Raw genomic sequence first — 72,089 nt, 5'->3', positions numbered from 1 at the left:
AACGTATGCATGTCCTACCTCAAACTGCGGCAGAGCTTCAAGAAGAAATTAGACGTAGTGGTCAGAGCGGCCATGCGCAACACGTAGTAGTCAGAATGCGCAACACGCTGGAAGAACTACTCGAAGGTCACCAAACAACCCAAATAATGCGGTTATCAACGAGCAATGTTGGTAGACGAGTCCTCAATAATCTGCACATAGCGCTGCCACCAAAAACAGAAGACAGAGGGCGCATTCCCAAGGACTGTAGGGATATGCTACTGTAGTTAAATCAATACCAAAAAACATGCTTCCCGAGCAAAATCAAGGTAGGAGAGGAGCCAGAGCTAGAGCAATAGAGAAGTATTAAGGCAGCAAAAATGGCACGGATGATGTAGACGCGGTGGGTCCTACGCAATAGGGCATCTGCACCGTCGCGGTCATACACGAGGGAAAGCAGGTGGATGGACTCTCGGTGAAAACTAGTAAAGTAACGTTAGCCGAAGAAGGATAGCGCTGGCAGCTACTCACCCCGACGCCACGTACATAATTTGATTCTCAGCACCCTGTCGAAATTATGAATTAGAAAGAATAGCCCCGCTTCCCAGAAGAATTTTAGCAAACGCGCAACACATCTCAATGCAGGAAAGAAAACAATTCGTATGGGTGCCCAGACTCCAGGGAATAGAAGGGAGCGAGACTGCTCACACAGGCGACAGAGCGTCTCTCCCCCGGAGTTCCGAGTCGTTCCGCGTTTTGCATTCATCAAGGAGGAAAGACGATGGCCACTTTTTGCTGGTTCCTTTTCTTGGGAACATAAACGCCAGATCACCTTTAAAGGCAGGTTTAGGATTCCTTACTCGCGAAAGGTAGCCAACATCTATTCTTGTTTCCGTTGCGGCCTGAGAATATCTGGGTAGCATTTACTGGACTTTTGTTTTTGCTTTACCCGCTCGCGTAGACCGTTGAGCTCTGAGCCAAGGTAAGTCGAAAAAATGTCTGACGGGTACCCGACAAGATCAATTCGAGTTCTTGGCAGTCGTGCATGCAGGAGAAATGCTGGGGCAGCTCCAGTTGTGGCATGCGGCGTGAAACTTCGAACGCCGATGTATTAAGGTAATGTCGGCCGCGAGGGACGTTTCTCTAGAGTAGCACCTTGAACGAAGCTCTCGAGAACTCTATCAAACCGCTCTACTTGACCGTTTGCTCGCGGGAAGTAGACGAATGAATGCCGCAAGCGGATGCCGCAATCCTGCAGGAAAGCTTCGAACTCCGGGGATGAAAACTGCGGCTCGTATTCGCAAACAATTTCTTCTGAGTAACCTCCGCGCGCGAACTCTGATATCAAGAAGCTTGTGACTATCAGTGTTGTGGCTTCGCTGTAGAAGTGCACTTCAAACCACTTAGACAAGTAGTCTACCAGCGTGATCGCATATCGGCAATTGTCTGGCGCTTTCTCAAATGGGCCATAAATGTCCACGTCCTGCTTCAACCAGGTTTTGTGCGGTAAGGGAACCGGTTTCGTCTTTCGTAATGCAAGACGATAGATGGGCAACTGAAACCGTTTCGTCTAGCAAGTCCTCTGTTCCTGAGGAAATGACACGGGCTGACGAGAAAGCGCACCTGCTACTTTATTTTTCGAGCCCTTCCGGTACTGCACTGTATAATGCCACCGTAGTAGGTGCTCTGCCCCTCGCGCTGTCCGCAAAGGACGCCTTCCTATCTATATATCTTCTTCGTTATATATTTTTTGTAGCTGCGCGTTCTAAGACATAATGACCTAGCTTCAAAGAGTAAGACACTGCCTGTTGAGTTATCATAAAACGCTTCCTTCCTAATCTGCCTTTTCCAGTATCGATACAGTTTTACACTACGCTTCTCTTCCATTGATTCTATCCAATTCTTACCTTCCGCGTTTTTAAGCTCTCGTTTAATGCTCTTTCTCTCTCCGTCCTTGTGTTTGGCATACTTAAACTGGTTAACTTTCTAGTTCTTTTCGCCAGTGTGGAGTCAACACTCTTTCTGTAAAGATATTTAAATACCTTAGCTGTCCAACTGCTATCGTCCAATTTCCTCAGAGGGTATTCGTACAATATTTTACTCTGAGCTTCCCGTGGTTCGAGCGATGCCCAGCACATATCCCCTTGCACTGCCTCGTTTGTGGTTTTCCCGTAGGCACATAGTGCAAATCTTTCAACAGCTATCTTATTTACTTCTAATCTCCACTGAACTTCTGCGCTTAAGCACAGAACCGCATTCCCGAAAGTAAGCCCCGGCACCATTATTACTCTCTAATATCTCTCCGTGCTTCATACCTGTTGTACCCACACAATGCCCTATGTTTCATTATACAGGCATCTTTCCGCCGTTTTGCGATGAGAGACGGTTCGTGCTTTTCCGTGTACATTATCCCTTCGTTTACCCATACACCGAGATATTTGTTTTCGGCCGCTCGGGGTATTTCAGGTCCTTGAATGGTAAGTTGCTGATCAGTTGTAACGTTGAAAATCATCACACCTGACTTAATCGCGCTAAAACGGAAACCTAAACTGCCTCTTTCGCCAGCACAGCAATTAACCAGAGTTTACAAATCTTCCTGTCTATCTCCTAATAGTACAATATCGTCCCTATACATTAAACACGGAAGTCGTTGCTCAATAACCTTTCTGCCTAATCTGTACGGCAGATTATAACCTAGATTGCTTCCTAGTAGCCTTTTTCCATACTTACCACATAAAGCATGAACAGCAGCGTCGACAGAGGACAACCTTGCCTTAATCATTTGGGTACCTCGACAGTTCTCGTACCCTTTATTCCTTCCCATGTTATTTCAACTTTATTTTCTCGATATATTTCCTGTAAAAATCAATTACCTCATGACCGATACAATCACCTTCTAGTATGCTCCACAGGAGTTCCCTGTTCACGTTCTCGTATGCACCGCTTATGTCTAGGAAGGCAACTACAGAGGTCTGTTTTCCGCCTGAGCTCCTTCTATGCACCGGGTGAGCACGAAACGGCTACCGTCTAAGCGCCAACCATTTCTCAACCCGTTCTGAAGTTCTCCGAGTATTATATTACTTACTGCCTCCATCGCCAACATGTGCATAACTGATGTTATCGTAATCGGTCGAAAGCATATTATGTTCGTTTTATCGCCTTTCCCTTTATAAGTCAAAATCATTTCACCCTGTTTCCAGCTATGTGCATCTGGCATATTTGTTATGACTGCCCCCAATGCTTTTATCAGCGCTTCCTTGCCTCTTAGGCCAAGTTCACTAATTAGCATGATTGGAATTTCTTCTACCTCTGCGGACGTGCATTTTGGAATATTTGGTGCAGCCTTTTTCAAGTTAAGATTGGTCCGTTCTAAGCTGATTTCTATTGTGGTGTCCTGTGTTGCTCCCTCCATTGGGGCGATTACCCTTTCGTCTTTACCAAATGACTCAGCTATAATCAATGCAATGTAGTTCAGAGCGCCATATCCCTCTAAACACTTTCCCTCGGCATAGTGAATCTATTCCTGCTTTCTGTGATTCGCCTTGCCCCGCAAGCTTATATGGTTCCAGATTTTTCTTGGCCCCCGTTTAGTTGCATTGCGAACTTCAGCAGCCAGCGATCAGAGGACTGCTTTATTTTAGCCTGGACGAGGATCTGCGCTTGCTGCTTGCTTTGTCGATAAGATTCCCATTTTTGACCTATTTCCTCTTCAGATAACTGCGCCCCCTTTGCTTCTTTGTGTACCCGTGATGCCAAGAGTCTTTGTTCGATGGCCTCCCTAATTTCCTGATTCCACACACTTCGTGGCTTCCTCTTCCTTCTCCAGAAGTTTACTTCTTTACTTCTTTTATTTTTATGCTAATGAGTAGTTCTAACCGATTATAAATTCAGTTTTTCCACAGGACGTTTCTGTATTCCTTCCTCTATGCCGGCCTGCTACGAGCCGGCTAGCATGGCCAGTCCTTTTGATGCAGGGTAGCGTTGTTTAGCCGAAGCAAGGGGAGGAAGGATATAAGCTGACATTGGCGAATACGGAAAACACAAAAGGGTTTACTGGTACTTCAGGGAACTTATTTAAATCTTTTACGAAAGAAAGTACAAACAGTCAAGAATTAAGAGTCCTTAGCGTCGAGCCAATGGATGAGCCTTGTCGCCAAGGCCCAATGCGTTCACTTCACTTCCCTTCACTTTAATACCTTAAAAACCCTCGTTACAGGGTATTACATAAGCGGTGGTGCACACAGAAATGAAAAACAGAAAGACTAACAGACAAGTTGAAAGTTATACAAATATAAGATTATCACTAAGCAAGTACACGCGTGATTTCTTCGATGAACAATGATTGGCATGTGATAGCAGCATGTTCACGGGGAAGGCCGTTCCAGTCGTTCGCGGTCCGGGGGAAGAATGATGAAGAAAATGTAGTGGTGCGGGCGCGAGGTCGTGACACTTGCTGCTGATGGCCGGTGCGGAGGGAGATGCGTGGTGGTGGTGCGCAGATGTAGGGTTCCTGTCGGAGCTCAGAGTAAAAAAACTTGTGAAACAAACATAAACTAGCAATGTAGCGGCGATGAGCAAGGGTAGGTAGGCTGGACTGTGATTTCAGGGATGATATGCTGATATCAAAAGAATACGATGAATGAATGAATCTAGTTGCTCGGTTTTGAACTGCTTCAATTGAATTACAGAGATATGCTTGCTTTGGAGACCAGATGGGAGATGCGTGTTCTAATTTTGATCGGACTAATGATTTGTATGCGAGGAGCTTGACATGCTGAGGTGCAGAGCGTAGGTGACGCTTTAAGAATCCTAGTGTTCTGTTGGCGGATGATATGATGTTTGAAATATGCGTATTCCATGGAAGATCATGACAAATACGAACACCAAGGTATTTGTATGATTGGACAAGATCGAGAGGAACGTTAGATATGCTGTATTGGAACAGAAGAGGGTAACGGCGACGATGGAACGACATATATTTGCATTTACTTGTGTTAAGTGTCATTAGCCATTCACTGCACCAGTCTTGTACATGAGTTAAATTATTTTGAAGGGATTGTTGGACATAGGTGTTAGTGACTGTTCTGTAAATAACACAATCATCAGCAAACATCCGAATATGGCAATCTAATTTCTCAGGTAGGTCGTTAATATAAATTAGAAACAGGAGTGGCCCAAGGACGGATCCTTGGGGCACGCCTGAGGAGACTGGTAGGAGGTCAGACATTTGGTTATTGACAACGACTGATTGGAAGCGGTGAGTTAAGAATTCTTTTATCCACGCTAGTATGTCGGGATGCAAGTTTAGGCGAGGGAGTTTCAGAAATAAGTGGTTATGAGGTACCTTGTCAAATGCTTTAGCGAAGTCGAGAAAAATTGCGTCAGTTTGGAGGTTAGCATCAAGATTGGCATGCAAGTCATGAACGTAAAGTGCTAGTTGACTTTCACATGAGTATCCTTTGCGAAATCCGTGCTGCGATGAGTGAAAAAAGTTATTTGAATCCAGAAAATGCATTGTTAAAGAATAAATGACGTGTTCCATGAGTTTACATGGTATGCTGGTGAGTGATATGGGTCGGTAATTAAGTGGTGAATCTTTGTTACCCGACTTGTAGACCGGAACGACCTTCCCCACTTTCCAGTCATGGGGTATGACACCTGTAGAAAGAGACTGTGAGAACAGCAGGCATAAAAATTTGGCAGAAGTATGGTTAAAGTTTTTTAGTACCTTGGTGTTGATTTCGTCAAAGCCGGCAGATGATGACAGTTTTAGTTTATCTATGAGACATGATATGCCGGCCTCAGAGAAAGTAACGGCTGGCATTAAACTTCTTTGGTCATTTGCTGTCATGAGGGGGGGGCGGTTCCTGTTCATGAGTGAATACAGATGCGAAAGCAGAATTAAATATGTTAGCACACTCGACATCAGAAACAGCACGCCCGGAATCATCAGTTAAGGTAATAGTGCGTATAGATTGCGGATTTAAAAGCTGCCAGAATTTAGTCGGGTTATCTTTAAGTACCCAGGACGCTCGTTAAATATACTAAGGCTCCGCCCCTTTCACCAGGCGGTAGCTAATTGAACACGAGGCACAGATCGCAAGAGTCTCCGCACATAGTTCGCGGAGCCCCGTGGGAATGGGCGAGGAGGATTCGGAGGTCCGGTGCTACTTCGTCCGAATCTGTCAGGCACGGTTATTTTCGGGAATGCGCAGTTGTCTTCTACCGCCGTCGCCTGACTACTGTCGGCCTCGTCTTGTGACGAAACAGAAAAAGGGAAGGTTATCTCCCCCACTTCCTGAGAGCGTGGGAAAGATTCCGCCGGCGGGTTCTCAGCACATCTTTTTTTTCTAGGGTCCTCGTGGGGCCAACGATCGGTCGAAATTGCCGCTACCCTGTGGTCTTCAGAGTCGATGAATTTTTGCTTTAATCGCCGATCTGGATCCCGTTCACAACAGCCCGCTATTAGAGCTATTTGTTCGTCTTTTATTTTGCGTACTCTTTTTTACTTTCCTGCATTTATCTTTCGAAGGGGCTCCCAACTGTAGACAAATACGCTTATGATCACTTCCGAGGCTGTACTTCCCCTGTTCGTTTATTTACATTATTGCGAACTCGCTATACATCCCCTGCGAGATTAAGCAGTAGTCAATGGACGTTAGCCTGTTACGGAATTCCTACGTGATTTGTCCCTCACACTTTGTTTCTCTATTTACAATAACTAGGATGTGTCTCTCACAGAAATCTAGCATCAACTTCCCGTTACAATCAGTGTATCAATCCAGATCCTCGATATGACCATTAATGTCACCCAGCATAATAGTATCGGCATCTTCTCCAAACTACTTTATATCGTTCATGAGACACTTGAATAAATCCATGTTTTCTTGCCAGGATTTGTCCCCTGTCCCTATAGAAACTACTCCTAGCCATGTCCTTTTACTGGCAATTGCATCTGATACCCAGCCATTTTCCTTGCAAGTTGACTTTATTCTTTGCCAATTTGTTCCTTGATGTATCAGCATACCTACTCCCCCCTTCCTCCCCGTTGTTGTTCGGTTGCTCCCTTCCCAGATGTAGCCATCAATAAACAGTGGATCTTCTAGATCTCGGAGATGTGTCCCGCATAGCCCGTACACACCTACTTCTTCGTCCTTTAACTGCTGTTCTATTTCTAACCACTTCGCTCTCTTTATGTTTATGTACCTGATACTGGTGTTAAAAATTATTTTGCGTTGTTTTCTTCCAGGACCTCCTAGTGGTCAATTTGTTGTTGTCAGCCGCCATTGTTACAATTTCTATTTTGCCTCTGCCTACCCCTACGCCTTGAGCTGCAGTGAACCCCTTAAACAAGCTACTGCCCGGCCTGCCGGGCGCCAGGCGATCTCTGCTCCTAGCCTTCTAATAAAATAGATGCCATATCGTGTAAAGCCTCTGGCAAAGCCTGCTCTATGCACTTCCCTGTTTATGTCTGCCGCTTCAAAGCATTTCTCCATGCTTAACTACATTATCTCTCGATTAACAGCCACAACGTCCTTGGTAACTTCTATGCTCCGTCCTTGCACCTCCGAAACTCTGCACACCACTATCTGGACTTGCTGTGTTGTTGTTGTTGTTGTTGTTAGCCTATCAAAAGATGGCACATACCCACACTGGGGGATCGGCCAAGAATCGGGTGGCTATTCACCTGAACGCAGTTAAAAAAAGGAAAAGCACGTGGGAGCATAACACCGGTGAATTTTTCAACTATCGCCCTTAAATCGTCAACTTCTTCGCTAATCTTTCCACTACCTTTGCGGCTTCACCATTCAGGACGCCGTTTAGCCCCGCCGTTACCACTACCAAATTGCGCTCTGCAACATTATCAGGAAGTTCGTTTTTGTCTCTTAAAGTACTACTTGCATTGTACTGCCTGGGAATGCCACGACTGCTATCGGCTTATCATCTTACAACACTCCATTAAAGTTCTTTTGCACCTCCTCATGTTTGAGTCAGCCCCGAAAAGCACTAGGGCATTCTCTTCCTCCCTCTTAACTTCCCGATTATGCTGCCTCTTATCAATGACTGTGACCTCAGTGCTTGCGGTTAGCTTGTTCCCCTTCTCTTCATCGCCTCCAGACCTCCTAGCTGCCACGTGTGCGTAGCTGTTCCTGTCTGAACCTGCCTGACCTACTTTATTATCGCTGTCCATGCCAGCGCAGGCCCCACCCACGTGGCTGGCGCTGGAAGGTCCGCCAATATGGCTGCACTTGGCGGTGTTAGCCATTTTTGCGTCCAAAAATTGACTAAGCTGTTCTTGAAGTTGGCGCTTCTCTGCCCGCTCTGCCTGTAGCTCTATTTCTGAACATACATACGTAACGCTAAGTTGGTGTTCGCCTGGTCCGTCCTGTCCAGGCGTGCACTTAATTCGGAGCAATTGCACATAAAATTCACGTCTTCAGCCTCCTCTACAGATTCGAATCGCGTTTCCTTCACATTCACCGACGCCTCACACTCCTTGCATTCAACCTTCAGTTGCTTGACCATCTTTGCAGCATTCGTTTATAGCTTCCACCAAATGCTAGAATATCTAGAGGCTAAAGAAGCCAGCTGCAAACAAGTGCTCGAATAAAACAAAGCTTACCGCCAATGCTGATCTCCAAGGAAATGAATATCTACGTTTCTAAAAAAGTTAATTAAAAAATGAGCCCTGAAAATCTATAGCTGCCGGTCGGAAAAGACGCGGCCGTTTGGTCACTGACCAGCTCTTTCGCGAGAACTTCACCTAATTAGCCTAAATCTAGCCTCTCAAAATATTGAAGGACAGAACTGTGCGGGCGCGAGCGCCATCGATTAAGGGGCGCTCTTCGCTCCGGCAGCGCCGGTCACCACGAGATAGGAGGCTTGGCGGCCATTTTCTATATCGCGGGCATTTTCTTGCTCCTTCGTCTGATGATCCGCCTCCGGCAGATCTAGTCACATCTCCCATGCTTGAAAAATGGGAAGCTGTTCTCGCCAGCTCGGACCCGGAAGGTCAGTCTCGGGCCACAGCAAGACCGCAGGAGATCACCGACAGACCTGAACTGCCGACTACCTGGAGCGGCTGAAGTTACCCAAGAAGATCACCATCATCCTGCCAATAAAGTTCTCTCTCTCTCCTGCTCCTTCATTACCCGCAGCGGTGGCTCATTCGTTAGGATGCCCGGCTACTGAGCCGGAGCACCCGAATTCGAACCTACTGCGCCATTTCCTTTCCCCCAAAAAACAATTATTACTATTATTATTCGTTCTTGCGTCATTCGCCCCGAGCGGGGGCCGTACCTTGCCTGAACTTGAAGGTAAAATGGATGGAACCAGCCGTTTTTCTGGGTTTCTACGTCAGGAATAGCGCTTTCGCTCCAAAACTTAATTATACAGCATTGATGTGCGACAGAAAAGGGTAGCGACGCTTTCAGAAGAGATCCCCTATACGCCATACAGCATCATTTTTTAGAAAACATCAGCTTCTGAACTTTTGCAATGGCTTGCATAAAAAACTAGCCTTCGCAATCTATCATCAAATGAAGATCAACCCTCCAGCGTTCTTAAAGATATCTTAAGAAAACCCACACCTATAAATCGCGAAATATTGCAAGCAGGAAAGAAAAACAGAACGAATTACTGGGTGTAAAGAGTATCTTACGAAGTCCCAGAGGTTTTTAAGGACTATCCTTTTCACAATCACTTGAGCAAAACGCACCTTCCATGGGTTTTAACATAATTTTGAGTATTTATTGTCGATGCAAATTTAAAGACTGTCTTGGAGTATATTGATTACTTCAATTCTGTTTTGCATATGTATTTATTTTTATTCAAATTGCATCATTTTTGCGTAATGTTCTGTTTCAAGTGGCATCTTGAAAGTGTTTTGATGAATTGGGCTTAGTGTGCAGTATTGGTTTGTGGTTCATGGGGATTTAACGTCCCAAAGCGACTCAGGCTATGCGGGGCGCCGCAAGGGAGGGCTGTGCAAATTTCTACCAAATGGGGTCGTTTAACGTGCGCTGACATCGCATAGTACACGGGAATCTAGAATCTCTCCTCCATCGAAATTCAACCGCCGCGGCCGTGGTCGGACCCGCGTCTTTCGGCTCAGCAGCCGAGTGCAATAACCACTGAGCCACCGCAGCAGCAGTGTATCGTATTGATACTCCTCTACTTGATTATGTATTTCAAGCAAGCGTCAAATATTGAGGTGGGAAAGGGGCTGGCTCTTTTTAGGCATTTCATTTCCTTTTCCCCAATCTGCTACACATTTGTAGTTGTCAGAAAAACTTCGCTTCTTACCTTATAAATCAAGCACAAATCTCCTGAATTCCAGCAGCATAGCCGAAATTCTAGTTATCGCCACGCGAAATGCACAATCAGTACACCAAACACTGAATTGATTATACGTTCAGTGTGGCAATGCGCAGCGAATCTCGTTAAGATGAGTCATGCGATACTTAACACTGCGAATTTCTTCGTAAATCTTGTAATAGGCGTGCTTTATTTAACGACCTAAAGTCCCGCAAACTAATCCCGACCGCCGTGAACACAGTCCCCTTAGTTCAGACTCCTTAGCATTTATGCATGTTTTAGAACAGGTAGGCAGCGTCTTTGACCATCGTTTTTCGTCTCTTCTTCCTTCTCTTTCGAGATATGTCAGCACAATTGGCGATTTCGAAGAGGTCACAATTACTTTGTTCTCGCAAACTGTGCCCCGCCTTCCACCGGCAGCCCCTGGCCCAGATGGTGTCAATTCTTCTATGACTAAAATTTTGTTGGAGGACTCACCGGACGACTCACTGGCCCTAATGAATTCCTCTCTTAAAGAGCCATGGATTCAAAATTAGTGGCGTCTAGCGATGGTTATCCCTTTACTTAAAAAGAAAGGAGTCTGTTACGTGTTAGACTATATAAGGCCGATTTTTATAAAGTCGAATCTGGAAAAGCTGACTGAAAGGGTGTAGCATGGCCGAACATTGTCAATAATGTCACAAAATGTGTTGTTCAACTTTTGCAAATTGTGTTCAGGCAATGATGCTCAATATGGTGTGCGCATACAAACCTTGACAGCCGCATACAATTAGCTAGTCGCCGAAAGCAATAAGCAGCGCTTGGTACTCTTGATGTGGCGAAGGCTTGTGACAGCTTCGAGTCCTGAACGTTGTTGCAAAGTTTGCAGGTTGTAGAACTTCCGAGCTGCTTTGTGGCATGGGTTTCTAAATCTCTGGCTGAGAGAAAATTTTACTGCTTCCAGAACAGTGTCCCCTCTGGCATTTTTCTACAGGCGGGAGGAGTGCCCCAGGGTGCGGTCCTTTCCCGTACCCTCTTGAACATATTGCATGACCCCGAGCTAAGGGTCAGTCTCCCAAGAGGCCTGTGATCTTCCCTCATAATGTGTTTGCTTTGTTAGGGCATGTCCAGGTTATGCGAAATTTTTCTTGTATGTTTTAACACCCCTTGGTACCACGTACTCATGAGTTCTATATTGTGTTATCTCCCTGTCTGTAGGCCGAGATAGATGGAGAGAGAACAACAATTTATTACTTAAAAGGAGACCGGAGTGGATTGTCGGTGGGGTCCTTTGTCCAGATCTTCGAATAGCTTGCGCCGACGTTTTGGTGATGGCAACAGCGCCTCCTAATCTTCCAGGGTGCCACTAGCCCGCGACACCTCCTATTGCTCTAGCACAGCGTTATGCGGCTTTTAGTGTGTAGCTCCCCTCGCGCCGCGCTCGGCTCGCAGGCCATGGCGCGCGGCGCCGGAGAAGAAAGGGGAAGTTTGGCTAGGCCGCCGCAGCGCGAGCGGCGCAAATACAGTTCGAACCACTATGCCGTCGGAGCTGGTTCTTCCTCGCCTTAGCTCCGACAGATTTGGCGACCCGGCTTCGAACACGCAACCACATCCTCCTCCATGGATTCCGCTGTCTCTTCTGCCCAGCCTACCGGCGGCGACATGCCCCCGAACGCTCAGCCTCTTGGTGTTTCAGTGGCCGCGTTCCATTCCAATCAGCCTGCTGCCATTTTGGACCAATAGCCCCCGCGCCTGGCTCCTGCAGGTTGAGGCGCATTTCCCGCTGCGACGTATCACGAGCCAGGAGACCAAGTTCCTCCACTTCGTGTCGTCCTTGCCTCCTGACGTCGCTGAGGACTTAGAGGACGTCATCAGCTCGTCGGACTCGGCTCGACCCTTCGGCACGTTGAACGCGGCTATCATCGACCGCAAGTCAGCGTCCGAGCGCAGCAAACTCCAGCTCCTCCTCAGCGCTACAGAGCATGGTGAGAACCGCCCTTCGCAGCTCTACCGTCGCATGCGACATCTTATGAGAGACTCCGCTGCTCAGCACGACCCACTTCTGCGTGAGTTGTTCATGAAGCGTCTTCCCCAACACATGGTCCCCAACCTCGCAGCTGCGGGTGATGTTTCATTAGACAAGCTCGGTGAACTCGCTGACCGTATTGCGGAGTACGCACGGCTCCCCAACGTCAGCTCTGTGGCCAGTCCACCTCCAACTACTGCCGCTGACTCCCAGCTTGCCAGCATCGAAAGTCGACTTCATGCTCTTGCCAGGTGGCTTAATGACCTCACGCCTTTGCCGCGCCATTTTCCGCCGGGGTTCAGGCCATGTCGCCGCTCTCCGGAATCCCAACCATCTGACGCGCGGCCAGCCACTTCACCTTCGGCTGTTTGCTGGTACAACCGGATCATGCGGCAGCTCTCCCCGCAAGTGCATACACCAGTGCTCCTGGACGGGAAACGCTGCGACCGGCCACTGACGGCGGCAAGTGGTACGGGTGGACGGACGTGCCGCGTCTTTTACATCCCGGACAAGATTACTGGCACTTGTTTCCTGGTCGACACGGGAGCACAAGTCAGCGTCATAGTGGCTTCTTGGGCAGATCGCCGTCGCAACGAAGAGACCTCCCCGCTTTAAGTGATCAACAACTTGCCCATTCGCACGTACGGCCCACGGTCGCTGACGCTTAACATCGAATTGCGCCGCACGTTTCGCTCGATCTTCATTATCGCTGACGTCTGTCAAGCTGTTTTCGGTGCGGGCTTCCTTTTCGAGGTGTGCGTGTTTTGTGTGCGGTTGGTTTTTTTATTAGCTAGCACGCGACGCAATGAACGCTGTCAGCGCACCGCTGCCTACAGACCGTGTTGTTCGTCGATGCAAGGCTGGAAAAGTCCTGCACAGGCCCGCCCGACCTTATAAAGACTCTACAGAGTCTGCTCACCTTCCCGAAATGGAACCCGAGATCCCCTGGTGGAATCGGTGTGTCAGAAGTAGGATGCAGCCCTTGTTGCCAGCTCTGCACTCAAGGTGTAGCTGCGCTTGCGACCATGTGTGGGCGGCAAGCCGTTCACAAACCCGGCTTTTGAACCCCACAGTGAGACAACTGTGGCATCAACAACGGCCACTCTGGAGCACCAGCAGCAGAAATGCTTCAACTTCACCAAGGTGTTCCCATAGGGCAGCAGCCAGGAGCAGCTGTTCCATGGGGTGGTGCAGGAGCCCCTAGACGCATTCATTGAGGGCAGAAACGTGCTGCTCTTTGCGTATGGTCCCACGGCCGGTGGGAAGACACACCATGCAAGGGCCATACACTGACCCTGGCATCGTGCCCTGCACCTTGGACCGCCTCTTCCGTTTGCTTGGCACACAGATACGCCAGGGGGCACCCGTGCGGCCAGACTGCTTTGACGAAGTAGTTCAGCTGAGCACCACAGAAGAGGCTGCCGTTTCGCAGCTCAAGAACCAGCTGCTGGGCGAGAAGGGTGCCCGCAGTGCAGCGGACTTCAGCACTTTCCACCTGCCTTGCAATGGCAGCGATGGTTCATTCTTCCTGTCGCGCTCCAGCGTAGAACGCTTACTCCGCTGGGGAGGTTCTGCTGCGGCTGTCCTTTTACGAAATCTACAATGAGGGAATCTATGACCTGCTGCTCTCTTCAGCAGAGGCATCCTTAGTTTCTTCAACCTAGCCGTCGACATGCAAGTTCATCTCCTCATATACCTGACCACGCACCTCTTCGTCAACGACGTAGACCGAGGACCCCATACAGAATAATAGTATTTATAACAATAAAGATCATAATAATTAACTTTAGTAACATACGATTTCCATAGGAGCAATACACGATACGCCTACCAAAGCCTCAGTGGGCTTGAGGGGCAGGCCAGGCAAGCGTCTGGAATGAAATGGCATACCGCGAACACCACAGTTTGTGTTTAAGCAATTCAAGCAGGAACAATAGAAGAAAAGGACTAACAGCAATGCCGAAAGAAGATATAAATACCAACAAACCACTTACCACTTACACTGTATCTAGTGTGAGGTAGCCCTCCTAATACAGAGAAGCCAAAGAGGGCCATGTACGGATATATTACATCAAAACCGTCTATATTCGCAAGCAAAAGTAAATAATAACATTTGCGATCGGAACTGAAATGTAAAAGAATTCTTCATACACCTGCCGCTAGCAGGACATGAAAACCATGAATTGCTCTCTTGGCGCTCTATTCTTATGGGTCAGCAGAATAAGTGGCATGAGAGTTTAGCCTCTAAGACTCCGACTTAATGCAGTTAGGCGGGATAAAGAAAGGTTGAAGGCTTGATTACTAAAGGTTAGTATGATGAAGAATTTGTTTCAGTTTGAGCTTTCTTTTCCCGCGAAAAGTACTTCCCTGCAGTTTACCTAATAGATTGTGGAGGTCGCCCAGGAAGGTGACTGCGGCCACATTTATTGAGGGCTGCTGCAGAGGAGATAGCTGTGGAGCGGCGGCGGCAGCGTCTGGCCCTGGCGAATGTGGTAGGCCTCAAACAATGCTGGCACATACCCATTGCAGGGCAGTGGCCAAGACACAGGCGGTTAATTGCTTAACAAAGGAACGTTTTGACGGGAAAATGAGTGGTAATAGCATGTAGGCTGATAGATTGCAAGACGCCAGGACAGGGGTCATGTTCCCGAGCGTGTTCCCGAGCGCGTGCTGGGGATACCTCGTCCTTTTCGGTATCAGGCGCACTGCCAGCCATGCGGGGCGCTTCAAATTGTTTGTTCTCTCTCTCTGTCTGGGCCTATAAACAAGAAGCTAATCCAACCACCTTCTCATGATTAGATGGTACAAAGGACACTAAGAAGACACATAAAAAAGGGGAAAAAACAGCAGACATGGTTTACATAACCTGGACATGCCCAAACATAAAGCAAACACATGACGAGGAAAGAACAGAGGCTTCCGTGCAGACTCTGACCCTCAGCTCAGACTCCACTAGACATGTTGGGATCCAACAGTCTGAAGTCGCCGCTCGGACACAAGAGCTCCGAGGCGTTGTCTAAGCGGATGGGACACCCCACCCTTCTTTGTTGGATAATAAATTTATTTAAATATATAAATGGGCCGCTTAATGCTAGATGTAATGAATGTTTATTCGTTCCTTCGTAAAGGAAGTTCGCAACAGGTAATGGTCCCCAATGCAGAGTCGCAGCGCGGGGCCTGGACCCAGAGGAACGGAGATGAGGCTCACTGGTCGCGTGGAGCGGTGAACAACTTATAGTCCAAGAGCCCAATGATATTTGTAACCTTTAGTCACATCACAGCTGAACACCAACTCCAAAGTGCGCATCTATAAGGACAAGTCACAAGACCGTCACTGAACTGAAACCGGAACAAAAACCCACAATTCAGCAAAGAGGAAGACGATCTTCGCTCGCAACGCGTGGCGGGTGATAAGGAGCCAGCACGCGATGCTTGTACACCAGTCCGAAGCTGAAGATAAGGCGACGTGGAAACAATGGAACGCTGCGAGGCCCAGCCGAACTCCACGACGGCCACCATGGACAGCGAAGGCTCGCGTGCGCGACCGCTTCCCGTCCGCTAGGGCGGCCACAGCAGCAACACACACCCGCGTTCCACGGCGGCGACAATAAACAGTACGGCCTCGCGTATGCGGCCGTCGCCCATCCCGGAGGGCTATCAGTTCCCTGAAGGTTCAGGGTTACTTGAGCTCCCCTACAGATTGTTTCGACAATTACCACAGCGTCAGCCCCTCCAAGGGCTTCGGCACCTCATCCGCGACGTGTGCTTACAGTGCCCCGCGGCCGTTCCTCGGCGGCTGCCGTCCGGCGCGTGCCGTCCCGACAGAGCAGGCGTTTCTTCGTGTCCGGACCCAGTGCGCCACCCCCGTTCAGGCTTGGACGTGAGCGAGCCTACTATATGTCCTTCGCTGGTGAGTCGTCGCGTGGACGACGTCGTTCTTTACAGCAGTGGTTCGGCGCTGCGTACGACCGACTTGTGCCATATCGCAGTCCAGGAAGCTACTCGTTGACTAGCGCTGTTCATCATCTTTCTAAATCATTGAGACGCCAAGAACACGCCGTGACTTCGCCACACATGTCGTTTCACCGCCCACAGCCAAACAGTGCCGACAGTACCACACTGCGGTGCCAAGAGCGGCTGTTTTCGCAGCTACACGTATGCGACACGCAGTACAGTGCCCCAAGGAGTCGTGAGGAGCGGCAACGTCACCTGCCGCGCAAGACCGGCTATGTAGGGAAACCAGTATTATCTGGAAATGGAAGATAGAGTGGAGAAAGAACACCCAAGCGCACGCTCAGCTCGTTTTGTCACTATCTTGGTTCAGATATGGCTTACACTAAGCGGCACGAGGTGTTACGTGGAGTGCAAACAAGAGGACGGAGGCGCAGCGCATCGAGGACAAAACGTCGTAGTCAGTCCAGGAGCAACCGGCGCAGTGCATCCGGAATCACGCTCCGCGCTTTCACCGATCTTGCAAAGCATGCTAGTGGAGCCGTGAGAACATCGGCTGTTTCCGACGTCATCAGGCAGGAAAATGTATGTAGTACTAAAACACATGGCAAGCCTAAGCGTTGTGCCCACATGAGCAGAAATCACAGGCACTCGCAAGCTCCAAGGTCGGATGCCCCTGCTCACTCGAAAACACACAGGCATCGTCAGAGCAGAGTAGGGGCCAAGCCATGGCAAGAGTAGAGAAGGGGACTAGCTCTATCTCTAGCGCTATTTCTAAGGAAGTATCGGGAATGCCAGAACCGAAGAATGCCTGGGCCCGCTGATTCTTCGCTGCCTTGGTTCATGGCTGCCAGAAAGGTTTACGGTTCTTCTACTCCAGATCGTGGCACTGCACAAGCTCAAGAAGCCAAAGAACCTTACTTGCTGTGCGACGTTTCACGAAACTTTGAGCACGCCATCCTCGCCAAGGAGGGCAGCTTTCAAGGTTACCCACCTGAATCTGGAATCCTCGTTTGTGAAGATTCCGGAGGCCGCCACGTTGCTACTTCTGTTCTACCGTGGTCACATGGCCCTAGCGCTTGCGCGGACGTCCAACAGGATTTTGAAGTAGATTTACAGGATCCAACAGTTCATCATCCTACTGAAGAAGATGAGCGTACCGGTCGCTCAGAATCCCAAGGCACCCTTGCTCCACCGCAGGTCCCATACTTCAGACAAGCGGAAGACGTGAATCTCATGGTTTACCAATGGCTGCAGAATTCATTTCATCTAGGAAGCGAAGCAAGCAGCATGGACGGGTGCAAACAAGAATAAAACACAATGCTTTCTTTCAACCGGATTGCAGAGGCCAGAGGTGGCGGCAGGTCGGCGGCTGCTGCTCCTTCTGCAAAAGAATTGGAATCATGGGAGCGAGAGACTTTACCCATAGCTTCGGAACCATCTCAAAAGGACTTCTATGAGAGAGAGAAAGTATCGATTTCTTTGAACAGCGTCTGAAGATGATAAGGATCTGCCAGCTGTCTCTGAGTGATTTCCCTCTCTACGAGATGTTTCCTGCCAAGGCTGTGCCACATGTGTGTCCGGTTCTGCAAAGTTGGCAAAGGTACCAACAGACTATACGGAGAAAAACGCTATGTCGACGCCTGTTGCTGGCCCGTGCGTAACCGCCATGAACAATACTGCGGGCGATGCGCGACAGGACTGCTTGAATATGGCCGCGTACACAGCGCTGTACATAATTGAATGTTGCGGAGACAAGGACGCCAAGATGCGGGTCTGTGATCACTACAACCTGGGAAGCCTAAACAGCCACCTCTCGTTAGCGTGCGGCATCGAGATGCTGACAGAAGCCCGTACCGCTATTGGGAAAAGCAGCCCCGAGTTGAAAGGCTCGATACGCTTCCTCCGTAATTTAGCGAGGCTGTGCTGGCTGACACCAGATGTATCGGGAACTGACGGGGAGATTGTGAAACTGCGAGAACTTCTAAATTGACTGCTCGTTCTAGAGACTGAGTATTACTCTTCCCATACATTTGGACCTGAAGAACCTCATCCACCCCCCCTCCTCCTTTTTTCTCATCTGCTTTTCTATTTTTGTCTCAAAGTTCGCAGTGTCTTTAAATATATATTTTTTTCATACCTGCCGCTTCATTTCTGTGAATTGTTCCAAGAGCAGTTATATGACATAATAAATATTCTACGACGCAGTGTATATCCAATGTTTCCTTTCCCGTACCCAAATGATACCTCTTGTTTCAGCGAACCCTTTGGGAGATTCCTAAAAATCTGTTTAAGATTGAAAATTGAGACCTTTTGCGCTCTCTCGGAGCTTACATAAAATTTCGGATGATTTAGTATAGTTAGGCTAAATGCAAACTAGGTGTGTTCGCTCTTAGGTTTTTGTTTCGGCTCATGTTCTACGCTCCGTTGGAGAATGATATAGGGGTGTGTTCTGGAACCATTCCGGACGGATGGAAGTTGATGAAGACGAGGAGATGAAAAACACCCAGCGCGAGACAGGCTTTTAAGCACGTGGGATGTTTGGCTGCGATGATGATGGTTTAATGCAGTAGCCAGCGAAGATGATATGTTCGTGTCACCGCGGGTTCGAATCCCATTCGCGGACGGAGAGTGTTTCGTCAGAATGCGAAACCTGAAAAACATTCGACTACCTGAAAACAGCAAAATCTGTGTTTGGTGGTGATTTTGGTGCTAGCGGACTAAAAATGAGGGCTGGTTTAGCGTCACTAGAACAAACGAGAATTCGGTGTGCTAGGAATTCGATTTTCTATTCAGGTTCGGTTCGACGCTCGGTTTTCTAGGTCAAGCACACAGATCAGCGAAATAGGTGAGTGGGGGGCTTAATTGCTTAAACTGTGGGTAATGCGTAAGGCGATAGCTTTGGCCAATCTCCATATATGCGGAATTCTCTACTTTAATCTCGATGAGACTCGTGAGCAAAATATTAACTGAATTGCCGCCTTCCACGGTGGACAGTTTCGTCTCAATTCGGGCTGCAGGTTGCGATGACATAAACATCAGGCCTGGGTGGCCCCCATAGAGAGAGATAGATAGAAAAAGAGGAGGAGGGAAAGGCAGAGATGTTAACTAGAAAGGGGTTCCGGTTGGCTACCTTGCACTGGGGAAGAGGAATTAGGGGACTAAAAGGAGGAAGAGAGAAGGAAAAAAGGCATAACACACACACGCACAACGCTGTCACAATTTCTCACTCAATCCAGTCGCTCTCAAGTAGGCAAAGAGTGCCTTGTATGCCTTCAGGGCAGTCGACTGCTGTGGCCACGGACCGAGGATCTTTTGCTCTGTTAATGGGCCAGGATCGAGGCGGTCCAGGGCACAACACAGTGTATGTCTTGCACTATCATATGCAGGGCACTCACAGAGAAGATGAGCGATGGTCTCCTCGCAACCACAGCTCTCACAGGCAGGGCTGTCGGCCATCCCCATCCGGAAAGCATATTAATTGGTAAATGCAACACCGATACATAAACGGCATAGCAGTCTTGAGTCGCGACGGGCTAAGTTACGTGGAAGACGAAGGAGCAGTCCAGGGTCCAGTGCCTTGAGGTGGACGTTGCAAAACTCTCCCGTGTTCCATGCTGAAAGTGTGAGCTCCAGCGCCAAAGGGCGAAGCCCACAAGCAGCGTCAGGTCTTGATATTGGGATCCTCACTGGAAGTCCGTAGTTGTGAGCAGAACGCGCAGCCGGATTGGCCTGGAGATTACATTTAATACCACAGCGTCCTGGCAGCCATTGAAAAATCATGTCATGACCTTTGGATACGGTGCCGTGGTAAAGTATACGGATCTTAGCAACAAGTTGTTCCTGCGACCAGCGGCCTAGCGCGGCTTGCAGGGCTTGTAGTCCTGCTTTAGAGTCGGTGAAAACCGTCCAGTCATGTGGAGGTTCTTCACTGATGAACTCAACAGCAGTTCGTAAGGCTGCGAGTTCCGCACCAGTTGAAGATGTTGGATAGGTCGTCTTCACTTTCATGAAGATGGATCTGGCCGGTATCACCACAGACCCCGTAGTACTGATCGAGTGAACTGATCCATGTGTGTAAATATGTATGCGGTGACTGTGGTAATAATGCAGATGATGCAATGAGGACACTGTGGTCTCCAATGCGCACCCAACAAGTCTGAATTTGTGCACCTTAGGACATCCCCTAAGGACACTACCCAAATACATCTCTCCTTAACAAGTGGCCCCATACACGAGGCCAAAGAGATTCGAATACTCGGGCTCTTCATTCATAACCAAAGAAGAGTAGACACAACATTGCACAAACTCCGAAAATTTAGAGACCAAGTAGGCCGTATGGTCCGTCGCGTCTTAAACAAGAGAGGTTTGCGAAGCAGGGATGCCGTGCGGCTGGCCCATGCTTTCGTAATCAGCCGAATCCTCTATTCGGTCCCTTATCTACCCTTGCGGAAACACGACGAAGACAATGTTGAGGTAATACTCCGAAAAATGATGAAGAGTGCTCTTGACCTTCCTGTGTCCACCTCCAATGCGGGACTTCTTGCATTGGGAGTGGTGAACACTTTTCAGGAACTCAAGGAAGCCCATCTCACAAATCAATACACGAGGCTAGCCCAAACGAAGTTTGTTCGGCACTTGCTAGCCCGCCTTCACATCCAACATGATTTTCACATTCAGGAGCGGGTCCGAGTGCGCGAACTCTGGTGACGCGCCGTCAGAGTTCGACCCCCTCCACACTAAGATGGACAACGAGGATCATAGTGGTCATCGTCAGGCTAGGGCGGTAGCCTTAGCGCAACACTATGGCAACAAACATGGTGTCTTTTACGTAGATGTAGCGGGGCCTACCCAAGGGGGGTCGTACACGGCCTCGGTCATACATCAAGAAATACAGGTGGATGGGCTTTCCTTTCGAGCCCCAGGCACAACACAAGCTGAAGAGGTTGCCATCGCCGTAGCTGCTTCTGATTCAAAATCCAAACACATAATAACAGACTCACGTTCGGCATGTCGCAATTATGAGGCTGGCTGGATAACTCCACTAGCTAAACGAATACAAAGGAACTGCAGCCGGGATACCGATCCTACACCCCGCTGCCTGGTTTGGACTCCGGGCCATCAGGGCCTAGCAGGAAACGAAGCTGCAGACGCGACGGCCCGAGCGTTCACCGGGCGTTCCCATTAGCTCCTGAGCACCTGGAACCTGAAGGTAGCTACTTACTCTCCTTCAAAGCTATCACATCCTATTATAAGGATAGGCATCGCCTCTACCCGGCCCCTGCAAAGGGACTGGGGAAAGCAAACGAACGCGTTCTACTCCGATTATTCACGAACACAATGCTGTGCACGGTATTACTAAAACACTTCGATCCCGCGTTCAGTGGCAGGTGCAAACACTGTGGGGAGGTGGCTGACACCTACCACATGGTTTGGGCTTGCCAGCCCAACTCAGCTCTCTCCCCCCACCCAACCCTACCAGAGAGGAATGGGAGGCGGCCCTGCTTGGCTGTTCGGACCTTCAGTCCCAAAAGGCTTTGGTCAAGAGGGCTAAGCTGGCGGCTTCGACCAATGGGGTCACGGAATGAGGACTCCACCCATTGCGTTGCTCTTTAAAGAGCCTCACCTCTTTCATTAAATAAAGGCTTTTCACCACCACCACCATGTCAGTTGTTTGAGAGTGGGCAGTGATACACCAGCTTTCTTCGTAATGCCAGGAATATAGAGGTGAACCCGTGGTTCATGAAGACTCCATAAGGGTGAGCACGGTCTTGACGCAGGGGTAAACTCCGATGGAAGATATGCGCGATGGGCTTCAATGACTTTGGCGAATGCAGTACGCGGTCTATTTATTGGCAGTGTTGCGAGGTGATGACGGGGAAAACGTGTGAGGTGCCGAATATGTGTTCTCATGGCGTCAACAGCAATGTATGTAGTAACAGGATGTTCCCGGGGAACAAGAACAGTTGCTCCTGTTGATGCACATTTAGGCAGTCCAAGGCAGGTACGGAGAGCTTGCGCTTGCACACTTTGAAGAGTCTTGATATTTCTCTTTCTAATGGAACTGAATATCGGAAGACTGTACCGCATGTAGCCCAGAAAGAGGGAACGGTACAGATTTAGCATCGAGCGCACTGATGCGCCCCACGATCTTCCCCCGAGGAAGGATAAGACGTCGACAATCGCAATTAGTCTCTTTCTCATGTCGTAGATGCGTGGACTCCACGAGAAGTTCCTGTCGATGACAACACCAAGAAAGCGGTGGCTTCTTTGGTAGGGAATGGCTTCGCCATTGATGCGAATGGTGTAACGTGACATTATTTTGCGTGTGAACGCCACAAGTGAACACGTTTCGGTCGAAATGTTCAGGCCCTGCAAGCGAAGATAAGATGTCAATATCGATGCCGCCTTTTTAAGACTTGCACGAACTTGAGGACGAGTCGCCCCTGATGCCCAAATACAGATATCATATGCATATATAGAGATCTGAGCAGATTGTGGCAATACGTCGACCAGGCCGATGAGAGCGAGGTTGAAGAGAACTGGGTTCAGCACACCACCTTGATGGACTCCGCGAAAATTTCGGTGTAAGGACGTTGGTCCGTCCACAGTCAGAAAAAAACGACCTCTCTGATAAATAGTTGCGTATCCAGCTGAATGTGCGGCCTCTGATCTCAGCAGCTTCCATTGCGTACAAAATGGCCTGATGCGTTACGTTGTCGTACGCGCCCTTGATATTCAAAACAATGCCACGGCCAATCTTTTCAAACTTTTGCTGTGTTGCACAGACATCACAAGATCAACCACGTTGTCGATAGAACGGCCCCGTCGGAACCCAGACATGAAGGTTGGATAAATCTGATATCGCTCCAAGTACCATTCCACGCGTGTGAGCAGCATTCTTTCCATGACTTTGCCGACGCAGGTTGCGAGTGCAATTGGATGGTATGATGAAAGGTCGAGCGGTGATTTCCCCGGTTTAAGAAGTAGAACCAGGAGACTTGTCTTCCAATCATGAGGAACTATGCCAGCAGTCCATGACTTCTTATAAGTGTCCAAAAGAGCCCGTCGAGCTTCTTGGCCAAGGTTGGGAAGTACGGTGTACGTCACACCATCGGGCCCTGGTGATGATTGCTTCTACAACAAGCCAGCGCAGCATCAAGCTCTTCCATGGAGAATAGTACATCCATCCGAGAATCCCGTGAGGATGGAATATTGTAGCAGTGCAGCGTTGCGCTTGGATTAGGAGGGCCTGTTATTCTTGCGCAGAAATCTTCGGCTACCTCTACCATAGTACGCCTTGTTGGAGCGCGACGGATTTGAGCGGGTAGCGCTGTTGAGGGGACGTGCGAAGACCCCGAAGTACACTCCAAACGCGTGACAAACGCTTCCGTGAATCAAGCGTTTGGCAAAATTTCCTCCAGCGTTGTGTTTGCAGTGTCTAAATTCTGCGCTGTATATTCTTCTGTATGCGCCTAGCATCTCTTAGGTCTAGGCGCGACTTTGTGCGTCGGTATCTGCGCTCTGCCTTGCGCCGTTGTGATCGCAGTCGCTGCAATTCGAAGTGAAAATCGGTGTAGTTAGCGACAGGGTTAAAGGGGCAGGTGGCGTGTACCATGGCCTCCTTAATTTTTTGTTTAACACCGGTAGAGAAGCCCTCTGTGCAAGCAGCCTCCATAAGTAATTTAAAAACTGTCCAGTCAATGCGCTACCTACACATGACTGGGGAAAATGTGGATTGGCTAGTAATAATCAGATGCATTGGCATATGGTCGCTGCCATGGGTTTCTATATCCGAAAACCCCCGGACGCTGTTGGTAAGGTACTGTGAAACGAAAGTCAAGTCCAAGCAGCTGCTATAAGTCAGCCCTCGAATATAAGTCGGGCTTGCGTCATTAAGGAACTGGAGGTCATGGTCAGAGGCGAAGGGCACAAGCTGTCTTCCCATAGAGTCCATCCTAACACCTTCTTCATGGTGTGATGAGCATTTTAGTCACCCATAGTGACCCACAGAGCAGGTGTAGCTGCCATCAAACCACTCAACCTTCTTGCGTCAAAACGACTTGATGGCGCCAAGTACACCGCCAGTAGCGTAAACGTCAGGTCTCGGCTCTTCACTGTCAGGCAAACGTACTGATTGTCTTTTTTCGGAAGAACTGACTGTTGCAGATATGTAAGTTCACGTCGAATGTAGGCGATCAATTTGCTGCATCTGTAGCGCGGGGGCGATGCCAATGCCTCGTAACCGGGAATTCGCAAAATTGCCAGGATCTTCGGTTAACAAATCACAAGAAAGGGGAATTTATTCTCGTAGACATAGTGCCGTAAATCGGAAATCCGGGACTTGAGTCCACGAGCATTCCACTGGAAAGTGAAAGCTTGCTTGACTTTCTTTTGAAAAGACAGGTCCGAAGGAGCCATGATGCCTCCAACTGGAGAGCCGAAAGAATGGACTAGGCGACGGGTGTACCCACACAAACACACATTTAATACACCCTACGTGGCACACACACTAGAACACAAAACTAACACAAAACACAAAGACATAAATACACATAAATAACATAAATACACACGACCCAGGCACACTGCTACCAGCGTCTACTACTAGAGTTTTACTATTAGCGGTCGGCGTTCGTGCTCACGGATGGTTTGGTGCGGCTGCGGCGTTGTATAGATCCCGTAGCCGGCGTCGAGGCGGCGTTCGGCGTGCTTGGGCTGGCGTCGCTGGCTGCGTCGTATAAGCTCCAGGTCCAAGCGCCCGTGGAGGCGATGCCGGTGTTGTTGGCGTTGGGGGCACCACCCGCATGGGCGGCGACAGCGCTGGAGACACCCATGGCCGTAGCAGGTGGAAGCGTCCTCCGTTGACTCCCCGGAACGGGCTCAGGCACGGCAGGGAGTCCACGATGCGTTGCCGTAGAAGGCGAGCTCACCGGAGCAGTAGCCGGCGTCGCTCTCTTCCAGCCGATGCGTCCCTGACCCGCCGTAGCATCCGCTTCTCTGCTGTTCCTTCCAGGCCTCGCTCTTCCTCGCCCTTTTATAGCCTCGGTGTTAGTCCAAGTAAGCCTTGTCGTCGTCTTCTCTTCTCCACCAATCATCTCTCTACACTTCACCGAATGCTTCTCCACCAATCATCTCTCTCTACCTCCCCGAATGCTTCTTCCTCTTCTTTATTCTTCGGTTAATCCACGTCGTCTTCACACCTCTTTCCTTTAAAATTTAATTTATGTCCCTAATATGTGTGTCAAGGGCCCCCTCTCTCAAGAGTTTTTCCATGAAGAACTGCTCACGTCATACTCATCTTCAAGCCATCCAGCCAACCGACTATCTTCCCTGGCGATTCTGAACCCAGCACACACAACACAGCAGATGTCCAGCACACACCAAACGCACACCACTAACACACCACACCAAATTACGTTTTCAGAACACTAACACACCACTGCCGTTGTCCGTACAGAGACCTTAACATGTTCGTGTCCACAACACACTCCCTTGTATGATCACATAACACCAACAACAGCAACAACAACAAGATAAATTAACACAGCAACAACAACAACCAATCAACTGCAACACCAAAATGTTACATTCCACAGGTACCTAGAACTGTTGAGTTGGCTCTACTCATGAAGTCCGCTCCAACGTTACCTTCTGTCTTCATTGAAATTGGGGTTTATTAGTACCTCATCCCACCCCCACAGCGTCAATAGCCACTCTTTTAAGCGGTAGGTCGATGGCTGGCATCTTACCCAGAGGTACGGGATCAACTCTTTTCTTCGGAACTGTGCGCTGGCACACGTCACATGAACGAACAAAGCACTTAACGTCACTCTGAACACCCGGCCAAAAGAACTCCTCGGTGATCCTAGAGACCGTTTTTTGAACACCCTGGTGTCTGGGCATAATGGCGTCATGTCCTAAGCGTAGCACGGTCTCTCGCATATCTCTCGGTAACACCAGCTGTTGGACCCGCCTTCCTGAACTAAATATGCATTCCCTGTGCAGAAGACCATTTACCAATTGATATTCGAAGGACGTGCGACTCTTCTTTCTTTTCACTTTTTCCCCGACTCTTTCGAAGCAGGTCTTCAGGCTCGAGTCTTCTTTTTGCCTAGTTGCAATTTCGCCCGGTGTTACGCTAAGGCACATCTTAACAGGAATAGAGAGCGGATGCTACGTTGCTCGGGCTGTCGCTTGAGCTCTTGTCTCCACTGCCGACGAGAAACTGACTGCACCCGTCTGAGCTGTCGCAGGCCTTTCCTCCTTTGGATGTTCTTCAACGTCGAGCATCCTCCACTCGGGATCGGCGTCTTCGACACTTCTTGCACCCGTAATGTTTCCCAAGATGATATCGTAGATGGGTTGGTCTGCGCATTTTGCCATTACCTGCCTTGTATAATATGGGGTGGACACTAGAATTCTTGCTTCAGGAAAGTATCTTACTATGCTATCTAAAAGAGTGACGGCCGACGCTTCCCCTGTAAGATCCTCGTCTTTAACCAGGCTTCTCCGAACCACAACTTTGTTGGCTCCACTGTCTCTAAGCACCAATATAGGACGGTCCCCTATTTGCCCAGCCACCACTGGCATTGCTGCTTTCGACTTGGGTGTTCCACTGGCTGCCTCATTTTAGAGCGGAGTTTGCTCTCCTTTCAGTTGTGGAACTTCGGGTGGCGTGACAAGTTCTGCCCTAGAGTCGACAACGCATGCAACTCGGTCCTGCGTTCTGAATCGGCACTCATCCAGAGTATGACCCCTCCTCTTAAACCTTGACACACAACCTGTGTTTTTTGGGCAGCTGTACTAGTTCGACAGTCAGCTGCACTGTGTCCCACCTTGCCGCAGCAAAAGCACCTTACTGGCGCCTTAGATGCACCGCCATATGCCCTTGGTTTCGCCGCATCTGTCTCTAGGGTCTTTTGTGTTTCCTCCTTTGCCTTACTCAAATTCCTTAACCCTTGAGCCTCGAAGAATTGGTCTGCAATGTCGGCGAACTCTTCCAACGAACACAACTTTCTTTCACGAATAGCGCCACCTTTGAGCTGCAACACGCTAAACATTGTTCTGTAGCCAGCTTGTCACGCACACCTTCAAAACTCTTTTCTGTGTTTGACATATCAAGCCACCTATCAAAATAGTTGGATAGCCTGCAGGAAAACTTCTTAGCGGTTTCCGAATCCTCAGGTTTCGCGGTGCGAAATCTGTCACGAAAACCCTCTGCCGTAAGCCTGAATCTTTGGAGGAGTGCCTTTTTGACTTTCTCGTAGTCCATGAAATCAGCAGCAGGCATCCTTCCAAACACATTCAGCGCCTCTCCGACTAAACACATGCTTAATGCCGTGGCCCATTCACAGCGCTCCCAGCCTTGCCTTAAAGCTATCCGCTCGAATAGTTGCAGATATGCGTCCAGATCATCTTTTTGTCATCGAAAGGAGCCATCAGCTTCCTTGATGAAACCGTGGCCAGTCTAGGAGATTCTGTACCCGCAAAAGAACGCTGATCATTGTCCGTGATCTCCTCATATCCTCCCGCGACATGCGCCTGTTTTCGCTAAATTAACTCCTTCTCCCGTTCTATCCTTCTTTTTTCCTGTCCTTCTGCCTCGCGAGCTCTTCTCTCTTCTCGCTCTTCCGCCTCGCGAGCTCTTCTCACTGCCTCGCGAGCTCTTTTATCTTCTTGCTCTTCTACCTCGCGAGCTCTTTTCGCCTCGCGTTCTGCTTCACGAGCGTCTGCGCGTGCTTGCGCCCTTTCTTCTCTCGGCCTCTTTCCCTCCTCCTCAAAGAGATGCATCGCCTCTTCCTTGCTTAACCCTAGCTTAAGCACCAGTTCGAACGTTTTTGCCAAATCCATGCTTTCTGCCGCCGAGAGGTCGGAAAAATCCGAGACAAAGCAAAAAAGAAAAAGGAAATGTATCCTGGCACAGGCTCGCCACTTATCTTTGTCACGGATCTCTCAGGAGAACACTCGGACCGAAAGAATGGACTAGGCGACGGGTTTACCCACACAAACGCACATTTAATACACCCTACGTGGCACGCAGACTAGAACGCAAAACTATCAAATCTAACACAAAACACGAAGACTATAAATACACACAACCCGGGCACACTGCTACCAGGGTCTACTACTAGTGTTTTACTATTAGCGGTCGGCGTTCGTGCTCACGGTTGGTTCGGTGCGGCTGCGGCGTTGTATGGATCCCGTAGCCGGCGTCGAGGCGGCGTTCGGCGTGCTTGGGCTGGTGTCGCTGGCTGCGTCGTATAAGCTCCAGGTCCAAGCGCCCGTGGAGGTGATGCCGGTGTTGTTGGCGCTGGAGACAGCCCTGGCCGTAGCAGGTGGTAGCGTCCTCCGTTGACTCCCTGGAACGGGCTCAGGCACGGCAGGATGTCCACGATGCGTTGCTCCGCTTCTCTGCTGTTCCCCCCGGGCCTCGCTCTTCCTCGCTCTTTTATATCCTCGGTGTTAGTTCAAGTAAGCCTTGTCGTCGCCTTCTTCTCTTCTCCACCAATCATCTCTCTCCACTTCACCGAATGCTTCTCCACCAAACATCTCTCTCCACCTCACGGAATGTTTCTCCACCAATAAACTCTCTCCACCTCCCCGAATGCTGCTTCTTCCACTTCTTTATTCTTCGGTTAATCCACGTCGTCTTCTTCACACCTCTTTCCTATAAAATTTAATTAAGGCTCCTTAATATATGTGGCACCATTGGAAAATGAAAGCTTGCTTGACTTTCTTTTGCATAGACAGGTCCGAAGGAGCCATGATGCCTTCTACTGTAGAGCCGCAAGAACTGGATGTAGCGCGTCCAGCACTTGAAGTGCGCTATTTGCTGCTGGCGTGCGTAGGCTGGAAAGCAGAGCACGCATGACATTCATTAGTGACGTTAGCATTGCAATCACTTGCATATCTGGGCCATGGCCTTGATCGTGCCTGTTGGCTGGTTCAGTCGTAGGCGCTGCAAACTGCCTTGAGTGCGCCAACATCCCTGACACAGTAGGCGTAGAAGGCTTTGGCAGTGGTGGCCAAGTTGCATCTGAGGCAGCAGGTCCAGCCTCACGAAGCGCCGGGCTCCCTTGATTTGGTACGGTTTTTGGTAGAGACGGACAAACTGCAGTTGAGTTTTGGCCATTGTTCTCAAATGTGACTGCTTTCTTTCACGACCTTCGGCGGCGCAAACGGCGTCGTCGCACGTTTGCGGCGGCTTCTTTGAACGTAGAATGGTCTCGCACCATTCGCTTCAGTACCGCCCGTTTGGCCTTTAGACGGGGGTAGTCTTTCGAGGAAGTAATGAGGGCCGTGGCAGTTGGCGCACTTCAAGGTAGTCGCGCGGCAAACGTCACCGCTGTGTGACTCGGAGCATCGCAGGCATACTATGGAGTTGATGCAAACGCCGCTCACGTGGCCGATCCTCATGCACTTCCAGCATTGATGTGAATTAGGCACAAAATGCCGAACTGGATGACGAAAGTGTCCCGCCTTCACGTACAATGGTATGGAGTCACCCTTGAAGATCAGCTTGATGCATGTAGATCTTCCTAACCGCTGAACTTGAATGATGAAAATGCCGTTGGTTGCCGGCTTGATCAACATTGGCAAATCTGCGTCACAGATGGCGCGCTGTCGACGTTGTAGATGACGCCAGCCGTAGTGCCGTTGTCCTGTAGAATAAGGGACGTACACTGATGTTGCAGAATTTGGTGATTGCGGTTAAGCTCTCTAGTGCACTTCACTCCACCACATCAATAGCAATGACGTTTTTGAACGGGTTTATTCTGACATCTTTAATGCCTCCCGGTACGAGGCTCTCCAGATAGAGATGGCTTGCCTGTTCAGGAGGTTCAAGTTGTCCGTTGGGTTCAACGGCACAAACTAAGCTGTATGCGCCGAGGAACTTCGCGCCGTGATAATCGTTGGCGTTCTTGATGAGGACACCGTTGACATGCTCGATGAGGAAGATTCGGCTTGTCTACGCAGTCTGCGCTTGGCCTTTTTTCCAACAACCGGTATGAAACCGTAGTCGGCCGAGGACGAGGAGTCTTCACTTGGCACCGAGTACCCAACAGTGCCCTGGCTGTTCCAGTCACTCTGGCAATGCAGGCGCTTCCTCTCGGCGGCTGCTGCCGACCCACCGGGTTCCAATAGAGGCCCAGCAGCCTCCACTTCCATCGCCGTGGCAAAAAGGGAGCGGCGCCTGCCTGATTATAGCACAAATTAAAAAACTACAGAGACGTGAAGGCAGCGTTCTGATACAGAACTTCGTCGTCATCGTCGGTGGCCCCCGTAGGTAACCCGTGGAGCCGACAAAGAGTGTGGAAATCGTTGAGAGGGCGTCTTAGTGCCATGACTGCACTAAAAATACCATGTCACTGGACTTGCAGCCGCTGCGGACGTCAATAGGTTTGAAAATATTGCATAGAGATTGAGTATACGCCCTGCTTCTTGACAGTGCCTCGTTTATACGGCGCTTTAAGAGTCGGTACGAACGGTAGGTACATTAGTCGTTCACAAACTAACTCTGCAGTGATGCTTCGGCGATATTCATGACATCAGCGCAAAATTTCTCAACGACAAACAATGTCCTCCTTGTTTTATAGCGAAAGCTGCACTCCTATCGTACAAAGGTGAAGGTCATGTCGCTATGAAATTTGGCCTTCATACCAGAAGGAGTGGAGGCGTGTCTGTGACGTCATGGCACGTCACTCGCCACGCCTCGCCACACCTGCGTTTGTGGAGCCGATGGTATTCTCGCAACTGCCCGAAATCGCGTGAGGCGCCTTTCGCTATATAAAAGCGTGTGGCGTGTGCTTGTCTTAATTCACACAATGCCATGGATGAGTAGCGTGTCGGAACTACGGTGCTTCGACGATGTATCGTCACCGTCCAGCATAGCCTAATAACATTTGCGTTATGGAAAGATGTCAGAGTGTATTAGCCAAAGAGAAAGCCGGATAGCGTGCCCGATTACAAACAGAAACCGAAGAGGAGCGCGAAGCTGCACTGGAGCAGAAACGGGAAAGTGAGCGTGCTGGACGAGACCGGAAACGAGCAGCTGCGGCTGCCCTGTGCTTCTCCTTCTATCAGTGCAGCATCCGTCGATGAGAACGTTTCGCCGACAGTTAGTGAACATTAAAGCCGGACGCTCACCGACTATACGATTCGATTCGGTTCGCTCTGTGTGCAACCAAGCCGAAATAAAGCTTTCGCTTGTCTTAATAGGTTTAGCCGGGTTTAACCAGCCTAATTTTTTGTTACCTAAAAAAGCAAGGCGACCACGAGACGAAATGACTAGCAAACGAATTTTGATTCCTCTGGCTAGACTGATATCGTCAAAGAGTAAAAAGTGATTTCGTTTGCTCTTGTGATTGGTCAGCGAAACATTATAGGAAGCCGCAAACAATGACCAATTGTTGCCAACTGCAGTTTCTATGCGTTGTACCCTAGTATTGATGCCTAGTTATTTGCACATTACGGTGAAAAACGCGTTGCTGCGGCCTTGCTTTTCCTGTCAGAAAGGTAGTTCGCTTGTCTGCATGAAGGCGCTGCAGCTGTCTATCTCGACTGGTTGAGTATACAAAAAAAATTGCTGCTACTTTAGCTCCGGTTACGCCTGGTCGAAAGCGAAAAGGTGCATCTCCTTGGCTACGTTTGGGGTCGAGCGACTGGCGGTTTCCATAGATAGCCATGCTTACACAGACACAGTAGTAGGCGCCTCGCTTTCTTCGAAACGGCATGAAACGCGCTCACACAAGACAGTATATATTTAATATAGCTTCGGTGATATTTACAAGTGTAATATTGATCGTTGTATGCGGACATGTTAAACCAAATCCGGTTCCGAACGATGTGCAAACCCTGCAGACAATTTCAGAAAGCCAAATTGAAAAAGAAATGTTTTTTTTGGAAAGGAAATGGCGCAATGTGAGACGAGTGTCATTTCCTTTTTTAAAACCAACTTTCATTTTTTTCCCTCACGGCGTGATTCGGGTGTCCACCGAGATGTGTGAGAGAGGATTTCCTTTTCTTGTAAACAATTTTTATTTCATTATCCTTCTCTTTCAGGCTACTCCAGTTGTAGCCAACACAGCGCTGTGCGCATGTGTGATTTAATTCCTCTAAAATGATCTAATCACGCGCAAAATCTGGACACATTTCTTATTTTGTAAATAGTTTGTACATATTACTTCTCCCCCTATTCTCTATTCCTGTCCCCTCACCTCTTTCATTTCATTTCTCCATTCTGCCTGCTATCCTTTATTTCCTCTGCCCCAGCTCAGGTGCTTCAGTATCGATGGCAGATGCCGGGGCTAGCAAAAATCTTTTCCTTCCTTTTTACTATTATTCTAATAAACAACCACTACCACCACCACTTCTTCCAGGCGCGATTCGGGTGTCCACGTAGATATGTGAGACAGGCGTCATGTCTTTGTTTGACCTCTAGTTAGATTCAAGGCCAAACTTGCGGCCCTGTTGACGGCTCGAAAAGCTGGCGTAGTGATGCTATTCGCTTCAAAAAAACGCCGCCACTATCTGGAAGACGGAAGAAGTTACGGGCGGCAGCTGTTTGGTTTATTAGATGAAGAAAGCGAAGAAGAACGCGCCGCTCGTCTGAATAAACAGAATGTAATACCATTTGAAACGGTGCGGATTGCCACCATGCTTGGCTACGCGTGCACGCACGCCGCCTAGCAGAACGATCGCCTCCGTGCGCCATTTATCAGAAAATATTCCGATGCAAGTCTACCCATTGTCGAGTTGCAACCCCTCGATATACGTCCCAAACAAAATTTGCTTCGTGGGGGGGGGGGGGCTTCAAGATAGGCCCAGAATTTTGGCTTGCGGTGGGATATGATTACGCTTCAATTAGTAATTGCATGTATGCGATGTTTACCTATTATTTAATTGTGGTGTTATTTCTACACCAGAACTCATAGGGCTTATGCTTGCCTACCAAATTCAGTACACAACTGTCCCCGGATGGGCGGCCGTTGTTGTATATGTATATAAAAAGCGGAACGAGTGTGTGCATGCACAGCGGTTCTGGAACGGGACAGAGGCTGTCACGCTGCCAGCGGATCTTCCAGCGTTCCTCACTAGGCAGACTCTCGGATCCTGCTGCCCGGCGCCGCGCTCCTTTAGTGGTGACCCGGGCGGAGCCATGGAGTGAACGTGTCCTGCATTGCGACAAAGACGCAATGCTTCTTGTTTTCAGTTCCGGAACCTGTTCCTGCCGAGCGCCCCATCGACATTCTCGAGGAGGTGGTTGGAGTGGGGGGAGTGGGGGCTGACCTACCTGCAGCACTTTGGAGGTTACGTTTCCTGGCCGCCGTGGCTTCTGTGGCGCGCAGGCAGAAGTGGCGCTGGAACAGATGGGAGTGGGTTTTCAAGTGGTTCATGTGACGGTGTACAGGGTCCCGCCATTTGTTACCGACACAGACGTGATCGCACAATGATCGCGTTCACGCCGTATGGAAAAGTCTGTGCAGTTACCGAGACGGCCTTCCTGAGCAAGAACACCGTCGCTAACGGGACGCGCCTCGTGAAGTTGGAGGTGACGAAGTCTCCAACCATCTTCCTGACGGCGGCCGGGACTCGAGCCATGATCGAGTACCGCGGCATGAGGCGCGTCTGTTCCCACTGCGGGGGAGAGGGCCACTTTGGAGCTGCCTGCAAGGCGGTACGCTGCGGCCGGTGCGGCGCCTTTACGGCCACGTGGGAGCGGAGTGCAGGCCCGTGCGCAAGCGCTGCGGTGCGGTGCGGCCCACCCGACGGCCGACTGTGTCCGGCTGCGGTCCACCGCGGCGGCTGTGACGTCCGTGGCTGCCAGAGCGGCCCAGGGGCCTGGCGATCACCTCAGGCGGCTGGCGCTGATCCCAGCGGCGCGGCGAAGGAACTGGCGGCGAGCCCGACCGAGCCTGCTGTCCAGCGGGACGACGCCGTGACCAGTCCCGCTGGCGACCAGGCGGGGTAGGAGCTGACAAGTTCCTCGTCATCCCAGTTCGCGCGGAGCTGTGCGAGGGCACTTGCGATGCCGAGAATTGGACTTCGGAAGACTCCGACTTATTGCTGGCCGAGCCGTCCCTTGAGGAACCTCTGAACTCGGAGGCGTCTCCCTTCGGCGTTCCGACGGCGGCACAGCACGACGGCACGGAGGCGGGCACCGAGTCGCCTGCCTCGCCCTCTCCCAGTGACGCCCCACACACGCCGGTCAAGGGCGCCCAGAGCAGCTATAGCGCGAGCGAGTCGTGACCGCAGGTGCCGCACATTCCGGTCGCACTGCCCCCGCGGGGCCGCTGCGTAGCGAAGGGGTGGGCGGGCGTCCAAAGGGTGCTAGACGTGGAGGACCCTAAGCGGCAGCTTCATCATCATCTGACGGCGACACGGCTAATTCCGTCACCCCGGTGCCGAAGAAGAAGGCTAAGACGGCGGACGTCGATGACGTCCTCATGGACATCAGCGGAAACGAATAGTTCCCGCCATGGCGCCCTCGCCCAGCGCTCCGGACCTTGCCGCTCCTCCTCCTGCCGTGCCCGGCGGCGGCTCGGGAGCCTCCTTTTTGGCGCGCTGGCTTCGTCGAGGCGTTTGGCGAACGATGAACGCTGTTTGTGCGTTGGTGTGTGTTGGTACGAGTATTACTGTGCGGTCGTGCCGCAGCCGCGCGCACCGGCCAGATCTTTCCGCCGCGCAACCGTTGTCACCGCTTGGCATCATCGTCCCGCCGCCACGGGGTCGTCAACCAGGACGCCAGCAGGGGCCCGGGACGCCTCCCAAGCTCGTCGACGCCCCCACCAGCCCCTGTGTATCAACTCATCCACAGACTCCGCCCGCAGAATTCTAAAGTGAGACCGTCACAGTTTTGTTTTGTTCACTTATTGCGGAGTTTAGATTTGTTGCATCATTTTCTTTATTTTTATGATGGCTGTTTTCTGTTTTGCTTCTTTTAACGTGCAAGGTTTTGGCTCTCCCGATAAGCAGCGGGAGGTGCTTCCTTCTCCTTGCGCGTTCGTCCCAAATTGATGTTTTTTTGTTGTTTTTGCAGGAGACCTGCCGCGGGGGCTCAGCTGTTGGGGCACTCGACTACTGATCCGGAGTTCCCGGGTTCGAAGCCGACCGCGGCGGCCGTATTTTTGTACGATGTGTGCTGTACGATGTGAGCGCACGTTAAAGATCCCCAGGTTGCCGAAATTATTCCGGAGTCCTCCTATACGGCGCCTCTTTCTTCCATTGTTCTTTCACTCCCTCCTTTATCCCTTCCCTTACGGCGCGGTTCAGGTGTCCAATGATATATGACACCGATACTGCGCCATTTCCTTGCCCCAAAAATCAATTATTATTATTATTATTTTGCAGGAGTGTAATTTCCGCACACCTGCAGATGTTATTTTTTTCAATGACGTTTTCACGTTGATGCTTTCTTTTCTTTGACGGACTCGCGGTGTTGTGGCGTGGGTGTTGTCTTTCTAAACCCGGCGTTCCGTGTAGGAGCACATTGTACATCTGAGCACGACGGTCGTGTGCTGGTTGACGTTTGGTTAGACGAACGGAAGATCCGGCTTGTGAATGTGTACGCGCCTCTAACGCTCTCACTTACCAACGATTTATTTTGCTCAATTGCTGCTCTCATTCTCGAGCCTGTGCCACACGTCTTGTGGGGCGACTTTAACTGCGTCCTTGACGCACTGCGCGACAGAGACGGCCCCGGTCGAGGAGCATCCAACTATTATGCTAAAGAATTCGGCAAGCTGGTTCGACAGTTGCACCTCACTGACGAGTGGGTTTCGCTCCACGGCAAGATCTTCGCGGCAACGCGCGTCAGGGGCGGTAGCGCTAGCCAGTTGGATCGCGTTTGTTTGCCGGGCTACGTCGTCCAGGCCCAAGTGTCGTGCGGAATGGTCACCTTTCCGGTGGGCGCTGAAGATCTTAGTAATAATAATAATAATAACTGGTTTTTGTGCGGAAAGGAAATGGCGCAGTATCTGTCTCATATATCGGCGGACACCTGAACCGCGCCATAAGGGAAGGGATAAAGGAGGGAGTGAAAGATGAAAGGAAAAAAACGGTGCCGTAGTGGAGGGCTCCGGAAAAATTTCGACCACCTGGGGATCTTTAACGTGCACTGACATCGCACAGCACACGGGCGCCTTAGCGTTTAGCCTCAATAAAAACGCAGCCGCTGCGGTTGCGTTCGAAAAGTGACCACTTTCCACTTAAGGTTTGTGTGAAGTGTGCCGCCCTAGGCGTTCAGCAACCTCCGCAACATGGCAGTTCGACGCGTCGATTCTGCGACATCCTTGCGGAGTTGGCCAGCTCCATCGCAGGTATCGACGAGGTGTGCCCGGCAGTGTGGCACGACCTCAAGGCGAGATGGCGCGACATTCTCGTCCGCGCAGGCGGAACACTGCTGCGCTCAATCTGTTACGCCGCTGACCTGGGACACGCTAGTAGCAGACGACATCGCAATGCGCGGGCTTCCCGCATTGAGAGCGTCACCATGCCGGACGGCACGGTATCTGATCAGCCTCACGATATTGAGGACTTTTTTCGCGAGCACTTCGCGAGCGCCTTCAGATCACAGGACTTTTGTGAGCGGGAAGGTTTTAGTAGGGACGACACCGCCTTCTGCGGCTCCCTTCCGGAGCCCCCTGACGAGGAAGAAGCAGTGCTCTGTAAGTAAGCCACCATGGAGATTTTTCGCACCTTAAGCTCTATGAACCGAACATCTGTGCCGGGACGAGATGAACTGGTCGCCGGCTTTTACCACACCTTTTTTGACATCTTAGGCGACCTTGTCACTAGGGTGGTCAACACCTTCCTTGGTGAGGGTATTATACCAGCTTCCTTTGCCGAGGGTCACATCGTGCTTGTGCCGAAACAGGGGATGACGTCAGTGAGTACCGCGGCATGGCGAACCGATTACCTTACTTAACACGGATTACAAGTTGGTCGCTTTGCCCCTGGTCGGGCGCTTGCGCCCTCTCTTGCCTGGCCGCTTTGACTTCATGTCCCTAAAACTCACACGGGACGCCGGACTCACACGGGACACACGGGCTGCCCAGCAGTTTCGTTGCCACAGTGCAGCCGATTAATTCCGGCGTCACCGCGGAGCTCTAGTTGAATGGTCCAATCTGCGCACCTTTTCAGGTGAGCGTGTGTGCGTCAGGGGTGCCCCTTGTCCCCGTCACTGTTAGCCCTGTCATTGGACACGTTGATGTGGAGTGTGGCTCCTAATGAGCGCATCCGTGGCTTTCCAATGACAGGGGAAGAAACGGTGCTCGTATCGGCTTACGGCGAAGACATCTCGATGTTTGTACGGGACACGCGGATCCTGGAGATTTTTCTGTGCACTTTCGACGCATGCGCATCCTTGTCAGGCGCCCAGCTCAACGCCGGAAAGAGCCACGCCCTTCGCTTAGGGGGTTTCTGGGATCCTCTCCCCATTCCCGTCCCCTTTGTGGACCGCGTCCGGGGTTTGGGAGTATTTTTCGACGGTACCGGAGTGTCGCCCAGGACATGGGACGAGGCTGTGCAGCGTACTACCGACGCACTTTCGCGAACCTTGCGCTTCGACCTCTCGATGGAGGCAAGGCTCGCGGTTATCAAGAGCCAAGCGTGCGCCTATGCTTTCTACGTGGCCCGCGTGGCGGTAATCCCACGCCGTGCTGCGGCCGCCTCGCGTCCCTGGTGGGAGGAGGAGGAGGAAAGGCAGGGGGCGTTTTCCTTTGGGAGGGCGGCACCGCACAGGTTGCTCGCAGCCTGTGCCTGTTTCTGGAGTCAAGGGGCGGACTTGGACTGCCCTGTATAGGGACTGTCGCCCGAGCGCTGAGTACGGTACAAACAAATAAGGACACACCGGCGATGGACCACCACCTCATGCATCTGTGGGAGGCCAAGAGGGCTCTCTCTAAGAGATGGTATAGACAAAAACATAATCGGATATTGAAACTTAGAATAGCGGGTCTCAGCAAGCAGGCTGAGGAATACGCGACGTCTCTCGCAAAGGCAATGGTTAGCCAAGTGTAACACCATGAGCGGCACTCTCGGTTCGAAGAGCGCGTGGAGCTTAATGAGGTGCCTCATTGAGCCGAGTCAAACGAGGTTCGAGAACAGGAGAAACTTAACACGAGCATTACACGTGTTTCAATGTACAAATGAACAACTTGTTAGAGCGCTAGAACACAATTAAATATGCACCACGGTATACCAACACAAGGACGCACGGATATACACCGGGGACGAAAATGAGGAGCTGGATGCGAAATTCACTTACATGGGAGGTCAAAGCGGCGCTAGCCATTATGAAGAGAGGCACGGCATCGAGAGATGACCGCATAACGGTCAGTTTTCTGGGAAACCTCCGCGACAAAGCTATCGAGGACCTCATAGGCTTCATCAATAAGATATGGGAAGGGGAACAAATATCGGTAAAATGGAAAACATCAATAGTGACTGTCATACCCAAACCGGGTAAGAAAATCAACACGGACAATTTAAGACCCATTTCCGTTACGTTGTGCGCTAGCAAGCTCATGGAAACGATGGTCAGGAAAAGACATACGAGTCATGAAAAAACAATAAAAGACCTCTGAGTACATAGAGGACGAGGAGCTTTTCTGTACAGCCATGTTCGGCTTCCCGACATGCTTGTTAGCACAAGACGTGCTTTTACAACTTAGTAGGGAAGTCATACGCCCGCTTTACGGCAGTCAACGGGACATAGCTATGTTAGCTTTGAATTTGAAGGGAGCCTTTGACAACGTTAAACAAAGTAAGACACTACAGAATCTCAACACCACAAACTGGGGAAATCGGACTTACCAGTACGTCACGGATTTTCTCATGGACAGGAATGCCTACATCAGGATAGACGACAGTAAATTCGGACCCATAGAGACGGGAACACGGTGCACGCCTCAAAGGGCGGTAATGTCGCCTCTGCTCTTCGACATAGCCATAATGGGCCTACCCAGGGGTTTAACGCGGTAGATGGCTTGAGGCATGCAATCTACGCGGACGACTTCACTCTGTGGTGGATGGGTGGCAGTGTTGGGCATGTAGAGGATGCCTTGCAGGAGGCAGCGTCAGTGGTACATAAGTATGCCAAAGAGTGTGGCCTTAGGTGTGCACCCACGAAAGCAGAGCTCCTTCATATCACGGGGTTAAACAATCGGCAAGCAACATTCAGATATACATAGATGGAACTTAGGTCTCGGAGGTAGAAAATGTCCGCCTGTTAGGGCTACAAATAAACAAGAAAGGCATTGATGCCATAGCGACCAACAAACTGAAGTCCACGCGCGAGCAAATCTGTAGGATGATTGGCAGGGTATCTGGCAAGCACGGTGGATTCATAGAAAAGGAGACGTTACGCCTGGTGCAGGCTTTCGTCATTAGCCGAATAGCATATGTAGTGCCCTAGCTCAAACTGCGGCAGAGCGACAAGAAGAAATTAGATGTAGTAGTCAGAGGGCCATCAAGAACACGCTTGGACTCCCCTTCAAGACATCCACTGATAGCCTTCTCCAGCTGAGAATGCGCAACACGTTGGAAGAACTACTCGAAGCTCTCCAAAAAACCCAAATAATGCGGTTATCAGCGAGCAATGTTGGTAGACAAGTCCTCGAGGATCTGCACATAGCGCTGCCACCAAAAACAGAAGACAGAGCGCGCATTCCCAAGGACTGGAGGGATAAACTACTAGTTAAATCAATACCAAAAACATGCTTCCCGAGCACAATCAAGGTAGGAGAGGAGCCAGAGCTAGAACGATAGAGAAGTATTAAGGCAGCAAAAATGGCACGGATGATGTAGACGCGGTGGGCCCTACGCAATAGGGCATCTGCACCGTCGCGGTCATACACGAGGGAAAGCAGGTGGATGGACTCTCGGTGAAAACTAGTAAAGTAGCGTTAGCCGAGGAAGGGCCGATAGCGCTGGCAGCCACTCACTCCTATGCCACGCACATAATTTCTGATTCTCAACACGCGTGCCGAATTTATATAATAGGAAGAATAGCCCCGCTTGCCAGCAGGATTTTAGCAAACGCGCAACACATCTCAATGCAGGAAAGAAAACAAATTGTATGGGTGCCCGGACTCCAGGGAATAGAAGGGAGCGAGACTGCTCACACAGGCGCCAGAGCGTCTCGCCCCCGGAGTTCCGAGGCGTTCCGCGTTTTGCATTCATCAAGGAGGAAAGACGATGGCCACTTTTTGCTGGTTCCTTTTCTTGGGAATATAAACGCCAGATCACCTTTAAAGGCAGTTTTAGGATTCCTTACTCGCGAAAGGTAGCCAACATCTATTCTTGTTTCCCTCGCGGCCTGAGAATATCTGTGTATCATTTACTGGACTTTTGTTTTTGCTTTACCCGCTGGCGTAGACGGTTGAGCTCTGAGCAAAGGTAAGTCGAAAAAATGTCTGACGGGTACCCGACAAGATCAATTCGAGTTCTTGGCAGTCGTGCATGCAGGAGAAATGCTGGGCAGCTCCAGTTGTGGCATGCGGCGTGAAACGGCGAACGCCGATGTATTAAGGTAATGTCGGCCGCGAGGGACGTTTCTCTAGAGTAGCACCTTGAACGAAGCTCTCGAGAACTCTGTCAAACCGCTCTACTTGACCGTTTGCTCGCGGGAAGTAGACCAATGAATGCCGCAAGCGGATGCCGCTATCCTGCAGGAAAGCTTCGAACTCCTGGGATGAAAACTGCGGCTCGTATTCGCAAACAGTTTCTTCTGGGTAACCTTCGCGCGCGAACACTGATACCAAAAAGCTTGTGACTAGCAGTGTTGTGGCTTCACTGTAGAAGTTCACTTCAAGCCACTTAGACAAGTAGTCTACCAGCGTGATCGCATATCGGCAATTGTCTGGCGCTTTCTCAAATGGGCCATCAATGCCCACGTCCAGCTTCAACCAGGTTTTGTGCGGTAAGGGAACCGGTTTCGTCTTTCGTAATGCAAGAAGATAGATGGGCAACTGAAACCGTTTCGTCTAGCAAGTCCTCTCTTCCTGAGGAAATGACACGGGCTGACGAGAAAGCGCCCCTGCTACTTTATTTTTCGAGCCCTTCCGGTACTGCACTGTATAGTTTCACCGTAGTAGGTGCAAAGGACGCCTTCCTATCTATATATCTTCTTCGTTATATATTTTTTGTAGCTGCGAGTTCTAAGACATAATGACCTAGCTTCAAAGAGTAAGACAGTGCCGGTTGAGTTATCATAAAACGCTTCCTTCCTAATCTGCTTTTTCCAGTATCGATACAGTTTTACACTACGCTTCTCTTCCATTGATTCTATCCAATTCTTACCTTCCGCGTTTTTAAGCTCTCGTTTAATGCTCTTTCTCTCTCCGTCCTGTTGTTTGGCATATTTAAACTGGTTCACTTTCTAGTTCTTTTCGCCAGTGTGGAGTCAACACTCTTTCTGTAAAGGTGTTTAAATACCTTAGCTGCCCAACTGCTATCGTCCAATTTCCTCAGACGGTATTCGTACAGTATTTTACTCTGAGCTTCCCGTGGTTCGAGCGATGCCCAGCCCATATTCCCTTGCACTGCCTCGTTTGTGGTTTTCCCGAAGGCACATAGTGCAAATATTCCATCAGCTATCTTATTTACTTCTAATCTCCACTGAACTTCTGCGCTTAAGCACAGAACCGCATTCCCGAAAGTAAGCCCCGGCACCATTATTCCTCTCTAATATCTCTCCGTGCTTCATACCTGTTGTACCCACACAATGCCCTATGTTTCATTATACAGGCATCCTCCGGTGTTTTGCTATGAGAGAGGGTTCGTGCTTTTCCGTGTACATTTGCCCTTCGTTTACCCATACACCGAGATATTTGTTTTCGGCCACTCGGGGTATTTCAGGTCCTTGTATGGTAAGCTGCTGATCAGTTGCATCGTTGAAAATGATCACACCTGACTTAATCGCGCTAAAACTGAAACCTAAACTGCCTCTTTCGTCGGCACAGCAATTAACCAGTGTTTACAAATCTTCCTGTCTATCTGCTAATAGTACAATATCGTCCCTACACATTAAACACAGAAGTCGTTGCTCAATAACCTTTCTGCCTAATCTGTACGGCAGATTATAACCTAGATTGCTTCCTAGTAGCCTTTTTCGATACTTACCACATAAAGCATGAACAGCAGCGTCGACAGAGGACAACCTTGTCTTAATCATTTGTGTACCTCGACAGTTGTCGTACTCTTAATTCCTTCCCATGCTATTTGAACTTTATTTTCTCGATATATTTCCTGTAAAAATCAATTACCTCATGACCGATACAATCACCTTCTAGTATGCTCCACAGGAGTTCCCTGTTCACGTTCTCGTATGCACCGCTTATGTCTAGGAAGGCAACTACAGAGGTCTGTTTTCCGCCTGAGCTCCTTCTATGCACCGGGTAAGCACGAAACGGCTACCGTCTAAGCGCCTACCATTTCTCAACCCGTTCTGAAGTTCTCCGAGTATTATATTACTTACTGCCTCCATCACCAACCTGTGTATAACTGATGTTATCGTAATCGGTCGAAAGCATATTATGTTCGTTTTATCGCCTTTCCCTTTATAAATCAAATTCATTTCACCCTGTTTCCAGCTATGTGCATCTGGCTTATTTGTTATGACTGCCTCCAATGCTTTTACCAGCGCTTCCTTGCCTCTTGGGCCAAGTTCACTAATTAGCATGATTGGAATTTCTTATACCTCTGCGGACGTGCATTTTGGAATATTTGGTGCAGCCTTTTTCAAGTCAAGATTGGTCCGTTCTAAGCTGATTTCTATTGTGGTGTCCTTTGTTGCTCTCTCAATTGGGGCGATTACCCTTCGACTTTACTAAATGACTCAGCTATAATCCATGCAATGTAGTTCAGAGCGCCATATCCCTTTAAACACTTTCGCTCGGCATCGTGAATCTATTCTTGCTTTCTGTGATTCGCCTTGCCCCGCAAGCTTATATGGTTCCAGATTTTTCTCGGCCCCCGTTTAGTTGCATCGCGAACTACAGCCAGCCAGCGATCAGAGGACTGCTTTACTTTCGCCTGGACGAGGATCTGCGCTTGCTGCTTCTTTTGTCGATAAGATTCCCATTTTTGACCTATTTCCTCTTCAGATAACTGCGCCCTCTTTGCTTCTCTGTGTACCCGTGATGCCAACAGTCTTTGTTCGATGGCCTCCCTAATTTCCTGATTCCACCAACTTCGTGGCTTCCTCTTCCTTCACCAGAAGTTTACTCCTTTACTTCTTTTATTTTTATGCTAATGAGTAATTCTAACTGATTATAACATCAGTTTTTCCAAAGGACGTTTCTCTATTCCTTCCTCTATGCCGGCCTGTTACGAGCCGGATAGCATGGCCAGTTCTTTTGATGCAGGGTAGCGTTGTTAAGCCGAAGCAAGGTGAGGAAGGATATAAGCTGACATTGGCGAATACGGAAAACACATAAGGGTTTACTGGCACTTAAGGAAACTTATTAAAATCTTTTACGAAAGAAAGAACAAATAGTCAAGAATTAAGAGTTCTTAGCGTCGAGCGACTGGATGAGCCTTGTCGCCAAGGCCCAATGAGTTCGTTCCTACTCAGGACGCTCGTTAAATATACTAAGGCTCCGCCCCTTTCACCAAGCGGTAGCTAATTGAACACGAGGCACAGATCGCAAGAGTCTCCGCACATAGTTCGCGGAGCCCCGTGGGAATGGGCGACGAGGATTCGGAGGTCCGCTGCTACTTCGTCCGAATCTGTCAGTCACGGTTAATTTAGGGAATGCACAGTTGTCTTCTACCGCCGTCGTCTGACTACAGTCGGCCTCGTCTTGTGAAAAAACAAAGGGAAGGTTATCTCCCCCACTTCCTGAGAACGTGGGAAAGATTCCGCCGGAGGGTTCCCAGCACATTTTTTTTTCCTAGGGTCCTCGTGGCACCAACGATCGCTCGAAATTGCCGCTACCCTGTGGTCATCACAGTCGATGAATCTTCGCTTTAATCGCCGGTCTGGATACCGTTCATAACAGCCCGCTAATAGAGCTATTTGTTCGTCTTTTATTTTGCGTACTCTTTTTGACTTTCCTGCATGTATCTTTTGAAAGGGCTCCCAATTGTAGACAAATACGCTTATGATCACTCCGAGGCTGTACTTCCCCTGTTCGTTTATTTACATTATTGCGAACTCGCTATACATCCCCTGCGAGATTAAGCAGTAGTCTATGGACGTTTGCCTGTTACGGAATTCCTACGGGATTTGTCCCTCACACTTAGTTTCTCTATTTACAATAACAAGGATGTGTCTCTCATAGAAGTCTAGCATCAACTTCTCGTTACAGTCAGTGTATCAATCCAGATCCTCGATATGACCATTAATGTCACCCAGCATAATAATATCGGCACCTTCTCCAAACTACTTTATATCGTTTATGAGACACTTAACTAAATCGATGTTTTCTTGCCAGGATTTGTCCCCTGTCCCTATAGAAACTACTCCTAGCCATGTCCTTTTACTGGCAATTGCATCTGATACCCAGCCAATTTCCTTGCAAGTTGACTTTATTCTTTGCCAATTTGTTCCTTGATGTATCAGCATACCTACTCCTCCCTTCCTCCCCGTTGTTGTTCGGTTGCTCCCTTCCCAGATGTAGCCATTATTAAACAGTGGATCTTCTAGATCTAGGAGATGTGTCTCGCATAGCCCGTACACACCTACTTCTTCGTCATTTAACTGCTGTTCTATTTCTAACCACTTCGCTCTCTTTATGTTTATGTACCTGATACTGGTGTTAAAAATTATTTTGCGTTGTTTTCTTCCAGGACCTACTAGTGGCCATTTTGTTGGGGTCAGCCGCCATTGTTACAATTTCTATTTTGCCTCTGCCTACCCCTACGCCCTGAGCAGCAGTGAACCCCTTAAACAAGCTACTGCCCGGCCTGCCGGGCGCCAGGCGATCTCTGCTCCTAGCCTTCCACTAAAATAGATGTCATATCGTGTAAACCTCTGGCAAAGCCTGCTCTATGCACTTCCCTGTTTATGTCTGCCGCTTCAAAGCATTTCTCCTTGCTTAACTACATTATCTCTCGATTAACAGCCACAAAGTCCTTGGTAACTTCTCTGTTCCGTCCTTGCACCTCCGAAACTCTGCACACCACTATCTGGACTTGCTGTGCTATCGCCATTAAATCGTCAACTTCTCCGCTAATTTTTCCACTACTTTTCCGGCTTCACCTTTCAGGACACCATTTAGCCCCGCTGCTACCACTACCAAATTGCGCTCTGCAACATTATCAGAAAGTTCGTTTTTGTCTCTTAAAGTACTACTTGCATTGTCCCCCCTGGGAATGCCGCGACTGCTATCGGCTTATCATCTTTCCACACTCCGTTATAGTTCTTTTGCATCTCCTCATGTTTGAGTCAGCCCCGAAAAGCACTAGGGCATTCTCTTCCTCCCTCTTAACTTTCCGATTATGATGCCTCTTATCAATGACTGTGACCTCACTGCTTGCGGTTAGCTTGTTGCTCTTCTCTTCATCCCCTCCAGACCTCCTAGCTGCCACGTGTGCGTAGCTGTTAATGTCTGAACCTGCCTGACCTACTTTATTATCGTTGTCCATGCCAGCGCAGGCCCCATTCACGTGGCTGGCGCTGGAAGGTCCGCCAATGTGGCTTCACTTGGCGGTGTTAGCCATTTTTGCGTCCAACAATTGACTAAGCTGTTCTTGAAGTTGGCGCTTCTCTGCCCGCTCTGCCTGTACCTCTATTTCTGAACAACCATACGTAACGATAAGTTGGTGTTTGCCTGGTCCGCCCTTTCAAGGCGTGCACTTAATTCAGAGCAATTGCACATAAAATTCGCGTCTTCAGCCTCCTCTACAGATTCCAACCGCGTTTCCTTCACATTCACCGACGCCTCACACTCCTTGCATTTAACCTTCAGTTGCTTGACCATCTTTGCAGCATTCGTTTATAGCTTCCACCAAATGCTAGAATATATAGAGGCTAAAAAGCCACCTGCAAACAAGTGCTCAAATAAAACACAGCCTACCGCAAATGCTGAACTCCAAGGAAATGAATATCTACGTTTCTAAAAAAGTTAATTCACAAATGAGCCCTGAAAATGTATAGCTGCCGGTCGGAAAAGACCCGGCCGTTAGGTCACTGACCAGCTCTTTCGCGAGCACTTCACCGAATTAGCCTAAATCTAACCTCTCAAAATATTGAAGGACAGAACTGTGTGGGCGCGAGCGCCATCTATTAAGGGGCGCTCTTCGCTCCGGCAGCGCCGGTCACCACGAGATAGGTGGCTTGGCGGCCATTTTCTATATCGCGGGCATTTTCTTGCTCCTTCGTCCGATGATCCGCCTCCGGCAGATCTAGTCACATCTCCCAAGCTTGAAAAATGGGAAGCTGTTCTCGCCAGCCCGGACCCGGAAGGTCAGTCTCGGGCCACGGCAAGACCGCAGGAGGTCACCGACAGATCTGAACTGCCGACTACCTGGAGCGGCTGAAGTTACTTAAGAAGATCACCATCATCCTACCAATAAAGTTCTCTCTTTCTCCTGCTCCTTCGTTGCCCGGAGCGGTGGCTCAGTGGTTAGGATGCCCGGCTACTGAGCCGTAGCACCCGATTTCGAACCTACTGCGCCATTTCCTTTCCCCAAAAAAACAATTATTACTATTATTATTCCTTCTTGCGCCATTCGCCTCGAGCAGGGGCCGTACCTTGCCTGAACTTGAAGGTAAAATGGATGGAACCAGCCGTTTTCTGGGTTTCTACATCAGGAATAGCGCTTTCGCTCCAAAACCTATTTATACAGCATTGATGTGCGACAGAAAAGGGTAGCGACGCTTTCAGAAGAGATCCCCTATCCGCCATACAGCATCACTTTTTAGAAAACATCAGCTTCTGACCTTTTGCAATGGCTTTCATAAAAACAAGCCTTCGCAATGTATCATCAAATGAAGATCAACCCTCCAGCGTTCTTAAAGATATCTTAAGAAAACCCACACCTATAAATCGCGAAATATTGCATGCAGGAAAGAAAAGCAGAACGAATTATTGTGTCTAAAGAGTATCTTACGAAGTCCTAGAGGTTTTTAACAACTATCCTTTTCACAATCACTTGAACAAAACGCACCTTCCACGGGTTTTAACATAATTTTGAGTATTTATCGTCGATGCAAATTTAAAGATTGTCTTGGAGTATATTGATTACTTCAATTCTGTTTTGCATATGTATTTATTTTTTATTCAAATTGCATCATTTTTGCGTAATGTTCTGTTTCAAGTGGCATCTTGAAAGTGTTGATGAATTGGGCTTAGTGTGCAGTATTGGTTTGTGGTTCATGGGGATTTAACGTCCCAAAGTGACTCAGGCTATGCGGGGCGCCGCAAGGGAGGGCTGTGCAAATTTCTACCAAATGGGGTTGTTTAACGTGCGCTGATATCGCATAGTACACGGGAATCTAAAATCTCTCCTCCATCGAAATTCAACCGCCGTGGCCGTGGTCGGACCCGCGTCTTTCGGCTCAGCAGCCGAGTTCAATAACCACTGAGCCACCGCAGCAGCAGTGTTCCGTATTGATACTCCTCTACTTGATTATGTATTTCAAGCATGCGTCAAATATTAAGGTGGGAAAGGGGCTGGCTCTTTTTTTAGGAATTTCATTTCCTTTGCCCCAATCTGCTACACATTTGTAGTTGTCAGAAAAACTTCGCTTCTTACCTTTTAAATCAAGCACAAATCTCCTGAATTCCAGCAGCATAGCCGAAATTCTAGTTATCGCCACATGAAATGCACAATCAGTACACCAAAACTGAATTGATTATAAGTTCAGTGTGGCAGTGCGCAGCGAATCTCGTTAAGATGAGTTATGCGATACTTAACACTGCGAATTTCTTCGTAAGTATTGTAATAGGCGTGCTTTATTTAACGACCTAAAGTCCGGCAAACTAATCCCGACCGCCGTGAATACAGTCCCCTTAGTTCAGACTCCTTTGGAATTATCCAAGTTTTAGAACAGGTAGCCAGCGTCCTTGACCGTCGTTTTTTGTCTCTTCTTCCTTCTCTTCCGAGATATTTCAGCACAATTGGCGATTTCGAAGAGGTCATAATTATCGAGTTCTCGCAAACTGCGCCCCGCATTCCACCAGCAGCCGCTGGCCCAGATGGTGTCAATTCTTCTTTGACTAAAATTTTGTTGGAGAACTCACCGGACGACTTACTGGCACTAATAAATTCCTCTCTTAAAGAGCCATGGATTCAAAATTAGTGGCGTCTTGCGATGGTTATTCCTTTACTTAAAAAGAAAGGAGACTGTTACGTGTTAGACTATATAAGGCCGATTGCTATAAAGTCGAATCTGGAAAAGCTGACTGAAAGGGTGTAGCATGGCCGAATAATGTCAATCATGTCACAGAATGGGTTGTTGAACTTTTGCAAATAGGTTTCAGGCAAGTATGCTCAATATGGTGTGCGCATACAAACCTTGAAAGCCGCATACAATTAGCTAGTCGCGAAAGCAATAAGCAGCACTTATTACTCTTGATGTGGCGAAGGCTTGTGACAGCTTCGAGCCCTGAACGTTGTTGCAAAGTTTGCAGGTTGTAGAACTTCCGAGCTGCTTTGTGGCATGGGTTTCTAAATTTCTGGCTGATAGAAAATTTTACTGCTTCCAGAACAGTGTCCCCTCTGGCATTTTTCTACAGGCGGGAGGAGTGCCCCGGGGTGCGGTCCTTTTCCGTACCCTTTTGAACATATTGCATGACTCCGAGCTAAGGGTCAAAGCCTCCCAAGAGGCCTGTGATCTTCCCTCATCATGTGTTTGCTTTATGTTTGGGCATGTCCAGGTTATGAACTTTTTCTTGTATGTTTTAACACCTCTTGGTACCATGTACTCATGAGTTCGATATTGTGTTATCTCGTTGTCTGTAGGTCGAGAGAGATGGAGAGAGAACAAAAATTTATTACTTAAAAGGAGACCGGAGTGGATTGTCTGTGGGGTCCTTGGTCCAGATCTTCCAATAGCTTGCGCCGACGTTTTGGTGATGGCAACAGCGCCTCCTAATCTTCCAGGGTGCCACTAGCCCGCGACACCTCCTATTGCTCTAGCACAGCGTTATGCGGCTTTGAGTGTGTAGCTCCCCTCGCGCCGCGCTCGGCTCGCAGGCCATGGCGCGCGGCGCCGGACAAGAAAGGGGAAGTTTGGCTAGGCCGCCGCAGCGCGAGCGGCGCAAATACAGTTCGAACCACTATGCCGTCGGAGCTGGTTCTTCCTCGCCATAGCTCCGACAGATTTGGCGACCCGGCTTCGAACACGCAACCACATCCTCCTCCATGGATTCCGCTGGCTCTTCTGCCCAGCCTACCAGCGGCGACATGCCCCCGAACGCTCAGCCTCTTGGTGTTTCGGTGGCCGCGTTCCATTCCAATCAGCCTGCTGCCATTTTGGACCAATAGCCACCGCGCCTGGCTCCTGCAGGTTGAGGCGCATTTCCCGCTGCGACGTATCACGAGCCAGGAGACCAAGTTCCTCCACTTCGTGTCGTCCTTGCCTCCTGACGTCGCTGAGGACTTAGAGGACGTCATCAGCTCGTCGGACTCGGCTCGATCCTTCGGCACGTTGAACGCGGCTATCATCGACCGCAAGTCAGCGTCCGAGTGCAGCAAACTCGAGCTCCTCCTCAGCGCTACAGAGCTTGGTGAGAGCCGCCCTTCGCAGCTCTTCCGTCGCATGCGACATCTTATGAGAGACTCCGCTGCTCAGCACGACCCACTTCTGCGTGAGTTGTTCATGAAGCGTCTTCCCCAACACATGGTCCCCAACCTCGCAGCTGCAGGTGATGTTTTATTAGACAACCTCGGTGAACTCGCTGACCGTATTGCGGACTACGCACGGCTCCCCAACATCAGCTCTGTGGCCAGTCCACCTCCAACTACTGCCGCTGACTCCCAGCTTGCCAGCATCGAAAGTCGACTTCATGCTCTTGCCAGGCGGCTTGATGACTTCACGCCTTTGCCGCGCCGTTTTCCGCCGGGGTTCAGGCCATGTAGCCGCACTCCGGAATCCCAACCATCTGACGAGCGGCCAGCCACTTCGCTTTCGGCTGTTTGCTGGTGCAACCGGATCATGAGGCAGCTCTGCCCGCAAGTGCATACACCAGTGCTCCTGGTCGGGAAACGCTGCGACCGGCCACTGACGGCGGCAAGTGGTGCGGGTGGACGGACATGCCGCGTCTTTTCCCTCTCGGGCAAGATTACTGGCACTCGTTTCGTGGTCGACACGGGAGCACAAGTCAGCGTCATAGTGGCTTCTTGGGCAGATCGTCGTCGCAACGAAGAGACCTCCCCGCTCCAAGCGACCAACAACTCGCCCATTCGCACGTACGGCCCACGGTCCCTGACGCTTAACCTCGGATTGCGCCGCACGTTTCGCTCGATCTTCATTATCGCTGACGTCTCTCAAGCTGTTCTCGGTGCGGACTTCCTTTTCGAGGTGTGCGTGTTTTGTGTGCGGTGGGTCTTTTAGTAGCTAGCACGCAACGCAAGGAACGCTGTCAGCGCACCGCTGCCTACAGACCGTGTTGTTCGTCGATGCAAGGCTGGAAAAGTCATGCACAGGCCCGCCCGACCTTATAAAGACTCTACAGAGTCTGCTCAACTTCCCAAAATGGAACCCGAGCTCCCCTGGTGGAATCGGTGTGTCAGAAGTAGGATGCAACCCTTGTTGCCAGCTCTGCACTCCAGGTGTAGCTGCGCTTGCGACCACGTGTGGGCGGCAAGCCGTTCACAAACCCGGCTTTTGAACCCCACAGTGAGACAACTGTGGCATCAACAACGGCCACTCTGGAGCACCAGCAGAAATGCTTCTTCACCAAGGCGTTCCCAGAGGGCAGCAGCCAGGAGCAGCTGTTCCATGGGGTGGTGCAGGAGCCCCTAGACGCATTCATTGAGGGCAGAAACGTGCTGCTCTTTGCGTATGGTCCCACGGCCGGTGGGAAGACTCACACCATGCAAGGGCCATACATTGACCCTGGCATCGTGCCCTGCACCTTGGACCGCCTCTTCCATTTGCTTGGCACCCAGATATGCCAGGGGGCACCCGTGCGGCCAGACTGCTCTGACGAAGTAGTTCAGCTCAGCACCACTGAAGAGGCTGCCGTTTCGCAGCTCAAGAACCAGCTGCTCGGCGAGTAGTGTGCCTGCAGTGCAGCGGACTTCAGCACTTTCCACTTGCCTTGCAATGGCAGCGATGCTTCACTCTTCCTGTCGCGCTCCAGCGCAGACAGCAATTACTCCGCTGGGCAGGTTCTGCTGCGGCTGTCCTTTTACGAAATCTACAATGAGGGAATCTATGACCTGCTGCTCCCTTCAGCACAGGCATCCTTAGTTTCTTCAACCTAGCCATCAACATGCAAGCTCATCTCCTCATATACCTGACCACGCACCTCTTCGTCAACGACGAAGACCGAGGACCCCATACAGAATAATAGTATTGATAACAATAAAGATCATAATAATAAACTTTAGTAACATACGATTTCCATAGGAGCAATACATGATACGCCTACCAAAGCCTGAGTGGGCTTGAGGGGCAGGCCAGGCAAGCGTCTGGAATGAAATGGCATACCGCGAACACCACAGTTTGTGTTGAAGCAATTCAAGCAGGAACAATAGAAGACTAGTACTAACTGCAATGCCGATAGAAGATATAAAAACCAACAAACCACTTACCACTTACACTGTTTCTAGTGTGAGGTAGCGCGCCTAATACAGAGAAGCCAAAGAGGGCCATGTACTGATATATTACATCAAAACCGTCTATATTCGCAAGCAAAAGTAAACAATAACATTTGCGATCGGAACTGAAATGGAAAAGAATTGTTCATACACCAGCCGCTAGCAGGACATGAAAATCATGAATTGATCTCTTGGCGCTCTATTCTTACGGGTCAGCAGAATAAGTGGCATGACCGTTTAGCCTCTAAGATTCCGATTTTATGCAGTTAGGCGGGATAAAGAAAGGTTGAAGGCTAGATTACTAAAGGTTAGTATGATGAAGAGTTTGTTTCAGTTTGAGCTTTATTTTTCCGCGAAAAGTACTTCCCTGCAGTTTACCTAATAGATTGTGGAGGTCGCCCAGGAAGGTGATTGCGGCCACATTTATTGAGGGCTGCCGCAGAGGAGATAGCTGTGGAGCGGCGGCGGCAGCGTCTGACTCTGGCGAAGGTAGGTAGGCCAGTAGGCCTCAAACAATGCTGGCACATACCCATTGCGGGGTAGTGGCCAAGACACTGGCGGTTAATTGCTGGACAAAGGAAAGTTTTGACGGGAAAATGAGTGGTAATAGCATGTAGGCTGATAGATTGCAAGACGCCAGGACAGGGGTCATGTTCCCGAGCGTGTTCCCGAGCGCGTGCTGGGGATACCTCGTCCTTTTCGGTATCAGGCGCACTGCCAGCCGTGCGGGGCGCTTCAAATTGTTTCTCTCTCTCTCGGTCTGGGCCAATAAACAAGAAGCTAACCCAACCACCTTCTCATGATTAGGTGGTACAAAGGACACTAAGAAGACATATAAAAAAGGGCAAAAAACAGCAGACATGGTTCACATAGCCTGGACATGCCCAAACATAAAGCAAACACATGACGTGGCAAGAACAGAGGCTTCCGTGCAGACTCTAACCCTCAGCTCAGACTCCACTAGACATGTTGGGATCCAACAGGCTGAAGTCGCCGCTCGGACACAAGAGCTCCGAGGCGTCGTCTAAGCGGATAAGACACCCCACCCTTCCTTGTTGGATAATAAATTTATTTCAATCAATAAATGGGCCGCTTGATGCCAGATGTAATGAATGTTTATTCGTTCCCTCGTAAAGGAAGTTCCGCAACAGGTAATAGTCCCCAATGCAGAGTCGCAGCGCGGGGCCCGGACCCAGAGGAACGGAGATGAGGCTCACTGGTCGCGTGGAACGGTGAAAAACTTATAGTCCAAGAGCCCAACGATATTTGTAACCTTTAGTCACATCACACCTGAACACCAATTCCAAAGTGCGCATCTACAAGGACAAAACACAAGACCGTCACTGAACTGAAACCGGAACAAAAACCCACAATTCAGCAAAGAGGAAGACGATCTTCACTCGGAAAGCGTGGCGGGTGCAAAGGAGCCAGCATGCTCTGCTTGTACACCAGTCCGAAGCTGAAGATAAGGCGACGTGGAAACAATGGAACGCTGCGAGGCCCAGCCGAACTCCACGACGGCCACCATGGAGAGCGAAGGCTCGCGTGCGCGACCGCTTCCCGTCCGCTTGGGCGGCCACAGCAGCAACACACACGCGTTCCACGGCGGCGACAATAAACAGTACGGCCTCGCGTATGCGGCTGTCGCCCATCCCGGAGGGCTATGACTTCCCTGCAGGTTCAGGGTTACCTGAGCTCCCCAACAGATTGTTTCGACAATTACCACAGCGTCAGCCCCTCCAAGGGCTTCGGCACCTCATCGGCGACGTGTGCTTTGGGTGCCCCACGGCCGTTCCTCGGCGGCAGCCGTCCGGCGCGTGCCGTCCCGACAGAGCAGGCGTTTCGTCGTGACCGGACCCACTGCGCCACCCCCGTTCAGGCTTGTACGAGAGCGAGCCTACAATATGTCCTTCACTGGTGAGTCGTCGCGTGGTCGGCGTCGTTCTTTACAGCAGTGGTTCGGCGCTCTGTACGAACGACATGTGCCATATCGCAGTCCACGAAGCTACTCGTTGACTAGTGGTGTTCATCATCTTTCAAATCCTTGAGACGCCAAGAACACGTCGTGACTTCGCCACACATGTCGTTTCACGGCACACAGCCAAACAGTGCAGACAGTACCACACTGCGGTGCCAAGAGCGGCTGCTTTCGCAGGCACATGAATGCGACACGCCGTACAGTGCCCCAAGGAGTCGTGAGGAGCGGCAACGTCACCTGCCGCGCAAGACCGGCTATATAGGGAAGCCAGTATTATCTGGAAATGGAAGAAAGAGTTTAGAAAGAACACCCAAGCGCACACTCAGCTCGTTTTGTCACTGTCTTGGATAAATATGGCTTACAGCAAGCGGCACGAGGTGTTACGTGGAGCGGAAAAAAGAGGACGGAGGCGCATCGCATCGAGGACAAAACGTCGTAGTCAGTCCAGGCGCAACCGGCGCAGTGCATCCGGAATCGCGCTCCGCGCTTTCACCGATCTTGCAAAGCATGCTAGTGGAGCCGTGAGAACATCGGCTGTTTCCGACGTCATCAGGCAGGAAAATGTATGTCGTACTAAAACACATGGCAAGCCTAAGCGTTGTGCCCACATGAGCAGAAATCACAGGCACTCACTCGCAAGCTCCAAGATCAGATGCCCCTGCTCACTCAAAAACACACAGGCATCGTCAGAGTAGGGGCCAAGCCAATGCAAGGGTGGAGAAGGGGACTAGCTCTCCCTCTAGCGCTATTTCTAAGGAAGTATCGGGAATGCCAGAACCGAAGAATGCCTGGGCCCGCTGATTCTTCGCTGCCTTGGTTCATGTCTGCCAGAAAGGAGTACGGTTCTCCTACTCCAGTTCGTGGCACTGCACAAGCTCAAGAAGTCAAAGAACCTTACTTGCTGTGCGACGTTTCTCGAAACTTGGAGCACGCCATTCTCGCCAAGGAGGGCAGCTTTCAAGGTTACCCACCTGAGTCTGGAATCCTGGCTTGGGAAGATTCAGGAGGCCGCCACGTTGCTACTTCTGTTCTACCATGGTCGCATGGCCCTAGCGCTTGCGCGGACGTCCAACAGGATTTTGAAGTAGATTTACAGGATCCAACAGTTCATCATCCTACTGAAGAAGATGAGCGTACCGGTCGCTAAGAACCCCAAGGCACCCTTGCTCCACCGCAGGTCCCGTACTTCAAACAAGCGGAAGACGTGAATCTCATAGTTTACCAGTGGCTGCAGGATTCATTTCATCTCGGAAGCGAAGCAAGCAGCATAGACGGGTGCAACCAAGAATAAAACACAATGCTTTCTTTCGACCGGATTGCAGAGGCCAGAGGTGGGTGCAGGTCGGCGGCTGCTGCTCCTTCTGCAAAAGAATTGGAATCATGGGAGCGAGAAACTTTACCCATAGCTTCGGAACCATCTCAAAAAGACTTCTATGAGAGAGACAAAGTATCGATTTCTTTCAACACCATCTGAAGATGATAAGGATCTGCCAGATGTCTCTGAGTGATTTCCCTCTCTACAAGATGCTTCCTGCCAAGGCTGTTCCACATGTGTGTCCGGTTCTGCAAAGGTGGCAAACGTACCAACAGACTGTACGGAGAAAGACGCGCAGCCGACGCCTGTTGCTGGCCCGTGCGTAACCGCCATGAACAATACTGCGTGCGATGCGCGACTGGACTGCTTGAATATGGCCGCGTACACAGCGCTGTACATAATTGAATGTTGCGGAGACGAGGATGCCAAGATGCCTGACCTTGATCACTACAACTTGGGAAGCCTAAACAGCCACCTCTCGTTAGCGTGCGGCATCGAGATGCTGACAGAAGCCCGTAACGCTATTGGGAAAAGCAGCCCCGAGTTGAAAGGCTCGATACGCTTCCTCCGTAATTTAGCGAGGCTGTGCTGGCTGACACCAGATGTATCGGGTACTGACGGGGAGATTATGAAACTGCGAGAACTTCTAAATTGACTGCTCGTTCTAGAGACTGAGTATTACTCTTCCCATACATTTGGACCTGAAGAACCTCATCCACCCCCGTCCTTCTTTTTTCACATCTGCTTTTCTATTCTTGTCTCCAAGTTCGCAGTGTCTTTAAATATATATATTTTTCACACTTGCCGCTTCATTTCTGTGAATTGTTCCAAGAGCAGTTATATGACATAATAAACATTCTAAAACGCAGTGTATATCCAATGTTTCCTTTCCCGTCCCCCAATTATACCTTTTGTTTCAGCGAACGCTTTGAGAGATTCCTAAAAATTCGTTTAAAATTGAAAATTGAGACCTTGTGCGCTGGCTCAGTGCTTATGTAAAATTTCGGATGATTTAGTATGCTTAGGCTAAATGCGAATTAGGTGTGCTCGCTCTTTGGTTTTCGCTTTGGTTCGTGTTCTAAGCTCCGTTGGAGAATGCGATAGCGGTGTGTTCTGGAACCATTCCGGACGGATGGAAGTTGATGAAGACGAGGATATGCAAAACACCCAGCGCGAGACAGGCTGTTAACCACGTGGGATGTTTGGCTGCGATGATGATGGTTCAATGCAGTAGCCAGCGAAGCTGATATGTTCGTGTCGCCGCTGGTTCGAATCCCATTCGCAGATGCAGAGTGTTTCGACATAATGCGAAACGTGAAAACATTTCACAACCTAACAAACAGCGAAATCTGTGAGTGTTGGGAATTGTGGGGCTAGCGGACTAAAAATGAGGGATGATTTCGCGTCAATAGGACAAACGAGAAACCGGTGCGCTAGGACTTCGATTTTCTATTCAGGTTCGGTTCGACGCTCGGTTTTTTAGGTCAAGCACAAAGATCTGTGAAATCGGTGAGTGGGGGGCTTTATTGCTAGCACCCTTAAACTGCGGGTAATGCGTAAGGCGATTGCTTTGGCATATCTCCATATATGCGGAATTCTGTACTTTAATCTGGAGGAGACTTGTGAGAAAATATTAACTGCATTACCGGCTTCCACGGTGCACAGTTTGGTCACAATTCGGGCAGCAGGTTGCGATGACGTAAACATCAGGAGGCCTGGGCAGCCTGGGTGCCCCCACAGATAGATATAGATAGAGAAAGAGGAGGAGAGAAAGGCAGAGATGTTAAGCAGAAAGGGGTTCCGGTTGGCTACCCTGCACTGGGGAAGAGGAATTAGGGGTCTAAAAGGAGGAAGAGAGAATGGGAAAAGGCATAACACACACACACACGCAGAACTCTGTCACAATTTGTCACTCAATTCAGTTGCTCTCATGTAGGCAAATAGTGCCTTGTATGCCTTGCGGGCAGTCGACTGCTGTGGCTGCGGACCCAGGATCTTTTGCTCTGGTAATGGGCGAGGATGGAGGTGGTCCAGGGCACAACACAGTGTATGTCTTGCACTGGCAAACGCAGGGCACTCACAGAGAAGATGAGCGATGGTCTCCTCACAACCACAGCTTTCACAGGCAGGGCTTTCGGCCATCCCCATCCAGAAAGCATAGTGGTTGGTAAAAGCAACACCAATCCATAAACGGCATTATAATGTAGCTTCGCGACGTGCTAAGTTTCGTGGAAGACGAACGCGCAGTCCAGGGTCCAGTGCATTGAGCCGGAAGTTGCAAAACTTTCACGTGTTCCACGCTGAAGGTGCAAGCTCCAGCGCCAAAGGGCGAAGTCCGCACGCAGCGTCAGCTCTTGATATCGGCCTCCTCACTGGAAGTCCGTCGTCGTGAGCAGAACGCGCAGCCGGATTGGCCTGGAGATTACCTTTAATACCACAGTGTCCAGGCAGCCATTGAAAAATCATGTCTTGACCTTTGGATACGGTGCCGTGGTAGAGTAGACGGATCTTAGCAACAAGTTGTTCCTGCGACCAGCGGCCTAGCGCGGCTTGCAGGGCTTGTAGGGCTGCTTTAGATTCGGTGAAAACCGTCCAGTCATGTGGAGGTTCTTGACTGATGAACTCAACAGCAGTTTCGTAAGGCTGCGATTCCGCACCAGTTGAAGATGTTGGATAGGTCGTCTTCCCTTTCATGAAGATGGATCTGGCCGGTATCACCACCAACCCCGAAGAACTGGTCGAGTGAACTGATCCATGTGTGTAAACATGTATGCGGTGACTGTGGTAAGAAAATGCAGATGATGCAATGCAGGGCACTGTGGTCTCCAATGCGCACCCAACAAGCCTGAATTTGTGCACCTTAGGACATCCCCCAAGGACACTACCCAAATACATATCTCCTTAAAAAGTGGCCCCATACACGAGGCCAAAGAGATTCGAATACTCTGGCTCTTCATCCATAACCAAAGAAGAGTAGACACAACATTGCACAAACTCCGCAAAGTTGGAGACCAAGTAGGCCGTATAATCCGTCGCGTCTCCAAAAAGAGAGGGGGTTTGCGAAGCAGAAATGCCGTGCGGCTGGCCCATGCTTTCGTAGTCAGCCGAATCCTCTATTCGGTCCCTTATCTTCCCTTGAGGAAACACGACGAAGACAAAGTTGAGGTAATACTCCGAAAAATAAAGAGGGCACTTGACCTTCCTGTGTCCACCTCAAATGCGAGACTTCTTGCATTGGGAGTGGTGGACACTTTTCAGGAACTCAAGGAAGCCCATCTCACAAATCAATACACGAGGCTAGCCCAAATGAAGTCGGGTCGGCACTTGCTTGCCCGCCTTCACATCAAACATGATTTTCACATTCAGGAGCGGGTCCGAGTGCCCGAAGTCTGGAGACGCGCCGTCCGAGTTCGACCCCTCCACACTAAGATGCACAAGGACGATCATAGTGGTCGTCGTCAGGCTAGGACGGAAGCCTTAGCTCACCACTATGGCAACAAACATGGTGTCTTTTACGTAGATATAGCTGGGCCTACCAACGGGGGGTGGTACACGGCAGCGGTCATACATCAAGAAATACAGGTGGATGGGCTTTCCTTTCGAGCCCGAGGCACAACACAAGCTGAAGAGGTTGCCATCGCCCTAGCTGCTTCTGATTCAAAATACAAACACATAATAACAGACTCACGTTCGGCATGTCGCAATTATGAGGCTGGCTGGATAACTCCACTAGGTGAACTAATACTAAGGAACTGCAGCCGGGATACTGATCCTACACCACGCTGCCTGGTTTGGACTCCAGGACATCAGGGCCTAGCAGGAAACGAAGCTGCAGACGCGGCGGCCCGAGCACTCATTCACCGGGCGTTCCCATTGGCTCCTGAGCACCTGGAACCTGAAGGTAGCTACTTACCTCCTTCAAAGCTATCACATCCTATTATAAGGATAGGCATCGCCTCTACCCGGCCCCTGCAAAGGGACTGGGGAAAGCAAACGAACGCGTTCTACTCCGATTATTCACGACAACAATGCTGTGCCTGGCAGTACTAAAACACTTCGATCCCGCGTTCACTGGCAGGTGCAAACACTGTGGGGAGGTGGCTGACACCTACCACATGGTTTGGTCTTGTCAGCGCAACTCAGCTCTTTCCTCCCACCCCAACCCTACCAGAGAGGAATGGGAGGCGGCTGTTCGGACCTTCAGTCCCAAAAGGCTTTGGTCAAGAGGGCTAAGCTGGCGGCTTCGACCAATGGGGTCACGGAATAAGGACTCCCCCCATTGCGTTGCTCTTTAAAGAGCCTCACCTCTTTCATTAAATAAAGGCTTTTCACCACCACCACCATGTCAGTTGTTTGAGAGTGGGCAGTGATACACCAGCTTTCTTCGTAATGCCAGGAATATAGAGGTGAACCCGTGGTTCATGAAGACTCCATAAGGGTGAGCACGGTCTTGACACAGGGGTGAACTCCAATGGAAGATATGCGCGATGGGCTTCAATGACTTTGGCGAATGCAGTACGCGGTCTATTTATTGGCAGTGTTGCGAGGTGTTGACGTGGAAAACGTGTGAGGTGCCGAATATGTGTTCTCATGGCGTCAACAGCAATATATGTAGTAACAGCATGTTCCCGGGGAAAAAGAACCGTTGCTGCTGTTGATGCACATTTAGGCAGTCCAAGGCAGGTACGGAGAGCTTGCGCTTGCACACTTTGAAGAGTCTTGATATTTCTCTTTCTAATGGAACTGAATATCGGAAGACTGTACCGCATGTAGCCCAGAAATAGGGAACGGTACAGTTGTAGCATCGAGCGCACTGATGCGCTCCACGACCTTCCCCCGAGGAAGGAGAAGACGTGGACAATTGCAATTAGTCTCTTTCTCATCTCGTAGATACGTGGACTCCACGAGAAGTTCCTGTGGATGACAACACCAAGGAAGCGGTGGCTTCTCTGGTAGGGAAGGGCTTCGCCATTGATGCGAATGGTGTAACATGACATTATATTGCGTGTGAACGCCACAAGTGAACATGTTTCGGTCGAAATGTTCAGGCCCTGCAAGCGAAGATAAGATGTCAATATCGATGCCGCCTTTTTAAGACTTGCACGAACTTGAGGACGAGTCACCCCTGATGCCCAAATACAGATATCATATGCATATATAGAGATCGGAGCAGATTGTGGCAATACGTCGACCAGGCCGATGAGAGCGAGGTTGAAGAGAACTGGGTTCAGCACACCACCTTGATGGACTCCGCGCAAATTTCGGTGTAAGGACGTTGGTCCGTCCACAGTCAGGAAAAAAAACGACCTCTCTGATAAATAGTTGCGTATCCAGCTGAATGTGCGGCCTCCGATCTCAGCAGCTTCCATTGCGTCCAAAATGGCCTGATGCGTTACGTTGTCGTACGCGTCCTTGATATTCAAAACAATGCCACGGTCAATCTTTTCAAACTTTTGCTGTGTTGCACTGACATCACAAGGTGAACCACGTTGTCGATAGAAAGGCCCCGTCGGAACCCAGACATGAAGGTTGGATAAATCTGATATCGCTCCATGTACCATTCCACGCGTGTTAGCAGCATTCTTTCAATGACTTTGCCGACGAAGGTTGCGAGTGCAATTGGATGGTATGATGAAAGGTCGAGCGGTGATTTCCCCGGTTTAAAACGTAGAACCAGGAGACTTGTCTTCCAATCATGAGGAACTATGCCAGCAGTCCATGACTTCTTATAAGTGCCTAAAAGAGCCCGTCGAGCTTCTTGGCGAAGGTTGGCAAGTACGGTGCACGTCACACCATCGGGCCCTGGTGATGATTGCTTCTACAACAAGCCAGCGCAGCATCAAGTTCTTCCATGGAGAATAGTACATCCATCCGAGAATCCCGTGAGGATGAAACAGTTTTGCAGTGCAGCGTTGCGCCTGGATTCGGAGGGCCTGTTATTCTTGCGCAGAAATCTTCGGCTACCTCAACCACACTGCGCCTTGTTGGAGCGCGACGGATTTGAGCGGGTAGCGCTGTTGAGGGGACGTGCGAAGACCCCGAAGTACACTCCAAACGCGTGACAAACGCTTCCGTGAATCAAGCGTTTGGCAAAATTTCCTCCAGCGTTGTGCTTGCAGAGTCTAAATTCTGCGCTGAATATTCTTCTGAATGCGCCTAGCATCTCTTAGGTCTAGGCGCGACTTTGTGCGTCGGTATCTGCGCTTTGCCTTGCGCCGTTGTGATCGCAGTCGCTGCAATTCGAAGTGAAACTCGGTGTAGTTAGCGACAGGGTTAAAGGGGCAGGTGGCGTGTACCATGGCCTCCTTAATTTTTTGTTTAACACCGGTAGAGAAGCCCTCTGTGCAAGCAGCCTCCATAAGTAATTTAAAAACTGTCCAGTCAATGCGCTACCTACACGTGACTGGGGAAAATGTGGATTGGCCGGTAATAATCAGATGAATTGGCATATGGTCGCTGCCATGGGTTTCTACATCCGAAAACCACCGGACGCTGTTGGTAAGGCACTGTGAAACGAAAGTCAAGTCCAAGCAGCTGCTATAAGTCAGCCCTCGAATATAAGTCGGGCTTGCGTCATTAAGGCACTGGAGGTAATGGTCAGAGGCGAAGGGCACAAGCTGTCTTCCCCTAACGCCCATCCTAACACCTCCCCCATGGTGTGATGAGCATTTAAGTCACCCATAATGTCCCACGAAGCAGGTGTAGCTGCCATCAAACCACTCAACCTTCTTGCGTCGAAACGACTTGATGGCGCCAAGTACACCGCTAGTAGCGTAAACGTCAGGTCTCGGCTCTTCACTGTCAGGCAAACGTACTGATTGTCTTCGTTCGGAAGAACTGACTGTTGCAGATATGTAAGTTCACGTCTAATGTAAGCGATGAATTTGATGCATCTGTAGCGCGTGGGCGATGCCAATGGATCGTAACCGGAAATTCGCAAAATTGTCAGAATCTTTGGTTAACAAATCACAAGAAAGGGGAAGGTATTCTCGTAGACGTAGTGCCGTAAATCGGAAATCCTTTACTTGAGTCTACGAGCATTCACTGGAAAGTGAAATTTGCTTGACTTGCTTTTGAAAATACAGGTCCGAAGGAGCCATGACGCCTTCAACTGGAGAGCCGAAAGAATGGACTAGGCGACGGGTGTACCCACACAAACACACATTTAATACACCCTACGTGACACACACACGAGAACACAAAACTAACAAAACTAACACAAAACACAGACATAAATACACATAAATAACCTAAATACACACGACGCGGGCCCACTGCTACCAGCGTCTGCTACTAGTGTTTTACTATTAGCGGCCGGCGTTCGTGCTCACGGTTGGTTCGGTGCGGCTGCAGCATTGTATGGATCCCGTAGCAGGCGTCGAGGCGGCGTTCGGAGTGCTTGGGCTGGCGTCGCTGGCTGCGTCGTATAAGCTCCAGGTCCAAGCGCCCGTAGAGGCGATGCCGGTGTTGTTGGCGTTGGGGGCACCACCCGCATGGGTGGCGACAGCGCTGGAGACACCCCTGGCCGTAGCAGGTGGTAGCGGTCTCCGTTGACTCCCCGGAACGGGCTCAGGCACAGCAGGAGGTCCACGATGCGTTGCCGGAGAAGGCGAGCTCACCGGAGCAGTAGCCGGCGTCGCTATCTTCCAGCCGATTCGTCCCTGAACCGCCGGAGCCGCCGCTTCTCTGCTGTTCCCCCCGGGCCTCGCTCTTCCTCGCCCTTTTATAGCCTCGGTGTTAGTCCAAGTAAGCCATGTCGTCGTCTTCTTCTCTTCTCCACCAATCATCTCTCTACACTTCACCGAATGCTTCTCCACCAATCATCTCTCTGCACCTCCCCGAATGCTTCTTATTCCTCTTCTTTATTCTTCGGTTAATCCACGTCGTCTTCACACCTTTTTCCTTTAAAATTTAATTTAGGCTCCTTAATATGTGTGACAAGTTCCCCCTCTCTCAAGAGTTTTTTCATGAAAAACAGCTCACGTCATACTCATCTTCAAGCCATCCAGCCAACCGACTATCTTCCGTGGCGATTCTGGACCCAGCATACACCACACTGCAGATGTCCAGCACACACCAAACGCGCACCACTAACACAGCACACCAAAGTTACGTTTTCAGAACACTAACACACCACTGCCGTTGTCCGTTCAGAGTCCTTAACATATTTGTGTCCACAACACACTCCTTTGTATGATCACATAACACCAACAGCAGCAACAACAACAACAAGATAAATCCACAGATAAATTAACACAGCAACAACAACCAATCAACTACAACACCAAAATGTGACATTCCACAGGTACCTAGAACTGTTGAGTTGTCTCTACTCATGAAGTCCGCTCCAACGTTATCTTCTGTCTTCATTGAAATTGGGTTTATTAGTACCTCATCCCACCCCCACAGTGTCAATAGCCACTCTTTTAAGCGGTAGGTCGATGGTTGGGATCTTACCTAGAGGTACGGGATCAGCTCTTTCCTTCGGAACTGTGCGCTGACACACGCCACATGAACGAACAAAGCGCTTAACGTCACTCCGAACACCCGGCCAAAAGAACTCCTCGGTGATCCTAGAGACCATTTTTTGAACACCCTGGTGTCCGGCCATAATGGCGTCATGTCCTTAGCGTAGCACGGTCTCTCGCATATCTCTCGGTAACGCCAGCTGTTGGACCCGCCTTCCTGAACTAAATATGCATTTCCTGTGCAGAAGACCATTTACCAATTGATATTCGAAGGACGTGCGACTCTGCTTTCTTTTCACTTTTTCCCCGACTCTTTCGAAGTAGGTCTTCAGGCTCGGGTATTCTTTTTGCCTAATTGCAATTTCGAACGATGTTACGCTCAGGCACATCTTAACAGGAGTAGTGAGCGGATGCTGCGTTGCTCGGGCTGTCGCTTGAGCTCTTGTCTCCACTGCCGACGAGAAACTGACTGCACCCGTCTGAGCTGTCGCAGGCCTTTCCTCCTTTATATGTTCTTCAACGCCGAGCATCCTCCACTCGGGATCGGCGTCTTCGACACTTCTAGCACCCGTAATGTTTCCCAAGATGAGATCGTAGATGGGTTGGTCTACGCATTTTGCCACTACCTGCCTAGTGTAATATGGGGTGGGCACTAGAATTCTTGCTTCAGGAAGGTACCTCACTGTGCTATCTACAAGAGTGACGGCCGACGCTTCCCCAGTAAGATCCTCGTCCTTAACCAGGCTTCTCCGAACCACAACTGTATTCGCTGCACTGTCTCTAAGCACCAATATAGGACGGTCCCCTATTTGCCCAACCACCACTGGCATTGCTGCTTTCGACTTCGGTGTTCCACTCACTGCCTCATTTTCCAGCGGCGTTTGCTCTTCTTTCAGTTGTGGAACTTCGGCTGGCGTGACAAGTTCTACCCTGGAGTCGACAACGCATGCAACTCGGTCCTGCGTTCTGCATCGGCACTCATCCAGAGTATGACCCATCCTCTTACAACCTTGACACACAACCTGTGTTTTTGGGCAGCTGTACTAGTTCGACAGTCAGCTGCCCGGTGTCCCACCTTGGCGCAGCGAACACACCTTACTGCCGCCTTAGATGCACCGCCATATGCTCTTGGTTTCGCCGCATCTGTCTCTAGGGTCTTTTGGGTTTCCTCCTTTGCCTTACTCAAATTTCTTAACCCTTGAGCCTCGAAGAATTGGTCTGCAGTGTCGGCGAACTCTTCCAACGAATACAACTTTCTTTCGCGAATAGCGCCAGCTTTGAGCTGCAATACGCTAAAAATTGCTCTGTGACCAGCTTGTCACGCACACCTTCAAAACTCTTTTCTTTGTTTGACATATCAAGCCACCTATCAAAATAGTTGGATAGCCTGCAGGAAAACGGCTTAGCGGTTTCCGAATCCTCAGGTTTCGCGGTGCGAAATCTCTCACGAAAACCCTCTGCCGTAAGCCTGAATCTTTGGAGGAGTGCCTTTTTGACTTTCTCGTAGTAAATGGAATCAGCAGCAGGCATCCTTCCAAACACATTCAGCGCCTCTCCGACTAAACACATGCTCAATGCCGTGCCCATTCACTGCGCTACCAGCTTTGCCCCAAAGCTATCCGCTCGAATCGTTGCAGATATGCGTCCAGATCATCTCTCTTGTCATCGAAAGGAGCCATCAGCTTCCTTGGACAAACTCTGGCCGGTATAGGAGATTCTGTACCCGCTAAGGAACGCTGATCATTGTCCGTGATCTCCTCATATCCTCTCGCGACATGCGCCTGTTTTCACTAAATTAACTCCTCCTGTGGGGGGCGCTGCGAGCAGCCGAGGCGAGCGGACGCGTGCTACATGCGCTCCGCAATTTTCGGGTGTTTTGACCCGGTCAACCCTATTGGATCCACCAAATTCTTGCTGGATCCGACGCTTAAGAGGAAGAGGACCACGAGGACACCAAATTCAAGCCGGTACGTCCAGATTTTTGGAATCTACCGACCTCTGAATTTCCCACGTGGCCGGCCAGGCGTTAAGCCTAACGAGGGTTAGCACGAATACGGGGCCCGGAGGCCTACCCCCGGCGACGGGCGGCCGGGGAAGCGGACCCGAGCGAAGGCCCGACGCGACAACCTGAGTTACGACCCCCACCCCCCATCACGTTCAAGGGATTCCGGCATGGAATCCCAGGATATTATGGATCAAGACCTGCAAGAAGCGACCGCCGACGCTGCCACGTCGACGGCGACGGCCACGCTAGGCCTAGGCCATAGACCACCCCAGGCTTTATTGCGCGGCACCCCAGCCTCAGCGCCGGCCTCTGGGCCGGCGCCAAGCACGCAGGCGCACCAGTCGGTTCAAGACACGGACGCAGACTGGGAAATTGCGATGTCGAAGAGACAAAAGAGACGCCAGCGCGGCGGGCCGGCCTCGGCGGGGCCGGCGCATGGCAACAGCCAACCACAGAGCTCGAGCATGACGTCAGGCAACACGCCACCCGCACCCGGGGAAGGGGGAAAAGAAGGAGCGCAGCTGCAGACGCCGCCAAGGCGAAGACTGCCGCCGCTTCCACGCGAAGATTTAAAGGTCGTCCTGAGACCGAGGGGACTGCCAGTCAAGGAATTGCACACGCACCAAGTGGCGCGAGCGGTAATCCCTGCCACCGGCCAGACTTGCAAGACCGAAGACTTTATAGTACGGCTACGAAACGGATCGAACATCATAATTATCAGCACTAACAACGAAGAGGTTGCCCGAAATATCAGACGGATCACCGAGCTGAATTTTGGCGGGAAAGCCTTCGCAGTCAACTGCCATATGGCGGCACCGGAGGGAACGCTGCGCGGGGTCATCCACGGCGTAGACCCGGGAACCCCGGCCGAAGAACTAAAGGCACACCTGCGAGTACGCACCCAGGGAGTCAAAATCCTGGCGGCGAGAATGCTCGGGCGTTCGAGTGCCGCAGTCATAACTTTTGACGGCCCGCGTCTCCCCAAGCAAGTCATCTATTACGGCGGGGAGATGTGGTGCTACCCATACCGACCCACGAGGCAAGTCTGCTACATCTGCGGACAGCAAGGACATCGAACGGACGTCTGCTCAAGTCCAGATTCCAGAACCTGCCGACAATGCGGAGGACGGAATCTAATCGAGGAGCACGAGTGCATACCCAAGTGTCTGCTGTGCGGCGGTGGCCACGTGGCAGGAACCAGGGACTGCAAGCGAAGACTGAAGACAGCGAGCGAGCTAAGATGGGGGAGACCCCAACAGCAGCAGCAGAGGCAAAGTCGCAGCCGGAGCAAAAACCGAGGCGGCGGAGCCAGACGTCAGAGGTGGTTCTCGAGGGAAGAAGGGGCCCAGAGCGGGTGGAGCAGCAGCCGTAGCCGCAGCCGCAGCCGAGCCCGGGACGGATCATGGACACCGCCACCCAAGGGGCAGCAGCATCAGGCTGAGAAACAGCAACAGAAGAAAAGCGGCGGCATGAAGGTGAGCTGGGGAGCCGGCCCTCCCATTACAATTCACCCAGATACTCCGTACTCAAACCCAAATGACCACACAAACAATAATAAAGAAATTATAAACGAGTTAAGAAAGGAAAATCAACAGCTGAGGAAACAGCTTAATGACTTAATCAAGGAACTACAAGAGATCAGGCGACAGGGTCTAACACCGGCAGCACCATACTCAGCACCCATAAGGGTGGCCACTCCGCCGCCTAAGTCCCCTAGCCCCGAGCCACAGGCAGCAGAAGGGATTAGCGAAATCAAGAACATGCTACTAAATCTGCAGTCACAATTTCAGAACATACAGAAGGAAATGCAAACCACACAACAAAAGTAGCCCTACAAGAACAGGGATTCCGCAATTACATAAAGAACCCGAACGTGCAAAAGATCCATGATTCTAGAGATAGACTATACAACGAGCGCCGCTTCGGCGGGAACGCAGAAACCCCAGGAATAGCTAACGCTAATATTCACAATAATACGAACGCCCCAATATGGCCGGAGGCAACAAATTAGAAATTTGGCAATGGAACTGCAGGGGCTCCAGGCATAAACAGGGGCTCCTGCAACAATTCATCAATCACAAAGGTACGATGCCAGACCTAATACTATTACAAGAAACCTTCACCACTCCGACCTTAGGGGCTACACGTGTTTGGAGAGAGGCAAGGTCGCAACCCTCATAAGCAACAAGATAGTCACCATAGCACACGACGAGATTAAGGACACAAACATCGAACACACAATAACGGAGATCATTCCGAAGAAGAAGACGAAAGCGAAAAGCACTTTCGTAATTGACGTATATAGTTCACCAAAACAGAGGAACGGAGAGTTTATAAAGCTCTTCGCCGAAGCTAAAAAACTAGCGGGACAAAACACGCTAGTCGTAGCAGGAGACTTCAATGCCAAGAGTCCACAGTGGGGTTACGCGATAGACGACAAAAAGGGTAGAGAAATTAGCACTGCGGCAGAAAACGTAGGATGCGAGCTCCTAACCGATGAAGCCCAACCAACCAGAATAGGAAACAGCGTCAGTGTAGACACCTGCCCTGACCTAACCTTCGTAAAGAATGCCAGAAACGTGGAATGGGAAAATACGCTCGAGAATCTTGGGAGCGATCACTACATTCTACGCCTGCAACTGGAGGCACAACATACGAAAAGAAAGATCGGCACAGCCAAGCTAACGGACTGGGACGCTTTTCGAGAACACTGCAGAGGGATGAGCGGCGACATAACCTCCCCGGAGGAATGGAGCCACCAGCTAAAACAGATCCAAGAGATGTACACCCGAGAAGTGGACAGGACCGAGGAAGCACCGGAGGTAGATAGGCGGCTGCTTAGGCTATGGGAATCACGGCGCGGTCTCACCAAACGATAGAAAAAACAGAAACTAAATAAGAAACTTAAGAGGAAGATTGCGGAGATCAGTAAGAAGGCGGAAGAGTACGCTACGCAACTGGCTAGACAGGGGTGGCAACAATTCACAGACTCGCTGAAGGGCACCCTCAATACAGCCAGAACGTGGCAAATACTCAGAAGCCTGATGGATCCCCGCAAGAGCAAACGGGAAAGCAGCCATTCTATCCAAAGATTAATACACCAGTATCAAGGAACGGACGAGCAGATGCTCGAAGAGGTTCGCAAGAAATGCTACGGAACGGGAGAACCGGAGGGATACCACGGTGAATACCGAGGCGAAGAAAACTCGAACATGGATCGACCCATCTCTAGGGAAGAGGTCATTGAGGCAATTAGATCAGCCACCAAGAACACAGCAGTGGGAGCAGATCGAGTACGGAACTCCCTCATTAGAAACCTCAGCGACGAAGCGATAGACCAGCTAGTCCGCTACTTAAACAAATTATGGCAAGAAGGGAGAGTCCCGGCGGCATGGAAACACGCCGTCGTAGTGATGATCCCCAAACCCAGCAAGAAAATCCAAATCGATAATCTGAGGCCGATCTCTCTCACATCGTGCCTGGGCAAACTCTACGAGAAGATAGTCACGAAACGCCTCCAACAACACCTGGAAAGCGAAAAGTACTACCCAAACTCAATGTTCGGGTTTAGAGCCAACCTCTCGACGCAAGATGTCCTGCTACAGCTCGAGAAGGAGGTCTTAGAAACTATGCCAAGAAAGGGCGAAAACGTGGTCATGGCGCTCGATGTCAAAGGAGCCTTCGACAACGTAAGCCACGAGGCCATCATGGAAGGTCTCATCAACGCGAACTGCGGGAAGAGAACACACGATTACGTGAAGGACTTCCTTTCAAACAGAACGGCAACAGTAGGCCTAGGAGAACTAAGGAGCGATATCTTTTCAACGCCTAGCAGAGGTACGCCCCAGGGCTCCGTAATCTCGCCCGTATTATTCAACGTGGCGATGATTGGCCTAGCAAGAAAACTCGAGCAAATCCAGGGAGTCCGACACGCGATGTACGCGGACGACATCACGGTATGGGCTACCGGAGGGACCTTAGAAGAAAAGCAAGCCGCACTGCAAGAAGCGGCGAGATGCGTAGAAGACTACGTGACAGCTAGAGGCCTCAACTGTTCTACCGAAAAGTCTGAACTCCTGAGAGTGGGCCGACACCAGACTAAGGCGAAACTGGAAGTCACTCTTGAATGACAACTCATACCGGAATGCAAAATGATCCGCATCCTCGGCATGTGGCTGCAGGGTAGTAGGAAATGCGACCACACGATTTCCCTACTCAAGAAATCAACAGAAAGTGTCAGCAGAATGATAAGCAGAGTCTCTCAAAGAAGACATGGGATGAAAGAAGAAGACACCCTAAGATTGGTCAACAGCCTCATAGTAAGCAGAGTTACGTACTCGCTTCCCTTCCACGTAAGGACCAAAACGTCTAATGAAGAAATCGAAACCATTCTAAGGAAAGCATACAAGACAGCATTACACCTGTCAAGAAACACACCCAACGAAAAGCTCATGCAGCTTGGCGTCAACAACACCTTCCTAGAAATGGTGGAAGCGCAACGAAAATCGCAAATTAAAATACTAGGAGGGACATACACTGGAAGAGCACTGCTCGACAGAATAGGCTGCGAATACATCGACACAAAGCGGTACGATGACATGCCTACCGAAATGAGGAAAACATTTTATGTCAGACCCATTCCAAAGAACATAGACCCCAGGCTCCACGAAGGCAGAAGGAAGGCCAGGGCAGAACACATTGAAAGAACACTAGCGGGGAAGGATAACACCTTCTACACGGACGCAAGCGCTATGGAAGTAGCGAGCGGCAGAAGCAAATACATAGCTACGGCAGTGGTAGTAAACAAAGATGTGGAACTAACCTCCGGGGCATCCACGGAAATCTGGAGTATAACGGACGCCGAGGAGTTAGCCGTAGCGCTGGCGGCAGCAAAAGGATATAGGGAGAACAAATCATTGAATATTCTCACGGACTCAAAAGAGACCTGTCGAAATTATACGAAGGGCAGAATTAGCAAAGCTGCTCTTAAGGTGCTCAGAGAGTGCAACCTCTCAGAGAGCATAACACTCCAACATACTTTAATCTGGATACCTGCGCACGAGGGCATAAGGGGCAATGAGGCGGCGGATGGTCTAGCTCAAGCTTTTTGTTTCCGAGTCGGACAGCAGCAGGAGAGCCGTGGTCTGAGCGCCATGATCCTCGGGGACAGCTATTCAGAACTACTCCAACATCACAGAGGGATGAGATATAAATATCTGCCCCCGCATAAAGCACTAACAAAGGAGGAGGCAACAGATTGGCATAGATTACAAACAGGTTCCTTCCCCAACCTCTTTATATACAACAAGATGTTCCCAACGCAATATAGGAGCACATGCCCGTGGTGCGGGGCCACACCCACACTATTTCACATAACATGGGAATGCGAACGAAACAACGCATTCCGAGAACACAAACCCCCGAGTGCGGAGCACTGGGAGAGCCGGCTAGTCAGCTGCGAGCTCGCCGTCCAAAAGAGGATGGTAGAGCACGCAAGTGATGCAGCCAAACTCAGTGTAGCCCTGGACTGAGGGACCACACATTGCTGAAGAAGCCTTCCCTGCAGCGCAGCGTGAAGACAGCGACACGCGAAGCAAGCAAGAAGACTTCTGATCGCCTAAATACTTATGATTCAATAAAAGTTTTCCTATCCTATCCTATCCTATCCTATCCTCCTGTTCTATCCTTCTTTTCTCCTGTTCTTCTGCCTCGCGAGCTCTTTTCTCTTCTCGCTCTTCCGCCTCGCGAGCTCTTCTCTCTGCCTCGCGAGCTCTTTAATCTTCTTGCTCTTCTGCCTCGCGAGCCCTTTTCGCCTCGCGTTCTTCTGCTTCACGAGCGTCTGCGCGTGCTTGCGCCCTTTCTTCTCTCTGCCTCTTTCCCTCCTCCTCATAGAGATGCATCGCCCCTTCCTTGCTTAACCCTAGCTTAAGCACCAGTTCTAACGTTTTTGCCAAATCCATGCTTTCTGCCACCGAGAGATCGGAAAAATCCGAGACAAAGCAAAAAAGAAAAAGGAAATGTATCCTGGCACAGGCTCGCCACTTATCTTTGTCACGGATCTCTCTCTGGAGAACACTCGGACCGAAAGATATCCTCGCACAGGCTCGCCACTTATCTTTGTCACGGATCTCTCTCTGGAGAACACTCGGACCGAAAGAATGGACTAGGCGACGGGTGTACCCACACAAACGCACATTTAATACACCCTACGTGGCACACACACTAGAACACAAAACTATCAAAACTAACACAAAACACAAAGACTATAAATACACACGACCCGGGCACACTGCTACCAGGGTCTACTACTAGTGTTCTACTATTAGCGGTCGGCGTTCGTGCTCACGGTT

The 72,089-nt window shown here is 50.1% G+C and overlaps 1 protein-coding gene across 1 annotated transcript; it reads left to right on the top strand.

The window, feature by feature from the left end:
* The first annotated feature begins 36,746 nt into the window (after positions 1–36,746).
* Positions 36,747–51,430, top strand: LOC144109828 (uncharacterized). Its single transcript, XM_077642609.1, has 4 exons — positions 36,747–36,921; positions 46,605–46,667; positions 48,681–48,687; positions 51,049–51,430. The coding sequence occupies exons 1-4, from the start codon at positions 36,747–36,749 to the stop codon at positions 51,428–51,430; spliced, it is 627 nt and encodes a 208-aa protein (XP_077498735.1).
* The last annotated feature ends 20,659 nt before the right edge of the window (positions 51,431–72,089 follow it).

The sequence above is a fragment of the Amblyomma americanum genome, chromosome 11, assembly GCF_052857255.1.
Source record: "Amblyomma americanum isolate KBUSLIRL-KWMA chromosome 11, ASM5285725v1, whole genome shotgun sequence".
In the NCBI taxonomy this organism is placed as follows: Eukaryota; Metazoa; Arthropoda; class Arachnida; order Ixodida; family Ixodidae; genus Amblyomma; species Amblyomma americanum.
This window is presented reverse-complemented; position numbering and strand designations above follow the sequence as displayed.

Excerpts from the sequence above, each read along its gene's own strand:
- LOC144109828 (XM_077642609.1), top strand. The coding sequence starts at position 36,747 with ATGCCGGACGGCACGGTATCTGATCAGCCTCACGATATTGAGGACTTT. Across the intron at positions 36,922-46,604 it reads CGAGGAAGAAGCAGTGCTCT|ATCTAGTCACATCTCCCAAG; the intron begins GTAAGTAAGCCA and ends CGCCTCCGGCAG.